General features: G+C 39.6%; 3 protein-coding genes across 4 annotated transcripts in view; all 3 read right to left on the bottom strand.

Annotated features, from left to right (window-relative positions):
* Window positions 1-26,042: 26,042 nt before the first annotated feature.
* On the bottom strand, window positions 26,043-43,632 carry VNN1 (vanin 1). The gene is made up of 8 exons (XM_037844544.1): window positions 43,357-43,632; window positions 42,523-42,753; window positions 40,592-40,722; window positions 37,735-37,927; window positions 36,741-37,032; window positions 35,937-36,298; window positions 28,369-28,539; window positions 26,043-27,347 (listed from the first exon to the last, which is right to left on the bottom strand). Exons 2-8 carry the CDS (start codon window positions 42,730-42,732, stop codon window positions 27,216-27,218), a joined length of 1,491 nt encoding a protein of 496 aa, XP_037700472.1. The 5' UTR covers window positions 42,733-42,753; window positions 43,357-43,632; the 3' UTR covers window positions 26,043-27,215.
* A 7,483-nt stretch (window positions 43,633-51,115) lies between these two features.
* On the bottom strand, window positions 51,116-61,567 carry LOC119540289 (vascular non-inflammatory molecule 3-like). Of its 2 annotated transcripts, XM_037844401.1 has the most exons (7): window positions 59,951-61,567; window positions 59,732-59,862; window positions 56,574-56,766; window positions 54,843-55,134; window positions 53,711-54,084; window positions 52,823-52,996; window positions 51,116-52,147 (listed from the first exon to the last, which is right to left on the bottom strand). In XM_037844401.1, exons 1-7 carry the CDS (start codon window positions 60,161-60,163, stop codon window positions 51,989-51,991), a joined length of 1,536 nt encoding a protein of 511 aa, XP_037700329.1. In that variant the 5' UTR covers window positions 60,164-61,567; the 3' UTR covers window positions 51,116-51,988. The 2 variants fall into 2 exon arrangements, with proteins under 2 accessions (XP_037700329.1, XP_037700330.1); XM_037844402.1 differs by lacking the exons at window positions 54,843-55,134; window positions 59,732-59,862; window positions 59,951-61,567 and having other exon boundaries at window positions 56,574-56,709.
* Window positions 61,568-65,896: 4,329 nt separating this feature from the next.
* The window catches only part of LOC119540183 (vascular non-inflammatory molecule 2-like), a 22,259-nt gene continuing 16,066 nt past the window's right edge, over window positions 65,897-72,089 (bottom strand). Inside the window, exons 6-8 of the mRNA XM_037844250.1 lie at window positions 71,184-71,557; window positions 69,515-69,685; window positions 65,897-68,278 (exon numbers count right to left, since the gene is read on the bottom strand). Of these exons, the coding sequence (XP_037700178.1) occupies window positions 68,099-68,278; window positions 69,515-69,685; window positions 71,184-71,557 (725 nt within the window). The 3' untranslated portion in view covers window positions 65,897-68,098. The remainder of the gene's footprint in view (window positions 68,279-69,514; window positions 69,686-71,183; window positions 71,558-72,089) is intronic.

The raw sequence follows: 72,089 nt of genomic DNA, 5'->3' as shown, positions 1-72,089 counted from the left end.
TTTCACACCTAAGGCTCATTTTGCAAAGTCATGCTTCATTAAGTCTTTTTAGACTATCCCTTCCTTATAGCTTACTTGTGGGCAATCCTCTTCAGTTGTCCCCCTGACACACAGTCTCTACTTATTATATCAAAAGAACAGTAGTCCAGCTAAGTAATTAGAAAAAAATAAGGTGATATGATCTGAATACCCCCCAAACCTAATATATGTGCCCTAAACCACCTTGCCCAACAGTGGGGAAGTGTACTTGAAATCACTTCCTTTTAGAGAAGCTTCTTGGCATTAAAACATTCTCTCTGGACTTTTCCCTTCAAAATACAGGTGTCATATCCCCTGTTGTACTGTATTATAATCATTGATTTAGACTATGTCCTTTATTTCACACTTTCCACAACACCTTCAGTGTAAAGCACTGAATGAAGTAGTTCTCTGAGAAGTTTACCTACTTGCATTAGTAGACATTTAGCACATGTTAGCTTATGGGAACTGAGCACCCAGGAAGCATAGTATTAAGATGGTGAGGGGAGCTCAGGATAAATTTGGAGCCTGATGTACTACTAAAGCAAAGGGGCTGGTTCTAGTAGGGGACCAGTGTATCAAAGTAGGTATATTTCAGGTATTCTGAACTTTTAAAAGGAATTGAAAGCAGGTACATCAAGGCAGAATGCAGCTTGCACAAGTATCAGCTATTTTCCAGTATAATGGAAGAAAAATACCATAACCAGCCAGAACTATAAATGAATCAAATCCTTAGAGATGATGACAGATCTGTGAAATGCAAGGAGTAGAATATCTGCTTTTACATTCACAAAGATTTTCTTATCACATGAGGGATCAGCAGACTTTCTTTCTGTAAAGGGCCAGATAGTAAATATTTTAAGTTTTGTGGCCCATATGGTCTCTTACAGCTACTCTGATACTGAAGCATGAAATCAGTGATAGACAATGCAAAAATAAATAAGCAGGGGGGCGGGGCAAGATGGCAGACTGGTGAGCTGTAAGTTTTAGTTACTCCTCCAGGAAAGTAGGTAAAAAGCCAGGAACTGCGTGGACTGGACACCACAGAGCAATCTGTCTTTGGGCATACTTCATACAACACTCATGAAAACGTGGAACTGCTGAGATCAGCGAAATCTGTAAGTTTTTGCGGCCAGGGGACCCGCGCCCCTCCCTGCCAGGCTCAGTCCCGGGGGAGGAGGGGCTGTCAGCTCCGGGAAGGAGAAGGGAGAACTGCAGTGGCTGCACTTATCGGAAACTCATTCTACTGATTCAAACTCCAACCATAGATAGACTGAGACCAGACACCACAGACTCTGAGAGCAGCCAGCCCAGCAGAGAGGAGACAGGCATAGAAAAAAAATAACACGAAAAACTCCAAAATAAAAGCAGAGGATTTTTGGAGTTCTGGTGAACACAGAAAGGGGAAGGGTGGAGCTCAGGCCTTGAGGCGCATATGCAAATCCCGAAGCAAAGCTGATCTCTCTGCCCTGTGGACCTTTCCTTAATGGCCCTGGTTGCTTTGTCTATTAGCATTTCAATAACCCATTAGATCTCTGAGGAGGGCCGTTTTTTTTTTGTTGTTGTTTTTTGTTTTTTGTTTTATTTTTTTTTTAAATCCTTTTTTCTTTTTCTAAAACAATTACTCTAAGAAGCCCAATACAGAAAGCTTCAAAGACTTTCAATTTGGGCACGTCAAGTCAAGAGCAGAACTAAGAGAGCTCTGAGACAAAAGGCAATAATCCAGTGGCTGAGAAAATTAACTAAACAACACAACTTCCCAAGAAAAGGGGGGTGTCCGCTCACAGCCACCATCCTGGTGGACAGGAAACACTCCTGCCCATCGCCAGCCCCATAACCCAGAGCTGCCCCAGACAACCCAGTGTGACGGAAGTGCTTCAAATAACAGGCACACACCACAAAACTGGGCGTGGACATTAGCCTTCCCTGCAACCTCAGCTGAATGTCCCAGAGCTGGGAAGGTGGAGCAGTGTGAATTAACAAAGCCCCATTCAGCCATCATTTGAGCAGACTGGGAGCCTCCCTACACAGCCCAGCAGCCCAGAACTGCCCTGGGGGGATGGCACTCACCTGTGACATAGCACAGTCATCCCTCAACACAGGACCCGGGGTTCACAGCCTGGAAGAGGGGCCCACTTGCAAGTCTCAGGAGCCATACGCCAATACCAAAGACTTGTGGGTCAGTGGCAGAGACAAACTGTGGCACGACTGAACTGAAGGATTAGACTATTGCAGCAGCTTTAAAACTCTAGGATCATCAGGGAGATTTGATTGTTAGGGCCACCTCCCCTCCCCGACTGCCCAGAAACACGCCCCACATACAGGGCAGGCAACACCAACTACACACGCAAGCTTGGTACACCAATTGGGCCCCACAAGACTCACTCCCCCACTCACCAAAAAGGCTAAGCAGGGGAGAACTGGCTTGTGGAGAACAGGTGGCTCGTGGACGCCACCTGCTGGTTAGTTAGAGAAAGTGTACTCCACGAAGCTGTAGATCTGATAAATTAGAGATAAGGACTTCAATAGGTCTACAAACCCTAAAAGAACCCTATCAAGTTCAGCAAATGCCACAAGGCCAAAAACAACAGAAAATTATAAAGCATATGAAAAAACCAGATGATATGGATAACCCAAGCCCAAGCACCCAAATCAAAAGACCAGAAGAGACACAGCACCTAGAGCAGCTACTCAAAGAACTAAAGATGAACAATGAGACCATAGTACGGGATATGAAGGAAATCAAGAAGACCCTAGAAGAGCATAAAGAAGACATTGCAAGACTAAATAAAAAAATGGATGATCTTATGGAAATTAAAGAAACTGTTGACCAAATTAAAAAGATTCTGGACACTCATAGTACAAGACTAGAGGAAGTTGAACAATGAATCAGTGACCGGGAAGATGACAGAATGGAAAATGTAAGCATAAAAGAAAGAATGGGGAAAAAAATTGAAAAACTCGAAATGGACCTCAGGGATATGATAGATAATATGAAACGTCCGAATATAAGACTCATTGGTGTCCCAGAAGGGGAAGAAAAGGGTAAAGGTCTAGGAAGAGTATTCAAAGAAATTGTTGGGGAAAACTTCCCAAATCTTCTAAACAACATAAATACACAAATCATAAATGCTCAGCGAACTCCAAATAGAATAAATCCAAAAAAACCCACTCCGAGACATATACTGATCACACTGTCAAACATAGAAGAGAAGGAGCAAGTTCTGAAAGCAGCAAGAGAAAAGCAATTCACCACATACAAAGGAAACAGCATAAGACTAAGTAGTGACTACTCAGCAGCCACCATGGAGGCGAGAAGGCAGTGGCACGATATATTTAAAATTCTGAGTGAGAGGAATTTCCAGCGAAGAATACTTTATCCAGCAAAGCTCTCCTTCAAATTTGAGGGAGAGCTTAAATTTTTCACAGACAAAGAAATGCTGAGAGAATTTGCTAACAAGAGACCTGCCCTACTGGAGATACTAAAGGGAGCCCTACAGACAGAGAAACAAAGACAGGACAGAGAGACTTGGAGAAAGGTTCAGTACTAAAGAGATTCGGTATGTGTACAATAAAGGATATTAATAGAGAGAGGGAAAAATATGGCAAACATAAACCAAAGGATAAGATGGCCGATTCAAGAAATGCCTTCACGGTTTTAACGTTGAATGTAAATGGATTAAACTCCCCAATTAAAAGATATAGATTCGCAGAATGGATCAAAAAAAATGAACCATCAATATGTTGCATACAAGAGACTCATCTTAGACACAGGGACACAAAGAAACTGAGAGTGAAAGGATGGAAAAAAATATTTCATGCAAGCTACAGCCAAAAGAAAGCAGGTGTAGCAATATTAATCTCAGATAAAATAGACTTCAAATGCAGGGATGTTTTGAGAGACAAAGAAGGCCACTACATACTAATAAAAGGGGCAATTCAGCAAGAAGAAATAACAATCGTAAATGTCTATGCACCCAATCAAGGTGCCACAAAATACATGAGAGAAACACTGGCAAAACTAAAGGAAGCAATTGATGTTTCACAATAATTGTGGGAGACTTCAACACATCACTCTCTCCTATAGATAGATCAACCGGACAGAAGACCAATAAGGAAATTGAAAACCTAAACAATCTGATAAATGAATTAGATTTAACAGACATATACAGGACATTACATCCCAAATCACCAGGATACACATACTTTTCTAGTGCTCATGGAACTTTCTCCAGAATAGATCATATGCTGGGACATAAAACAAGCCTCAATAAATTTAAAAAGATTGAAATTATTCAAAGCACATTCTCTGACCACAATGGAATACAATTAGAAGTCAATAACCATCAGAGACTTAGAAAATTCACAAATACCTGGAGGTTAAACAACACACTCCTAAACAATCAGTGGGTTAAAGAAGAAATAGCAAGAGAAATTGCTAAATATATAGAGACGAATGAAAATGAGAACACAACATACCAAAACGTATGGGATGCAGCAAAAGCAGTGCTAAGGGGGAAATTTATAGCACTAAACGCATATATTAAAAAGGAAGAAAGAGCCAAAATCAAAGAACTAATGGATCAACTGAAGAAGCTAGAAAATGAACAGCAAACCAATCCTAAACCAAGTACAAGAAAAGAAATAACAAGGATTAAAGCAGAAATAAATGACATAGAGAACAAAAAAACAATAGAGAGGATAAATATCACCAAAAGTTGGTTCTTTGAGAAGATCAACAAGATTGACAAGCCCCTAGCTAGACTGACAAAATCAAAAAGAGAGAAGACCCATATAAACAAAATAATGAATGAAAAAGGTGACATAACTGCAGATCCTGAAGAAATTAAAAAAATTATAAGAGGATATTATGAACAACTGTATGGCAACAAACTGGATAATGTAGAAGAAATGGACAATTTCCTGGAAACATATGAACAACCTAGACTGACCAGAGAAGAAATAGAAGACCTCAACCAACCCATCACAAGCAAAGAGATCCAATCAGTCATCAAAAATCTTCCCACAAATAAATGCCCAGGGCCAGATGGCTTCACAGGGGAATTCTACCAAACTTTCCAGAAAGAACTGACACCAATCTTACTCAAACTCTTTCAAAACCTTGAAGAAAATGGAACACTACCTAACTCATTTTATGAAGCTAACATCAATCTAATACCAAAACCAGGCAAAGATGCTACAAAAAAGGAAAACTACCGGCCAATCTCCCTAATGAATATAGATGCAAAAATCCTCAACAAAATACTTGCAAATCAAATCCAAAGACACGTTAAAAAAATCATACATCATGACCAAGTGGGGTTCATTCCAGGCATGCAAGGATGGTTCAACATAAGAAAAACAATCAATGTATTACAACACATTAAAAACTCGAAAGGGAAAAATCAATTGATCATCTCAATAGATGCTGAAAAAGCATTTGACAAAATCCAACATCCCTTTTTGATAAAAACACTTCAAAAGGTAGGAATTGAAGGAAACTTCCTCAACATGATAAAGAGCATATATGAAAAACCCACAGCCAGCATAGTACTCAATGGTGAGAGACTGAAAGCCTTCCCTCTAAGATCAGGAACAAGACAAGGATGCCCGCTGTCACCACTGTTATTCAACATTGTGCTGGAAGTGCTAGCCAGGGCAATCCGGCAAGACAAAGAAATAAAAGGCATCCAAATTGGAAAAGAAGAAGTAAAACTGTCATTGTTTGCAGATGATATGATCTTATATCTAGAAAACCCTGAGAAATCGACGATACACCTACTAGAGCTAATAAACAAATTTAGCAAAGTAGCGGGATACAAGATTAATGCACATAAGTCAGTAATGTTTCTATATGCTAGAAATGAACAAACTGAAGAGACACTCAAGAAAAAGATACCATTTTCAATAGCAACTAAAAAAATCAAGTACCTAGGAATAAACTTAACCAAAGATGTAAAAGACCTATACAAAGAAAACTACATAACTCTACTAAAAGAAATAGAAGGGGACCTTAAAAGATGGAAAAATTTTCCATGTTCATGGATAGGAAGGCTAAATGTCATTAAGATGTCAATTCTACCCAAACTCATCTACAGATTCAATGCAATCCCAATCAAAATTCCAACAACCTACTTTGCAGACTTGGAAAAGCTAGTTATCAAATTTATTTGGAAAGGGAAGATGCCTCGAATTGCTAAAGACACTCTAAAAAAGAAAAACGAAGTGGGAGGACTTACACTCCCTGACTTTGAAGCTTATTATAAAGCCACAGTTACCAAAACAGCATGGTACTGGCACAAAGATAGACATATAGATCAATGGAATCGAATTGAGAATCCGGAGATAGACCCTCAGATCTATGGCCTACTGATCTTTGATAAGGCCCCCAAAGTCACCGAACTGAGCCATAATGGTCTTTTCAACAAATGGGGCTGGGAGAGTTGGATATCCATATCCAAAAGAATGAAAGAGGACCCCTACCTCACCCCCTACACAAAAATTAACTCAAAATGGACCAAAGATCTCAATATAAAAGAAAGTACCATAAAACTCCTAGAAGATAATGTAGGAAAACATCTTCAAGACCTTGTATTAGGAGGCCACTTCCTAGACTTTACACCCAAAGCACAAGCAACAAAAGAGAAAATAGATAAATGGGAACTCCTCAAGCTTAGAAGTTTCTGCACCTCAAAGGAATTTCTCAAAAAGGTAAAGAGGCAGCCAACTCAATGGGAAAAAATCTTTGGAAACCATGTATCTGACAAAAGACTGATATCTTGTATATACAAAGAAATCCTACAACTCAATGACAATAGTACAGACAGCCCAATTATAAAATGGACAAAAGATATGAAAAGACAGTTCTCTGAAGAGGAAATACAAATGGCCAAGAAATACATGAAAAAATGTTCAGCTTCACTAGCTATTAGAGAGATGCAAATTAAGACCACAATGAGATACCATCTAACACCGGTTAGAATGGCTGCCATTAAACAAACAGGAAACTGCAAATGCTGGAGGGGATGTGGAGAAACTGGAACTCTTATTCATTGTTGGTGGGACTGTATAATGGTTCAGCCACTCTGGAAGTCAGTCTGGCGGTTCCTTAGAAAACTAGATATAGAGCTACCATTCGATCCAACGATTGCACTTCTCGGTATATACCCGGACGATCGGAAAGCAGTGACACGAACAGATATCTGCACGCCAATGTTCATAGCAGCATTATTCACAATTGCCAAGAGATGGAAACAACCCAAATGTCCTTCAACAGATGAGTGGATATATAGAATGTGGTATATACACACGATGGAATACTACACGGCAGTAAGAAGGAACGATCTGGTGAAACATATGACAACATGGATGAACCTTGAAGACATAATGCTGAGCGAAATAAGCCAGGCACAAAAAGAGAAATATTATATGCTACCACTAATGTGAACTTTGAAAAATGTAAAACAAATGGTTTATAATGTAGAATGTAGGGAACTAGCAGTAGAGATCAATTAAGGAAGGGGGAACAATAATCCAAGAAGAACAGATAAGCTATTTAACGTTCTGGGGATGCCCAGAAATGACTATGGTCTGTTAATTTCTGATGGATGTAGTAGGAACAAGTTCACTGAAATGTTGCTATTTTATGTAACTTTCTTGGGGTAAAGTAGGAACATGTTGGAAGTTAAGCAGTTATCTTAGGTTAGTTGTCTTTTTCTTACTCCCTTGTTATGGTCTCTTTGAAATGTTCTTTTATTGTATGTTTGTTTTCTTTTTAACTTTTTTTTTCCATACAGTTGATTTAAAAAAGAAGGGAAAGTTAAAAAAAAAAAAAAAAAGAAAAAAGACAAACGAGGAAAAAAAAAAAAAAGATGTAGTGCCCCCTTGAGGAGCCTGTGGAGAATGCAGGGGTATTCGCCTACCCCACCTCCATGGTTGCTAACATGACCACAGACATAGGGGACTGGTGGTTTGATGGGTTGAGCCCTCTACCATAAGTTTTACCCTTGGGAAGACGGTTGCTGCAAAGGAGAGGCTAGGCCTCCCTGTATTTGTGCCTAAGAGTCTCCTCCCAAATGCCTCTTTGTTGCTCAGATGTGGCCCTCTCTCTCTGGCTAAGCCAACTTGAAAGGTGAAATCACTGCCCTCCCCCCTACGTGGGATCAGACACCCAGGGAAGTGAATCTCCCTGGCAACGTGGAATATGACTCCCGGGGAGGAATGTAGACCCGGCATCGTGGGATGGAGAACATCTTCTTGACAAAAAGGGGGATGTGAAAGGAAATGAAATAAGCTTCAGTGGCAGAGAGATTCCAAAACGAGCCGAGAGATCACTCTGGTGGGCACTCTTACGCACACTTTAGACAACCTTTTTTAGGTTCTAAAGAATTGGGGTAGCTGGTGGTGGATACCTGAAACTATTAAACTACAACCCAGAACCCATGAATCTCGAAGACAGTTGTATAAAAATGTAGCTTATGAGGGGTGACAGTGGGATTGGGAATGCCATAAGGACCAAACTCCACTTTGTCTAGTTTATGGATGGATGTGTAGAAAAGTAGGGGAAGCAAACAAACAGACAAAGGTACCTAGTGTTCTTTTTTACTTCAATTGCTCTTTTTCACTCTAATTATTATTCTTGTTATTTTTGTGTGTGTGCTAATGAAGGTGTCAGGGATTGATTTAGGTGATGAATGTACAACTATGTAATGGTACTGTAAACAATCGAAAGTACAATTTGTTTTGTATGACTGCATGGTATGTGAATATATCTCAATAAAATGATGATTTAAAAAAAATAAATAAATAAGCATAACTGTGTTCCAATAAAATCTCATTTACAAAAAAAATAGTTTACTACCACTACAGGTGACAGTAGGTATCTTGCATGAGTAAATTCAGTTCCTTTTGCTGACAACTCTTCAAGTTAGAACTGGAGTTCTCAATAAAGGTGGGGAAAATCAGACATTGCCTTAGCTTCATTTCCACAATAAGTATGTTCTTATCTACAAGAATGGAACTCAGTGGTGCTCGTCCTGAGCCCTTGGCTCATGTGTGGTGTTGGGAGGGCAGTAATGACCAGAATATCACAGGCCTGCCAGGTTTTACTTTGTAAGAGTGAATATTTAAAGTCATTTGTTAGGTAATAGAAACCAAATGATAAAAGCCCCAGCTCATCATTCTGGGGAGAAGAAACAAGCTTCCTCAGAGGGAGTTGTTTGAGGTGGTCAACCCAACTGTAAGGAGTATTGAGGTCATCAGGCCTTAGAAAACAATGTGTTTGTACAATCTCAAGGGCTGTGAACAAGGTAAAGAAAGGGAGAAAGACATTTTATAAGTCAATCTTAACATTTTTGCAATCCCTCTTATTTGCAGACTATTGGATTTATGTTATGCACTCTTGGTGTGATCTATCTTATGTATCTGATAGTTTTTATGAATAATTGAGTTGTAAAATCTCACACACTTAATTAAAATAAATAATTCACACTTTGTGCTATTAAAAAAAGAGTTTACTATCTTCTAGTATGGACTACAGAAGAAATGCTATGGGATTTCATGCTACCAATTACAGCAAGAAGAGGGGAATTCAAAGTCTTTTTGCTGGAAAACCCAATTCTCCATTCTGCAAAAAAAAAAAAAAAAATACAGAAGATAACTCTGGCAGATATGTCAACAAAAGAGTTGACTGAGACACAAATAAGGAAGAAGGATATTCTTTACAATTGCATTTCACTTTTACATTTGGGTTTACATTACACCTGTGTTTAGCTGTCTTTTGCTAACATATAAGGAAACTACTTCATCTCAGCAGGAAACTGTATACAGACCTCTTTCCATGCTTAATACAGATGTTATTGGACATGACTGATCACCCTTGGAAATGTCTCAGGTTTAAGAAGAATTCCCTGATATGGGGGCCCTTTCCTTTTCCTAATCATCCTGCTAACAATGATTTTGTTTCATGTCTTTCAACTTTTCCTTTTCCTCAGATGTCCTGCCATGACTTTCTATTTTAGAGCATCTTTTCAGGGATACAGACTGAATGGTTGTCAACAGTCCCATTTTCAACAGCAAAACAAATATGACCAGAGCCAGAGGTATTTGCCTTTCAAAGGACTTAAGCAAGTCAGAGGGTCTTCAGTGCATAAAGGAATGTCCTGATTTGTGGAACTTTGGGCAGGTGGGAGAAAGGTCTTAATAGAATGGATGTCACTTCAAGCCCCAGAAATCACACAGAGTACCCTGGCATTGTCCAGGACTAAGAGTTCCTGACACAGGGCATAGCTATGGTCAGTTGGGCAGCTGTATTCCATCATGGAACAAGACAACACAATACACCGTCATGGCTTCCCAAAGACATTCTGTAAGAAGATGTGACCTTTACTCTGATTTTTAAATTAGTTTTAGCAAGCAGGCCTATAAGTATTATTAAGAGTTCCCAAGAATCTCTGTTACTGCTGTTCTGATATGAGTATCCAGCTGGGTTAGTAATAAGCAATCATTTACAGTGTGCCTACTGCATGCCAGACCCTGTACTGTGCCATCACATTTAATCCTCATGCCAACCTTGAGACTGTAGAAACATGATTTCCCTCTTCATTGAAGAGACTGAAGCACAAGGCAGCTGTTCTGGTTTGCTAGAGCTGCCATTATGCAAAATACCAGAAATGGATTGGCTTTTATAAAGGGGACTTATTAGATTACAAAGTTACAGTCCTAAGGCTATAAAAGTGTCCAAACTAAGGCATCAACAAGAGGATACCTTCACTGAAGAAAGGCCAATGGCATCTGGAACACCTCTGTTGATTGGGAAGGCAGGTGGCTGGCATCTGCTGGTCTGGTCCTTTGCTCCTGGGTTGGGTTTCAAAATGGCTTTCTCCAAAATGTCTCTGGGTTTCTGTCTTTGCTCCTCTCTCTCTCAGCTCCCGTGCATCCTTGCTTCTTTCTCCAAAGGCATTTCTCTCCCAGCATCAGGCGGTCCTCTCTTAGCTTCTCTGGGGCAAACTCGGAGCTTCATCTCTTAGCTTAGCATCTTCATACATCCTTCTGTCTGCATCCCCAAGTGTCTCCAAGCATCAGCATCTGTATCGTCTCTTAGCTTCTCTTAAGTACTCCAGTGAACCAATCAAGACCCACCTTGAATGGTCAGGGTCCATACCTCTATAGAAATAATTAATCAAAGTTCTCACACACAGTTTGGTGAGTCACATCTCCATGGAACCATTCAATCAAAAGGTTCCACCCTACAAGATTGTATTAAAAGATATAGCTCTTCCGGGGTGCATAAGTTTCAAATCATAACAGCAGCTAAGAAATTTGGTCCCACAACAATTGGCAAAACCAGGAATCAAAAGCACACCTGGCTCCTGCGGGCTTGGAGCACAGGTGCAGCCCCACCCCTAGTGCCTCCTTGGCACCCAGGCCTCCACTGATGGCAATAAAGTTCTGTGGAAATGGCGGCAGGGAGTAGCCAGGCCCTGGAGACCCCGCTGGGTTCAGTGTGACTTCTCCTAGCTGCACCAAGCAACAAACCCCATATTTGGAATCAGTGACCTTCAGTGATGTGGCTATCAAATTTACCAAGGAAGAGTGTGCCATGCTGGACATGAACCAGAGAAAGCTGTTCATAGATGTTATGCTGGAGAATATCAATCATCTGGTGTTCATGGGGTATCAGATCTGCATATCAGAAGTGCTTTCACAGTCAGAACAAGAACTGTGGAGAAAAGGATTAAGTTTTCTCCAAATACAGAGTCCAGGCAGGGAAAATGACCATAAAAAAGAAGAAATAATAACCATGCAACATATCTCTAAGAAGGGCACATCTACCAACCAAACAAAGCAGATTTCTCACACTGAAGAGGATCCTCTTGAAAGTAATGATTTAGGAGAATATTTCACTCACTCCACAATGACTGACATGGGAAAGAAACCCAACGTAAACAAACAATTTCAAAGAGTTCTCAATTATCATTCATTCATTGGTCAAAATAAGAAAATTCAAACTGGATGTAAGTCATATAACTGTCATCTATGTGGAAAAGTCTTCAGAAACAGTTCTGGCCTTAGACAACTTGAGAAAATACACACTGGAGAAAAGCCATATGGCTACCATCTATGTGGGAAAGACTTCACTGGTAGTTCTACACTCAGACAGCATGAAAGAACTCACACTGGGGAGAAATCATATGTCTGCAATATGTGTGGGAAATCCTTCAGTCAATGTGGTAACCTTAGGCAACATGAAAGAATTCACACTGGGAAGAAACCATATGTCTGCAGTATGTGTGGGAAATCCTTCAGTCAATGTGGTATCCTTAGGCAACATGAAAGAATTCACGCGGGAGAGAATCCCAATATCTGCAATATATGTGGGAAATCCTTCAGTCATTCTGGTAACCTTAGGCAACATGAAAGAATTCACACTGGGGAGAAACCATATGTCTGCAGTATGTGTGGGAAATCCTTCAGTCAATGTGGTATTCTTAGGCAACATGAAAGAATTCACACTGGAGAAAAACCCAATTATCTGCAAAATATGTGGGAAATCCTTCAATCGTTGTGGTAACCTTAGGCAACATGAAAGAATTCACACTGGGGAGAAACCATATGTCTGCAGTACATGTAGGAAATCCTTCAGTCATTCTGGTAACCTTAGGCAACATGAAAGAATTCACACTGGAGAAAAACCCAATATCTGCAATATATGTGGGAAATCCTTCAGTCATTCTGGTAACCTTAGGCAACATGAAAGAATTCACACTGGGGAAAAACTCAATTTCTGCAATATATGTGGGAAATCATTCACTCATTGTGGTACCCTTAGGTGACATGAAAGAATTCACACTGGGGAGAAACCCAATATCTGCAGTATATGTGGGAAATCCTTCAGTCATTGTGGTACCCTTAGGCAACATGAAAGAATTCACACTGGAAAGAAACCCAATATCTGCAATATATGTGGGAAATCCTTCAGTCATCGTGTTAGCCTTAGGCAACATGAAAGAATTCACAGTGGGGAGAAACCATATGTCTGCAATATATGTGGGAAATCCTTCAGTCAATGTGGTACCCTTAGGCAACATGAAAATTCACACCAGAGAGCAATCGCATGTCCACCATCTATGCAGGAAATCCCTATATGTACACAGTAAACTTAGGTGTCATGAGAAATCTCACACTGAGGAGAAGCTATAAGTCTGCCATCTATGTGGGAAATCTCTTCCATTTATGTGGTAAACTTAGGTTACATGAAAGAACTCACAGTGAGAAGAAACTATACACTTGCCACATCTGTGGGAAATGCTTCACTGATAGTCTCAGATGACATAAGGTAATTAACACTGGGGAGAAAACATTTCTCCCATCTAAGTAGGAAAAACTTTAGAAATTATTCTGCTATTGGACATCAGAGAACTCATTAAATATGTTTTGCTTATGGAAAAGTCTTCAGCCACAGCTCTAATGTTTAAAATAAAAGAATTCACACAGGAGTGTAATAAATATCTCACCACCCCTCTGGGCTGCCATTTAATTCCTCTCCTTTGGGTAAAGAACTAGACTCACTCATTTAGAAATTGTCTTGGGTGAGTTCAGTTAAAGCGGCTCTATCTCCCAGGGCCTGATCATTTCTGGTAAAATTGAGAAAACTGAGTGTCTGGACTTGTAGTAGAAAGAATCAGACTGGGAATAGGCCCCAAACAGGGTAATTTTGTTCAGCCTATCCATTTTTTACTACAAAGAGTAGCCAACAAAATATTTCCTTAAAGATTAAACTACAAAACAGTTCAAGACAAATAACCATTGTGATTAGCCGAGACTTAAGTAGAGAACATAACGTCTTTTATTAGCCTTGCAAAAGACATGAATCCAATACCTACTGAGTTGGCTGGCTGTGTAGAACACCTTCTGCAGATCCCTATGTTACAGCTGAATAATGTTTCTGAAGCATTTATACCTAAAGGCTTTAGCACTTAGTAGAAACTCTGTAAAGAGGAGTTATTTGAATGTGGAGGCTAAAAAGCAAAGCGATACTTCAAACCTTGTGTTCAGTTCAGAGTAGTGAAGACAGAGCCAGCATTAGCAGATCTTTCAAACCTCCCCAAACTCCTTTTGGAACACAGTATGATAAATAAAATCATCCAGATGCCACCAACTCTGTATTTTTCATGACTATTACAGGCTAGAGCTTTAGTGGGTTGCCTATATGTCTACTATTTGGTCACCAAAGAATGGAATGTTAATGAGGCATTCAGCTTATACATTTCAGGAAGGGTATTTTCTCTTTCTGAACCTTCCCTATGAAACTATACCTTCCATATTACTCTTATTGAACTTGACCATCTGATCCAGATACTGTGTTCACACTGACCTGTAAAGGGAAGCCTTCTGCAGATTTTTATAGGTTGTAGGATTTAATACCCTCCACTCAGGGGAAGGTTGGGTGGCTGGAGAAATTAGGGCAACAATTTATATAATCATGGATTTCCCCCAGCATGCCACTCAGACCCTTCTCTCCCATCTCAGGAAGTGCTGAAGACAAAACCTGGACATACTGCTAATGTGGACATAGCATACGCTTGCTTACTGTCAATAATAATAAAGGAGAATAAGAAGAAGGAGAAAAAGTAGGAGGAGGAAGCAGGAGAAAGAGGAAGAGAAGGAGGGAGAGGAGCAGCCTTTACTGAACCTGTATCAATCACTGGGCTAAGGGCATTACAAAAGACCCCAAGTGAATTCCCACAGCTGCACTAAATAATAGGTACCATTTTTGTCCCTGACTTACAAAGAAAGACCTGAGAATTAGACACATTGCCAGGAAGGGGAAACAGTGGAATTCGATTCCAGATTTTTTGGGGCAGATGAGATGATTACATAATAACAGTGATTACAAAGCAATGTATGAATAGTTTTTTGTTTTAATCATTAAAATTAGTATAGGATATTTTTATCAGCCGTCTTTGAAGATACTTTTCACATGTTTATTTCAGTTTAAAATTAAATTATGTGTATGTACTTAGGGACTATTTTCAGGCTTTTCAGACTTGATTTTCTTGCTGCAATGCATTTATAATCTCTCTCTACCACAACCAGGTGCCTAGTACTAAGTACACTTAATGGCAGGCTTTTCAATTAGTTTTTACTCATCCTGCAGCAGCAAATAAACATGTAGTTAATTGTCTTTGATACAGTAAGATAAAATTTTACCACAGACAGGAAGAATAAAATGTCAGCTGGTTCACAACCAATTTCAATTAAATCAACATCATAATCTGTTAAAAAAGCATTTTGTGATACTAATATTTTCATAGTTTAATTCAAAGTTTATCCAGTCGACAAGCGTACAAAGCACATTGCCCAAACATTAACTATTTATCAGATAATCTACCACCATATTGACAGGTGGGCCCCGTTTGAGTTGGCAGGTGTTCAAAGTTTTTTAGAACGTACTGATGGCTAAATAGCTATTCACACTGCTAAGGGCTTATGCTGTATTCCTGTGGCTGGACCATGATACAGAACAGATTTCAAATCAGAAAGATTAAAAGAGCTAACCCTTCTGTTAATGTGTTTTCATTGATCATTTTCAACTTACCTTCCAAGTCTGAAAAATCCCCGTTCATTATGTTGACTGTCTTCTCCCAACATGTCACCGAAAATTTTTATTCTCCTGCCTCATCAGCAGATATGATCAACTGACTTTAATCTTTGTTCCGGAGTGTATATATGTTTTAATACTGGTTGTGTACTTTCACCTTAGTCCTCACCCTGCATTCTGTCAAAGTTTGAGCTATTAAAGCTATATGGCTGTCTCTGAGGAATATAAAACATCTCTCTTATAAAGGTGAAGGTTGCAATAAAAATCTACTTTAATAATTGTTGAACAACAAATGAGTCCAGCACTTAAATCAAGCAGATAAATATTAAGTGCTTCAGGAAGCCACAGTTCAGCATGGCTATGTAAGAAAATCCTATCAACCTACAATATTAGAGAATGCATTGGACGTGAAGTTGGAAGATTCAGGTTTGAGGATCTGATACATCATAAACTGGGGGATTTGAATATGACCCTTTTTCTCTAATACAAGATGGAGAAAAATGTAGCTACCTTATGAGATAAAGGAGAAGAGCAAAATAAGAAAGAAAATGTATGTAATATGTTTTATAAACTACAAAGCACAATAGTCAAAGCATCAGTGAAGCCTTTATCCAGGCTGGGCAGGAAGATATAAGTAAGGTGGCCTTCATATCCATGGAAAGAGCAAGGAAGCTTTGAACCTGACCTCAGACTTTCAAAGACCTTGTCCCTGAAGGAACTGATGGTATTGACTTGCAGGGTACCTGGAGCTCACAACAAAGGAAGGGGGCAGGAGACAAGGAGTGCCAAAGTAAGTTGAAGAATAAAAGAATGATAAACACCAACCCTGGAGCTTCATGGCAGACAGTAATCATTTATTGACTGATTTCTATATGCTAAAGTTGAAAATGAACATAAAATACATGCCTTTGAGGAACTCATATTCTGTGGTGGCTATTAGGAGTTTGCATGAATATTTATGCATCTCTGCCCTTTCCTGGATATACAGGGGGATTACACTTCCCACCCCATTTAAATTTGGCAAAGCCATATGACTTACTTTGGCCAATAAAGTATAGGTGGAAATGACATGTATCATTTGAGATGAAAGCCTTTAATAGGCAGTGTGCAATTTCTCCATGTTCTTTTATCATAATCTAGATGTAGAAACACAGGTTGACAAGGAAGTAACACAGTTTAAAAAAACTAAAAAGACACATAGGGTCTAGCTGCCCTGGAGTGGACCCTATGATTAAGAAATAAACTTTCATTTGGTATTATTTGTTACTGCATCATAACCTAGCCTACCCTGACTAATGCACATTCTAAAGAGAAAGTATGGCACAATGAAAGAGAGTGTATATATTTGAGGCAGAAGGAGCTGGACATTTTTTTCCAGTTCAGCCAATTTTTACTGGGTGACATTGATACATTCCACAGCCTCTCTACGGTTCAAATTTATCCTATTATCCTTTTAAAATGGAAATAATAGCGCTTGCTTAATAGGGTTGTTTTGTGTGAGAAAGTGCTCGTCATTCAGTAGGTGCTCAGAAAGTACCTATTATCATTATTATTATACCTCAGCAATAATAAAGTCTACTTAAAATATCTTTAAAGTAAACACTGCAGTTCTTGTTGAGGCCACTGCACATGGGTGACCGAATACACTGAGCAGTTTCTGAGGGACTGTCAGATGCTGGGAAACAGCCACTGTCTTTTGGGGGTGTGAGAGGCTCCAGAATAGTGGGGGGTGGGGCATGAATCCTACAGAGGCATTTTTGCATTTTACAATTATTTAATTTTCTTCTTTTCCTTTTTGCAATTTTAAATATTTTGCAGATCCCAGAGTTCAAGGCAGGTGGCACGTCCTTCACTGCAGCGAGGGCCCACCAGCACTTTGCACTCTCTCCAAGGGCTGACTATGCTCAGAACCTGAAAGTTCTTTTTTGGTCGTTTTGTTTTAAATTTTTATACAATTGTTTATATAGAAATAAAAAGAGCATGGTTTTTTTTTTTTCCTCCTCTATCTTCTTGACTGACTTGAAAATGAGTATTTTTGGCAAAGGAAGGGAGAAAAAAAATTGCAGCAACATTTAAAGAGATTCGGGATGTTTTAAGGAAAAAATAAAAGAGTGAATTGAGATGGGGAAAATGTTCCAACCTGAAGCCCACATTTATTCCTCCTTCCCTCCCCCCAGCTTCTTCTGTTTCTGTTGGAGAACCCACTGGAGCTCTCCTTCCATCATGAAGACTCATTGATTAAAGAATACAGAAAAGGACCAAAAGCTGAATGAAGAAAACTACAGCCCAATGGTTCCCCATTCAGCCTTTTGGATCCCACCTAATGGGACAAAAGCCTTCTCTGTAATTGTGGGAATATATGAACTATGTCTTTGTTTTCACTTGCTAGAACTGACAAAATGCAATATACTAGAAACAAACTGGCTTTTAACAATGGGGATTTATTAGCTTACAAGTTTACAATCACAAGGTCATAAAAAAATGTCCAAATTAAGGCATCAACAGGACAATACCTTCTCTGAAGACAGGCTACTGGCAAACATAGGCTCCTTTGTCAGACAACAAGGCACAAGATGATGTCTGCTGGTCTTTTCCAGGTTTCGTTGGTTCCAGCTTCTGGTTTCAGTGGCTACCTCTCAGCTTCTCTGGGGCTTTTTCTGTGAGCTTCTCTTAATTTCATCTCTTAGCTTCTGTGTGTGTTTTATCCTCTTATAAAAGACTCTGGTAAGAGGATTAAGATCCACCTTGAATCAGGTGGGTCACATCTCGATGGAAATAACCCACCTACAATAAGTCTGCACCTGCAGGAATGGATTAAAAGAACATGACCTTTTCTGAGGTATATAACAGCTTCAAATTACTACAGTCCTCATGACCACAGCCACCACATTTCTGAGCTGCTCGGCTGGCCCAACTGCCCTGGTCCTGTATCTGGGCTCCACTCACCCCAACATCCTGTCTTACACCTGCACATAGAGCCTCATCTGACCAGGTCAGCTACCGTCCGCAAACCACCCTGTTGACCACAAAACCATGCAGGTGCCTGTGGGGTACAAGCCAGACCATGTTGATGTTGCTCTCTTTAGAATCCCTGCCCAGGAAATACTTGACTCTAGGAAACCCAAGTTCTCCAAGGCCACACTGAAACCACAGGCTGGGAATAAACAAGCTTGCAAAATCTTCATTGCTGGTGATCAGAAATTTGCCAAGCACTGGGATACGCGTAGAAAGAACAACAGGGCAGTCAATGGCTCCCGAGATGCCTGGAGGCTGAAGGAGAATCAGAGCTTCATCTGGACTGCATTTGTTGAGCAGGAAAAGTCAGAGCTCTAAGTCCAAGCCAGGAATGGAGCCCCATTGAATGACCTTTTTATGGATTGGCTTTTGAGGAGGTGCATAGCTGGTTTCTTGTCTGATAGCACCACATCCAAATGAATTTTTCTGTCCTAAGTACTCTTCTAGAAGTAAAGGCAGAACTGACTCACAATTTAATCTGTATTTAAGGTTCATATGTGCTTTGGCCAGAGGGGGCACCAATGTGTGTTCCTATGTGTTCACGCACTTGTGTGCATGAGCGTGTTCTTTTGCATTCACCATTTTAAGAACCTTCAATTTTTGGTTCAAAAAAAGAGGAGAGCATGTTTTTCCCAGATTATGGAGAACACTCACGCTATTCCTCCCCTCAGTTCATCTTTCCTCCTTCCCTTTCAGAGTTGTTTCATGTTAGACCTTATTATTTGCCATGTCCCTCTCCTTGGGTTCACTGAGGGAAAATAGTAGACCTCAGTTTCCAAGTTCACAAGTGCTTGTTATGTTTAATCTACAAGTTTTCAGGAAAAAATGGTCCACAATATAATTTTTCACCATACTGCAGCACTATTAATATACAGTCCTCATATTTTACGTTTTGGTGATAATTGTCCTCATATTGAAAGTGCTGTTTAGATTTCTCATGATCCTGTACTTAATTGCTGATTTGTCTACTAAGTTTCATTTTAATTCTACCAATGCCAGATATGTCAGAACATTATTATTATTAGAACGCAGGTTTGTTGCTGAACTGTCTGTATTTAATGCAGTAATTCTGTGTATGTAGGAGCATGCTGCCTGAGTATTACTAGAGGATACAGGAAATTTTCCCTATGTAAGAATTTTGCTATTTTTTAAAAAACAAAATTTAGCATGCCCAGAATATCTACAGGAAACAGTTATAAAGTATGTACCTTTTTCTGGATCCCAGAGCTTACCTGTAGATCATTTAACATTCTTTCATTGCGTGAACAAGGAATAGGATAAAGACTGAACTAGGGTCTAAATTAATACCTTTTAAACATTTGAATACTCTTGACAAGTAAAAGCATTGACAACTTGAGAATCATAAGGCTATAGTTTTCCAGGGCTATAAAGCAAAGACCTGGTTGTTTCTTTATGTGATTAATCTGTTTGACAGTGAATTTCAGTGGTTATTTTATCAGTAGAAGAGCCAAATGATGCATTCCAGAACAGCTTTTGACATTGCTATGACTTGGGTTTTGTTTTCTCCCCTCTCCTATAAACTCCTACTACCCACACACATTTCTAGTTGACTTTTTCCATATTCCCCCTGATATTCAGAACACTTCAATTATTTAAGATTCAGTTTTTTTCCACATTTGTAATACATATTTTTGAGAATTATATCTTGCTTTTTAAAAACATCAGTTCACTAAGTAAAGAAGTTTATGTTTCTTAGGACTTTTTTTCCCTAGTAATATCACTTCATGAATTAATGATTCTGGAACTTATGTTGCATATTATATATTATTTTTTAACATTTATTCCCTATAAAGTGGACTTCTGAAAAATGAATATAAAAGACCCTGGTGAATATATAAGAAGGAAATATCGTTCCTACAAACTGTAGTTAATCCAATCAATGTACTATGGGCCAAAAGTGGAGATTAGAAATTATTAAATTGTTTAATCTTTCTTATAATGTAATTATAGAAAGTTCTTCGGGTACATATTTTTCAGATATAAATATTAGCAATGTATTTTGAACAACATAGTCTATATAGCAAGAAGAAAAAGAAAATAATCCTATATTTTAAAATTATTTAGCAAATATATATTCACTTTGGTGGCCAGCCTTCAAGATGCCTCCTAGTGATCCCCATCTCCTGGCATCCTTGCCCTTTCTGTTCTCACACTCTCCTGGGGTTGGTTCCTCTTGCTTTCTCTCCTGCGTCACTCTGCTGGAAGGCGGCTGCCATTTTGTGAGGACATTCAGGCAGTCTTACCGAGAGGCCCACGTGGTGGGCAATGGAGGCCTCCAGCCAACTGCCAGCAAGGAACTGAGGTCTCGCAAGCACACCAGTGAGCTCGGAAGAAGGTTCTTCAACCTGGTCAAGCCTTTGGAGAACTGCCACCTCAGCCACAGCTCAACTGAAACCTCAGGAGGAATCCTGAGCCAGAACCACCCAGCCAAGCTGCTCCCAAATCCCTGACTCTCACAACACATTAAGACAATAAACGTTTGTTGTTTTAGGCAGCTAATTTGGGGATAATTTTTTTATGCCACAGTGGATAACAAATATATTTGTCAGTGTTGAACAGAAAAGAAGCATTTAGGGGTTTGTTTTTTTTTTGAAGACTTTAATATTTTAAAACTATCACTGATACATCAGCATGTTCTTTGTTTTAAATTCAAATTTTCTGGCAGTATCAAGGCTTACTATGATGATTCCTGCTCTTAAATACATAAGGAGCTTTCTTGTTTTCTATTAGTTCTCGGTGAAAAAAAGTTGGCTAATGTCACTTACAAGCACAAGATGAATTTTATTCATTTATTTATTATATGATGTAGTATTTTTTAGGAAAAGCACCTGCCACATAATCATTCATTTCAAAATGATGCATGATGCATTGCTGGCACAGATCACTGCTGCAAGTATTTTGTTCTCCTTTTCAGCAGGGCACATTTTGTGCAGTGTGAGATTGATATTGGGTCCATATGTATGTATCATTTGAGACATATTTTGACTTAAAAAGTGTTCATTGTTTCTCTCAATTGTAGAATGTCCAGAGATTCTGCTGTTACTGAAGACTATTTAGTGCTAGGTTAAAAATATAATTTCATCTATGTGACTTTATCTGGTTTCCAAACTCCAGAGAATTTTCAGTGATCTGATGGTTTCCTTATCAATTCATCAGCAATGTTTTTTCTAAGAAGGTCTGTTAGAGTTTTAGAGAATCAGACTAGTTGGATTTTCTTAGTAGGTAACCATTTTGTCTGAAGTTTCAGATTATGGTGGGAGATGGGGGAGACACTGAAATTGAAATGAATTGTTCAGGTAAATAACAACAACAACAAAAAAATCATTGGAAATCTCAGCAGAACTGAATAAGTGATATCTGTTACAATAAGAGTGGTAATAGATTCAGACTTACTATAGGTGATGAGGCTAATTGCAACAAAACAGTTAAACGACATCAACATGAAGTCAGTGACATAATTTATATCTTTAAGCAAGGAAGCATCAAAAATTGCTCTTTGGGCCATCCAAACTCATCAAGTATTAAAAGATAGATGATAAAACTGTATTTGAGCATTGATCTTTCTTGGAATTGGGTTGTTTGTATCAAATGAGTATCACAAATGCTTTCTGCCGAAGAAATAAAAACTAAAGTTAAAAAAGCACATCAAAACTATGATAAAAAGTATATGTGTATGTGTATGTGTGTGTGTTAAGGAAATCCAGAGTGAAGGAGTAGAGCTGGGTATGCGTGTAGTAAATTCCGTTTTACAGCAACAACAAAAGAATCAATTCACTGCTGCAACTTTAATTTTAAGAAAAATAAGTCTAAGACAAGTTTGCAATTTTGTCAGAGGAAAAAATTAAGAAAGGATTTGCATTTGCATATAATAAGCAGTTCTTAGTTGATCTCTACGGAAAAACTGAAAATGAAAAACACTCTTTTCTTCTGTCAGGAATTTTAGAGCACTCCTAGTATAACCAAGACTTAATGTGACTTCTTCTAGTAAATAGTAATCAATCGTATTTATAAACAGTGTATTCACTTGTTTTGTGTAATAGACTATTTAGCATAATTTGGTCATAAGTTAAACAAGGTAAGATTTTTGTGATGTAATATCATTCAAAGCAAATTAAAATATTATATTTCTCCCCAGGTGGGAGAATTTCAGAGCCGATATTCAAGGGCAATTTGCCCACAGACTTGTATTATACATTTTCTATGCTAAATTCCATTACTTTTTTTTTAATTCAGTTTTATTGAGATGTATTCACATATCATACAATCATCCATGGTGTACAATCAACTGTTCACAGTACCATCATATAGCTGTGCATTCATCACCCCAATCCATTCTTGAACATTTTCCTTATACCAGAAAGAATCAGAATAAAAATAAAAAATAAAAATAAAAAAGAATACCCAAATCACCATCCCCCCATCCCACCCTGTTTTTTATTCAGATTTTGTCCCCATTTTTCTACTCATCCATTCATACACTGGATAAAGGGAATGCAAGCCACAAGGTTTTCACAATCACACTGTGACCCCTAGTAAGCTGCATTGTTTTACAATTGTCTTCAAGAGTCAAGGCTGCTGGGCTGGAGTTTGGTAGTTTACGGTATTTACTTCTAGCTATTCCAATGTATTAACACCTAAAAAGTGTTATCTATATAGTGTGTAAGAATGTCCACCAGAGTGACCGCTCGACTCCATTTGAAATCTCTCAGCCACTGAAGCTCTATTTCATTTCATTTTGCATCCCCCTTTTGGTCAAGAAGATGTTCTCAATCCCAGCATGCTGGGTCTAGATTCATCCCTGGGAGTCATATTCTGCGTTGCCAGGGAGATTTACACCCCTGGGAGTCAGGTCCCATATAGGGGGGAGGACAGCGAGATCACCTGCCAAGATGACTTAGTTAGAGAGAGAGAGGGCCACATCTGAGCAACAAAGAGGCACTCAGGGGGAGACTCTTAGGCACAAATTATAAGCAGGTTTAGCCTCTCCTTGCAGCAACAAGCTTCATAGGGGCCAGCCCCAAGACAGAGGGCTCAGCACATCAAGCCGTCAGTACCCACTGTTTGTGAGAACATCAGCAACAATCCAGGTGAGGAAGTGCAACACCTCTGCATCCTCCCCCAGCTCCTCAGGGGGGCCCCGAATATATATTTTTATTCTCCACCCAAATTACTTTAGGATGTGTTGCTATTTCATTCTAATCTATACAGACCTACCATAGCTCACTTACTATTCAAAGTTCCATGTAATTGTAGTGTTTGAATAAACTGACTGTAGAAGTTATACTGTTTAGAAAATATAGATCCTACACCAAATAAACATTTCTTCCCTTGGTCTCACATGGAAGTTGAATTTTAACACCTAGTCAGTTTCAACCTTTACCCTCTGGCCCAATTTGTTCTAGTCTTAACCAGATCTGCTTTATTCATATCTCTAATTGAAGTCTGGGCTCTATTTCATCTTTTTTTTTTTTTAACAGTTGCTGTATGTGTTAATACTGATATTCATATTTGCCGAGCTCCAGCTCTGAGTTTCAGGTGTAATACAGATACCCAATGTTCCAGAGACCAGTCAGGTTATACACTAAGGGATCAGCATCTCAGAGTTTGGAGACAGCCATTACAATTCAGGAATAGATTTGACTGCTGTAAGAGCTTACAATCTAGGGACCATTACAGTAATCATTTCCCTGTTAGGCTGTGCTCTAAGATTCAGTTCTGAGTTTACACATTGTAGTTAGTCCATATTGGTGAGGCATTATAGTGTTTGCCTTGGTTTCTGGCATACTTCACTCAAAATGCTGTCTACAGGATCCATTCACCCCATGGCATGTCTCACAGCTTCACTCCTTCTCATAGTTGCTCAATATTCCATTGTATGCAGACACCCCAGTTCACCATTCTGTTCCTCAGTCAGTGTACCCTTAGGCCACCTCCACCCACTGCAAATCATGAGTACTGCCTCCATAAACACCAGTGTGCAAGTGTCCATTCATGTCTCTGCTCTCAAATCTTCCAAATACATACCCCATAATGAGGTTGTAGGACCTTATAGTCCCCACATACTTAGCTTCTTGTGGAGACACCACAGTGACCTCCAGAAAGGCTACACCATTCTGCCTCCTCATCAACAGTAAATAGGTACATCCCTCTCTCCATGTTTTCTCCAGCACTTTTACCCCTATTTATATTTTTTCCTACAATCTTATAGAGATATATTTACATAACATATAACCATCCACAATGTACCGTCAGTTGTTCACAGCATCACCACATAGCTGTACATTTATCACCACAGTCAGCACTTGAACATATTGATTATTATGAAAAAGGTTTTTTTTGGTGAATAATAAAAAAGATAATAAAAAGAAAAATAAAAATGTCATACAATACAATATATTTGTAAGACAAAACACACCACCACCAAGAATCCCACATCCCTCCCTCATATCCCTCCCTCAAACACATTTCACTTTGGTATATTCCTTTTGTTACATTTAATGGAAGCATATTGGAATGTTACCGTTGACCATAGACTCCAGTTTGCTTTGATTATGTTTTTTCCCAAATACCATCCCTTTTTCAACACTCTGCATGTTTGATATTCATTCGTTCTCCCACATGTGAGAACATTTTTATATTTGTACATTTAGCAACAGTCATTGGCCACTCCAGTTTTTGCCAAGTTATACAGTCCCAGTCTTCATCATCATCTTTACCTCTGGTGTCATACATTCCTCTATCCCACCTCTTTCAGCTTTACTCACATCTTTGCTCTATGTACTTAAAATATTGTGCTACCATCACACAGTATTATGCTATCTATTTCTGGATCTATACAATCAATCCTACTGAACATTTCTGTAGTCCTTCAGCACCAAATGCCTGATCTCTACCCTCTTTCTATCTCCTGGTAGCCTGTGTTATCAGCTTTTAACTCTCAGAGTTTGCTTATTAATGTTAGTTCATATTAGTGAAACCATGCAGTATTTGTCCTTTTGCTTCTGGCTAACTTTCCTCAACATAATGTCCTCAAGGTTCATCCATGTTATTGTATGTTCCATGTCTTTGCTATGTCTTACAGCTGCATAATATTCCATCATGTACATATACCACAGTTTTTTATCCACTCATCCTTTGATGGACATTTGGGCTGCTTCCATCTCTTGGCAATCGTGAATAGGGCTGCAATAAACATCAGTCTACAAATGTCCGTTTGTGTCTTAACTTTGAGTTCCTCTGAGTATATACCTAGCAATGGAATAGCTGGGTCATACGGCAAATCTATACTTAGCTTCCTGAGGAACCTCCACACTGTCTTCCAGACTGATTGCACCACTCTACATTCCCACCAGCAATGAAGAAGTGTGCCTCTTTCTCCACATCCTCTCCAGCACTTGTAATTTTCTGTTTTTTGGATAATGGCTATTCCGGTAGGTGTGAGATGTTATCTCATTGTGGTTTTGATTTGCATTTACCTAATAGCCAGTGAAGTTGAGCATTTTTTCATAAATTCCATTACTTTTTAATGCTTTAGAGTAGGAGTCCAAAAGCGTTTTCTGTAAAGAGTCAAGTAGTCAATGTTTTCAACTTTTTGGGTCTTTGTCTGTCTGTTTTAACTACTCATTTCTGCCCTCATAGCACAAAGCCAACCACAGACAATAACAGATAAGCCTGACTATGTTCCAATAAAATGTTATGTATGGACTTTGAATCTCATGCAATTTTCACAGGTTGCAAAATATTATTCTACTTTTGATTTTTTTTCAACCATTTAAAAATGTAAAATCCATTCTTAGTTCACAGGCCATGCAAAAACCAGGCAATAGGCTGGATTTGACACCTCCACCTTAGAGTCATCCTATTAATCGGCCTATAGGCTGGGAAGAAAGGCAAAGTCCTCGACAGGGAACAACTCGCTTCTGAAAAACACACACAAAATGTGAAGGCCTTCTCATGGGCCCTGAGACAAACCAACTGCCTTCTGTTCTATGTCAGTGCTAGACTTCCTTCTGAAGCCAATCAGCTTGTGTTGATTTCATCGATCTTCTAATTGAAATACTCTGGGGATCAACCACTAGCAAATGTATGCACTTTAAACAATAAGAGGTAATATAATTTTGGCAATAAATACATCACAATTGGTTTTCTTTTTGCTGTCATATGTAACTGAAATAACTAACATATATCAAGTGAATTCCATGAGCAGGAACATATCCAAGCACTTTAAATTTTTATTTACTTAATTCTCACCAAAATAACTAAGAAGTGGTTACAATTGTTATTCTCATTTTGCAGATTTTACCTTTCAAAATATTGTTACTGTTCATCCGGTGTATATCATCAGGTGTCTGTGTGTATGTGTGTAACTGAATAAAGAGAAATATATATTAGTAATTCACTTATACCTGAGACCAGGATCAAAAAATTCAAACCCATTCTTTTTTCCTCTAGCATCCATCCTTATAAAAATGATTGATACAAGAGAGAGGGAAAGGGAGAATGTAAATATTCTACCAACTTAATGAGGACGTAGTAGATATTATAACAGTTATCATCAGCCTCAGTGCTTCTGCTGTAGGCCTGCTGGAGCATCTGGTGTCAAATCCCTCTCATACACCCTCCCAAACAGCGTCACTGTCAAGACAGGCCCTGATGTTGGCTTCTGGCTGAACAAGCGTCCATCGCTTGACACCTGAGTGAGGCAAAGACAGGTAGACAGGACCCACCTTTAAGTTATACAATTCTACAATATACTTTTGAAATGCAGTATAACTGGATGAAGAAACAATAAAAGTATGGATCAAATTCTGTTCTACCACAAATATTCAAAATGATGGAGTGGACGGTAAAAATGAGCCTTATGGAATCGGTATGGCTCATTTATGACTGAAATGCTTAATCAAAATCTTATAATTTATTTATCCAAAGAGGCATCCCATGAGCTAATAAAAATAAAACAATGGATTGGGGAGCATATAAGAGAGAAATCTCATCCTATCAGACAAGATAAAGCTTCCCCTGAAAGGACAGAAGTCATTGACTAAGGAGGCTTTGAACTGATCCCCTATTATCTCTTGTCACCCACTCACCATCCTCCTACTAATCTTCCCACTCCTCCCACATGCCCCAGAGTTATTTCTGCTAGAAAGGGGAGTGAGAGCAAAACCTGCCAGAGAAGTCAGTGGAAGACTGGGGTTGGGCAGAGGGCATGGCTGCAAGGAACTATTTCTGGGCTTAAAAAAAAAAGCTTTGGCTTCCTGGCCAACATCAGCCACTGGCAGATTCTTTCCTCCCTCAACATTTCCTTCCCAACCTTTCTCCTCTGGCCCCGTGGTTGTACCTGGCCTTGACCCACAGATTGAAAGGAATTCTTTTTCAACCTCCCTGGGCAATAACCTCCCAGTAATCCCAAAGGCTTCCTCTGGCGGCACTGGGTCTTCTTGCCACTCAACAAACCTTAAACAGCCCAGCCTTTTCTCTATGGCCCACCAAATAAGATACCTTTCTTTATTTCAAGGACGCATCAATTATTATGTAAAGAATTTCCAGACAGGACATTCAATCTGCTCAGTGTCCTTGGAACTCCCCAAGGCCCATTTTACACTTTCCAAATGAGGATTTTTATTGTATTCCTAAGCACGTGGGTAGGTTTTGGTCTCAAAAGGTGCCTCCTCTTACCCGAAATTAATTGGCAATATTAAGCAGATTCTTACCTGAAATTCTCCAGGTGCAAGCTGAATTTCACTCAGCAACACCTCAGGGAAGACATATTGGGTGCCAAAATTGCCACTGAGGGAGAACATTTCAAATCTGGTAGAAGCAGTTTCAACAGAGTCACCACAAGTCCTTACATCAGTTGTTCTACACTTTAACAGAGTACAAATCTGGAGGAAGTAAGTGGCAATCAGTAAGTCATAAGGAAGGAAACTGGCACATTCTGCAGACCTATAGAAATGCCTGTGACCTAGGTTATTAAAATAATGCTACCTCTTGATCAGATTAACTTGATTGATCACCGAATAGCTAACGAAATAAGTAATAGAAAATGAAGGACTTCAGGCTCCAGTTCCTCCTGCAATTCACTGTCAAATGGATTAACCACATGAAGAAACAACCAGATTTTTGGCCTAAAGCCTTGGACCAATATACCCGCATAGTTCTCAAGTTATCAATGCTTTTACTTGGCAAGAATGTTCACATTTTGAAAACATGTTTAATTTAGAACACCAGTTCAATCTCTATCCTATTGCATAGGATAGAGATTTTTCACACAATGAAAAAATGTTACAGTTGGAAGAGACGCCAGGCATCTGAAGAAAGCTGTCAACATGAAAGAGGAAGTGAAAACCAGCAGATAAAGGCAACTTGGAGGTAACAGAAGACTCAGGAGAACTGGAAGTATAAAGTTTCTTTAACAGTCTCAAAGAGATAAGAGAAAATATTGCATCCACAAAACAAAAAATATGATGCAAAAAATAAAGGAAGGGGGACTTAAAAAGTAAAAAGAACTCTTAGAAACTAAAAACTTGATAGCAGAAATGAAAAAATACAGTGGGAGGTTTAGAAGATTAAGAAGAGGAAATCTTTCAGAGAGTAGATTAAAAAAAAAAGGTGAAAAATAAAAGATCAGAAACTTACAGTACCAATCTAGGAGGGCCAAAATCCAAATAAAATTAATAGGAGACAGAAAGAAAACGAAGGACTGCTAATTGACCAAAATGGTGCATAAGATGCTGCAGGGTGTTGTTCCCTAAAGAATTTTTGAGCAATCAGCAAAAATTGCCAACACCATTTTCATGATAATTCCAGGAAAAAGTAAAGGTATGCTGTAATTGGGCAAGTGCCAAGTCAAGAAAACACAGTTTAGAAACAGTAAGAGATGCTCATAACCCTGTTGCCCACTCCCCCTTCTCTCCCCCAGTGCAGTGTAGAGCCAATCTGTGGTCCCATTGTGGGTCCTTGGCCCTGTTCTGGAAGGAGCAGAGTAACCCTGACATGCAAACTGGGGTGCCTGTGTAATATGCCAGTCTATAGGCTGGCAGCATGAAAGAATGAACCAGGGAACTGGTCTAGAGCTCAACATCCCAGGCTTGCCCTGCAGGCAGAAGCAGCCCAGGGACTGCTAAAGCAGCATAAAAAACAATTAAGTCAAAACAGCCTGGGGCAAGAGATTAACTTCTTTAAATCATATAATAGAGACACAGGAGGAGGAGAAAGTATTTCATGGGAAGTAGTGGGGGTATTTGAATTCCTGTAACAGCCAAAACCATCATGAAAAATAAGAATAAAGTTGGAGGACTCACTCCTCCTGATTTTAAAACTTATTATAAGAATACAGTAATCAAAACAGCATGATACTGGCACAAGTCAGACATATAGAACAATGGAATCCAATCGAGAGTTCGGAAATAATCCCTCACATCTATGAACAATTGATTTCTGAAAAGAGCATCAAGGTCATGCAATGGGGAAGGAATAGTCTTTTCAACGATGGTGCTGGGAAGACGGGATATCCATATGTAAATGCATGAAGGCAGACCTCTAATTCACGACATATACAAAAATCAGCTCAAAATGGATCAAAGACCTAAATACGAGAACCAAAACTCTAAAACTCCCGGAAGAAAACATAGGGAAGCATCTTCAGGACTTTTTGTTATGCAATGGTTTCTTAGACTTGACACCAAAAGCATGAGGAAACAAGAAAAAATAGATAAATAGGACTTCATCAAAATTAAAAACTTTTGTTTGTTAAAGGATTTGATCACAGAAGTAAAAAGACAACTTACAGAATGGGAGAAAATATTTTGAAACCACATATATAATGAGGATTAAATATCCAGAATATATTTTTTCTAAATCCTATAACTCAACAGCAAAAAGACAGACAACCCAATTTAAAAATGAGCAAAAGACTTGAATAGACATTTTTCCAAAGAAGATGTACAAATGGCTAAAAGGCACATGAAAAGAGATGTTCAACATCATTAGCCTTCGTGGAAATGCAAATCAAAACCCCAATGAGAAAACATTTCACACCCACTGGGATGGCTACTGTTCAAAAAATGGAAAATAGCAAGTGTTGGAGAACTTGTGGAGAAACAGGAACACTAGTTCATTGCTTGTGAGAATGTAAAATGGTATAGCTGCTGTTCAAAATATGTTGACAGTTCCTCATAAATTTAAGTATAAAAGTGCCATATAGACCTGGCAATCCCACTTCTAAATATATACCCCAAAGTATTGAAAGCAGGTACTAAACAGGTATTTGTGCACTTATGTTCATAGTGGCATTTTCAAAATTGCCAAAAGATGGAAGCACCAAGTGCCCATCAACAGATGAATGGATAAACAAAAGTGGGATTCACAAATGATGGAACATTATTCAGCCATAAAAAGGAATGAAGTTTTGATACATGTGACAACATGAATGAACCTTGAAGACATCATGTTGAGTGAAATTTACCAGACACAAAGGACAAATACTGTAAGTTCCCACTGATAGGAAATAATTTAAATAAGCAAATTCACAGACTCAGAAACTAGAATACAGGTTACCAGAGGCTAGGGTAGGGGTAGGGAATGGGGAGTTAATGTTAAATTGATGCAGAATTTCTGTTTGGTGTCATGTAAAAGTTTTGATAGTGGATTTTCGTGATGATAGCACAACATTGTGTACAAAATTAGCAGCACTGAATTACATATATGAATATAGTTAAAGGGGAAATTTTAGGTTGTACATATGTTATGAGAATAAGGTTCTTTTTAAAACAGCATAGAACTGTACCACACAGTCAGTGAACCCTAATGTAAAGTATGAACTACAGTTAATAGTATAATAATAATCTTTCATCAATTGTAATAAAGGCACCGCACCTACGCAAAATGTTAATAATTTAATAACAGGCAAAGCTGTGTATGTGAAGGGCCCTACAAGAACTCTGTGTTTTTGCATGATTTTTCTGTGAAACTAAAACTTCTCTAAGTAAAAAAAATATTCTGGTTCCCAGCCCTCCTATGTGTAATATAAAATAAATTTTTGATTTTAAAATAACTGAACCTTACATGTATGCTATACTTCAATTAAATCCTTTCCAAATTACTTTAATTGCAAAAAAAAAAAAAAAAAAGATAAGAAATACTTCAATCTTAGGTTTGGGGAAAGAGGGCTGAAAAGGATATGTCACAAATAAAGAATCAGGAATTAGAATAATGACAAAATTTGGGGTAGCAACATAATAAATCACAATCCTGATTTCCACCCTGGAATTTCATATATAGGGAAATAACCAAATTTGACAGTGAAGGCATTTTTGGTTATGTAAAGCCTCAAAAGTTGTATCTACCATTCACTTTCCTTCTGGAAACTGATGACAACAGCAATACCAAATGGGGCCAAAACCAAGACCGAGAAAGACGTGGAACAAGGAAACAGGAAATCCACGCAAGAAAGGGGTAAAGAAATCTTCACCATGATGATGAAAGGAGATCCCAGGGTAAGAGCTATATTGTACCAAGACCCTCTATTTTATTTTGAGTTTTTAGCAGTTTTTATCCCTAAATCCTTACACTGGGACAATAGGTTTTACACTCTGAAAGCCCTAGGGACTGGTGATTTGGATGACTCATTTTGTGGAAGGTAAGCAAAGGATAAGAGGAAAATCTCCTAAGAGAATTGGGTAAAAGTAATTAACTTCATTCATTTATTCATTCCTTTATTCAACAATTCATTAAAATATTTAGGTTGCTGTCTCTCCCATTCTCCTTCAGCAACTGCTCCAAATCTTCTCTTTCCTCAAACTCTTCCTCAAGCTCTTTTACCCACACTTTTACCACTCCCTACTCTATAAAATGCCAGAACTTCCTTCCTTCCTCAATGCCTTAAATGTCGTACAAAAGTATGCATATTCACTCTTTTAAAATCTGTGTTGTAAGATGAAGGTTTATTTCACCTTTACCTCCTTTCCTTCTGCTTCTTTCTCTTGGTTACAAGTAGCTTTTGGTGATGCAGAGATTTTATACCGTAATGTATCATCAATGTTAGACCATGAAAGATTATCAACACAATACCAAAAATCCTTATCCTCAATTTCAAAATCTAAAATTCTCTGAAAATAGAAGATTTTGCAACACATTTGCCATTTAAATCTAACCTGACTATAGTAATCTATTTATGTGAGCTATTAAGGATGACTATTCCATGTTTTCTGGAAGAAATAGTAACATATTTGATTCTGGGTGCTGCCCTAGACTCTTAAGGTGATGTCAGTTAATATATATTTTTGTCTTTCTAAAGTTGAAAAATCCTGAACTCCGAAACATGTCTAGCCCCAGAGGTTTTGAAAAGGAAGCACTGAACAGTGTTAACAACAGAAGGATCTGACAATGCTAACCTCCCAACACTAAGATGGGGCCTACCTGCCACTGCTCTCCCCAGGTGGAGCCCATTCTGGGGGAAGCAGAGAGATGGGGCCAAATCAAGGGATGGAGACAAAAGGAAAAAGAGGGAGGAAGAGCCAAGAAATTACAATCTCATTTTCTAACCAACTTTTTCACTTAAAATATATATATTTAAAAAAAAAAAAGATTAAAAAAATCACAATTTTTTTTTGAAATTAAAAGTGTATGTGGCAGTATAATATAATATGACAAATATTCTACATGAATTATTTAGCTAATTTCCCATTGTTAGACATTTTCTATGTGTGTTCATGATACCAATTTTCCCCCTCTCCTCCAGCACCTTGGAGCATTGATTAGGAGTATTGATTGTTGCCCTTTCCCTTAGACTTATAATGATAATCAAGGCTTTCTCATCTGTTGTAAAAAACCATGAAACTTTTTTCTGACCATGAGTCTCTGTCTAGCTCCTGTCTTGCTTCTCTCCTTTCTTTCTCAGACAAGTGCTTTAAAGATGAAATATCCACTCCATTTCTCAATATCCTCACTTCCCTTTGACTTTTTGACCTACTATAGTGTCTTTTGTGTTCTCAAGTACAGACTTTTACACCAAAATTCCACTCAATGTCAATGATAAAAACACTGCAGAAACATGCTTCACAATTTCCTCCTTCTTGCAATTCTCTACCCCTTTGACATCATGGGAGTTTCCTTTTTATGTCCTCTCTTATTTCTCAATCATATTTGCAGGTTCCTATTTTCTGTCCATTTCCTGCCCCAAACACTGGAACTCCAAATATTTCTGTCTTTAGCACACTGTTCTTTTTATCTATATTGTCTCCTTTATAATGTCATTCATTTGTGTGGGTTTAACCACCACCTGTATCCTGATGATTTTGAAGCAATATTTCTATTTATTTCAATAGACTATTCTGTGGCTCCAGTTGAATATCCCATAAATACTTCAAAACCAGCATATCCAAAACTGAACCCAGCTTCTACCCTCTTCCACCAAATCTACTCCTTCTCACCATCCTGTTCTGTCAGTAGCATCACATGCCCCCAGCCACCCATGCCAGGAAATTGTCAGTCCTTCCAAACCCCTCTTTTTCCTTTCCTGTCCCATACTGAGTTAACAACTAAGTTCAGTTTTCTAAATATCACTTGGCTTCATACCCTACTTCCATTCCTGCTAACATAAGTCTAGTCCAGGTGCTGATATGACTATTTTAGTAACCTAATTGGCCTTTTCCATCTTCATTCCATCATACATCGTCCAGTGCAAACAAAATGATCTAGCACTAAATCAGATCTAAAGCTGAACACCTTCTTAGAAACCACCATGACCAAATGAACCAAGTCTGATTGATTCTTAAGTAGGATGTGTGAGACCCTCCATGCTATGCTTCTCATCAACTGAAGTTATATGTTCTAATGTTTATTTGTTTTCATATCATTAGCACTGAATACATCACTGACATGCAGTAGGCACTCAATAAATCTTTGTTAAAATGAACAAGCATTGGCTGAGGGCTTACCATATGGCAAACAAAATGTGATGTGGTAGTATAGTTCCAGCCGTCAAGGAGCTCTCAGCATCAAATGAGCACGTGAATACTACAGCATGATAAGAAATTCTGTCTTTGCTAAAGTGAAGCATAGGAAGTTGTGGGACCATAGAGAAGAGCTACCTGACCTAGCCAGGGATGGGAGTGGTGCTGCAGGAGGCAACAGGGCAGCTTCTTAATAAAGTTAACACCTGCAAAGCACTGCAGAAGATGAGTAGGTGGATTTATCACAGATAAAGGAGACTATCTGTGCAAACGTCCAGAGGCTCTGTAGATGCTGTGCTTTGGAGAAGGAAAAATGTCACAATATAAGAGAAGCCCAGGGCTTTTGCCAAGAGACCGGAGACCAAGAAGAGGCCACACATCAAGGTCTAAGGTGTCTTTTATGTTAAGGAGCTTGATTTGTCCATTAGGAGACAGTGATGAATTGTAAACAAGAGGGTGACATTATCAGAAATGGCTTCTTAATTTTTTAAATTATAGTATAGGGAAAGGATGGGATGAAGCTGAGACTTTCAAGAGAAGGTTCATTTAGAAGGGTATTACAATAATTTAGGAAAGATAGGAAGGGGGTCAGAACCAAAGGAAGAAAAGAGCACAAGGGAAGGAACATGGAAGCCAGTCTGAGCTGGCTCTTGGGCATTCCAGCTCACCATGCTTTAGTAGCTCCTTTTTTATGTTGGGGGCTGTGATGGCTAAGTTTGTGTGTCAACTTGGCGAGGTGATGGTGTCCAGTTGTCTGATCAAGCAAGCACTGGCCTGAATGTTACTCTGAGGGTATTTCATGCGTTTAAATCATCTGTAATTGATTGCATTTATTGCTGATTACATCTACAATCAACTGAGGCTATTGCCTTCAGAAATTAGAGAAGTCTCATCCAATCAGTTGAAGGCCTTAAAAGGAGAAAGGATGATTTCAGAAGTGAGAAAGAGGAATTTCCACCTCTATTCAGCCAGCCAGCTTCTCCTGGGGAATTCATCAAAAACCTCCATTGGAGTTTCAGCTTGCAGCCTCTCCTACGGAATTTGGACTTGTCCATCCCCAAAGTCAAGGGAGCTAACTCCTATAATAAATCTCATAATATTTACTCCTGTCAGTTCTGTTTCCCTGGAGAACTATGACTAATATAGGGGCTGTGGGATATCAGAATCTTTGCAGCAATAAACCATTCTCCACTGTACAATTCATATGTCAAAAATTGGGATATACTTATTTAAAAAAAAAGTTATCTATTGTCTATCTGAAATTCCAGTGTAACTTGAGTGTCCCGTATTTTATCTGGCAACTCTCCTGCCACCAAAACAATCATTACCTGTAGATAATAGGTTCCTTCAACAGTATGTAGTCCATCAAATGCCCCTAGGGCATAAACTTCATCGGGTCGCTTCTCAGACATCTGGTAGTTTAGATGGCAGCAGAGATCTTTCTGACAAACTGTGTAATTTCCAGTGCTTCCCATGAGCTCCACGAAGGTGAACTCATCAAAAAAGACAAGGCCCTTAAACTCCCAGTTCCCCGTTGAGACTGTTTTTATGCCACTGGCATAAGAGGTCCAGTTCACTGCGCCCGAGCGGCGTGGATGGGAATCCAGCTGTGCAAGGAGGAGCTTTCCCTCCTTTGTCTTCATATCATAATGAAATGCTCTTGGAGAATCGGGTGCATAGATGCCACTTCCTGGAAGGGATATGTTGAAAATGACTTTTGCATAGGAAAGCAAAATGGGATTCCATTATTGTTTTAAACTCACATGAACATTTTACTCCCTCTAAGGTATATATTTCATTAATTTCAGTAAAATATACTGATAAGGATAGAGAGGTGAGAGGAAACCCAGGAGAGGATGTCACCTAGCAACCCACAAAGAAAGAGTGTCAAGTAAGAAGTAGTCAAACTTGGGGTAAAAAGGAAAGAAATGAAAATGAATGTGCATTCTAATTGAGAAAAACAAAATAAAACTACAAGAAAATTTAGATTAAAATTGATTCTATAGGATGTCACCAGCTAGACATTCAAAAATTAAGCGTTGGGAAACATTGTCTTAAGGAGAGCATGTTAGCTAGAGAAGTGTTTTTAGCTTATTACATCAAGCCAATAAGGCTTAAAGATCACACCTTACCTGTCATATTATATGGGGGATAATGTATCTCGGATGCAAGGAAATTCACTCCCATGCCCATCGCCCAGGCAGAGTGGAATTCGACAGCTGACAAATGTGGTAAAACATTCATCCATGCTGTCGGGAAGAGAATGGTGTCCACATGGAAGTCTTTCACCAGGGTAACCGCAGGCTCATGGAAGAGAATATCAAAGCAGGTGAAAATGCCAAACCTTCCGAAGGTGGTGTCGAAAGTCACCATCTCAGGCCCCTTGGGTGTATTGAATTGATCTTCACCCATGAATAGGTTTTGCTGGTAAACAGAAGAGAAAGAGGGAAATTAAAAGAAAAGAAAAGAAAAGAAAAACCTCTTTGGGGAAGTTGGCCTGGACATGAACTGTGCATGAACTGGTGCAAGATCACACCTATCAGTGCCAAATTCATCTCTGACCACCGTCTTGGGAGGGAAAGGGCAGTGCATTAGAGAATCAGAGGCTACTCAAGCTGAAAGGAACCTTATGCTTCACCCTCCACATTTTACAGGTGAGTACATGGAAATCCTTATCTATAGAGACACTCCTGACTCTCACAAGGCGGGAAAGAGAAACAGATAACTTCTATTTGCCAAGAACACTTAACTATTTCCCAAGGGCAGAGAATTTTCTTTGCTCCTTTCTCCTCAAGACCAAGTCTGTTTGGTAAAGAACTTTCAATTCTCTACTTGACCCATGCTAGGACATATCTTTAAAAGGACAAAGCTCCAAAATGAGCTACCTTACATTTCATTGCAGGTTAGCTCCTGTTAGCTCTACATACTCCCAACATGTCAAGACTGCTCCTAATGCACAGGAACATCTTTCTAGGAACTTACCAGAACTAATCATTGTGTTCTGTGCTTTGTCTCTACCCTGTCCTTTAAAGTAAGTTTATTATAATCAAATAATGATATTTTTCCTTCTTGCCCACTTTATGATGATAAGTTTTAGTAACAGAATTATTTGCAAATCAATTCTACCTTGTGGTAGCGTGCCACCAGCCTGCCCTCTGAATCAAACACCACATCAGTGTTGTATTGGTAACGGCCGTCACGGGGACACTGAGGGTCACTGGCATTGCAGGGTTTTTTGTCCCCAATATTTGCCACAACGTAGATAGAGCTGTTCTTGGCCAGGCAGCTGAGCCTTTCTTGCACTGGCGTGTGGCCAAATCTGGTAGGTGTGCATTGGAAGAAGAAGAAGAAGAAAAAAAAACCTTATCTTTAATGAAATTCAGAATTGTAGTTGCTTGATCATATTATTAATTAGTATTCTCAAAAATAAATTCTGAATGACAGTAGGCAGAAGAGAAGGATTAAGACAAGAAGAGAGTTCAAAGAAAACCATGTTTGTGGGAGTTTGGTTGTAGGAAAATATTCTAGTACAAAAAGTGATCAGGCGTGTGTGTTTTTTTCCTTCATAGCATTCTTTATAATCTACAATCATTCATTCACTCGTGGGCTCATTTTATAATGTCTGCCACATTCTATAGACATTAGGAGGCAGGTACCCACATCTCTTTGTTTACTGAACCCAGCACAATGCTTGGCAGAAAAGAGGCATTCAAAAACTATTTCAATAATGGAACCAAAAATTTGAGGTAGGGAAGGGGAAACACTGTTCAGTGAATTAGTCAATCTGGCAAGAGCAGAAACACCTTTAAGGAAGAAAAGAGGGGAATTTAAAAGATGCAACAATTCAGGCCATAGGATGTAGAACTTTGCACAAGAGGCTAAGAAACCTGTTCCAAATTTAATAGACAAAGGTGTACTGATAAAGGCTTTGAGGACAGAAGTAACATGAGCTGAAATTTTTCTTACAAAGATTGATTGGGTATCAGAGTGTAGAATGTACTAGAATGGTGAGAAACTAAAGGTAGGGGAATCATAAAGAATCCATTGCAATTGCCCAGTATGAGACAATAAGAGCTGGTATGGAAAGATGGAAATACTGGCACATTTGTTAATGCTTAATTTTGTTGTTGTTCTTTATCAAATTGCCAGTAGTATTGTTCCAGTAATGCGATTAAACTGGAAATTTGGAAAGCAAGACCCAAGAATGTGTAATATATACCATATCTACCTCCTACTAGCACAACCCTGAAAGAATAAATGGTTTATGGTGGGTTACTGAAGAATGGTTAAGAAGGCTGAAAGGAGTAACTATTGAATGCATGAAAATTTGGTGCCATCTGCTGGCAAAACAGTAATGAAAGTTTTCTTTGAGGATCAAATCTTGGCCATCAGATCTACAAACACATTTGCAAAATTAATGTAAGCAATCAACTGAACAAAATATCTTGAAAGAGAGATAGAAGGTAGGATATCATATCTAGAAAATTTTTATTTTATTACATTTATAATAAAGAATCACCATGGTATAGGGTTTCTCCCTCATTGCTTCAATTACTAACTGAAATGCACAGATATGAATAAAATACATTGAACTACTTGAAACACATTTACCCCGAGCCATTTCAGGTTATCTGAGTGGTAGTAGAAGTACATGAAATGGAAGCTTGGTGTTATCGCTGTTAATTTTGAAAGTGTATTGTATTTCCTCACATATGCCTATTTAGACTATATTTTCTCAGACTGTCTGCTATATCCAGAAATGGCCACCAAATTCTTTGTCAGACTACCTGTCTTGATTTGGAGTTTAAAAAAATGCAATTTGCTTATGTGTGCCAGGAAACAGCCTTAATCCACAATATTTCCCAAGTCCTTTCTGGGACAGAGTTCTGCCCTGGGACTACTGGAACAGAAGGCAGAGGCAAACAAAAGAATTGAGATGATTCTCTAAGGCTGCTTTTAAAGTGCTCAATCTCTAGGTATAACAAAAAGCATCAATATTTTGAGGAAGACTTTTACTAACTGTGCTGGTTTGTATATATTATGTGCCCCAGAAAAAGCCATATTCTTTAATGCATTCTTGTGGGGGCAGACGTATTAGTGTGGATGGGGTTGGAACCTATTGGTTCAGTGTCCATGGAGATGTGATTCATCTAACTGTGGGTCATAACTCTGGATAATTTCCATGGAGACGTGGTCCTGCCCATTCAGTGTGGGCCTTGATTAGTTTTACTGGAGCACTATATAAGCTCAGGCAGAAGGAGCAACCTTGCTACAGCCAAGAAGGACACTTTGAAGAACACACAGGAGCTGAGAGAGAAGCCGCAGCTTACAGAGCAACATTTTGGAGACAGCCTTTGAAAGCAGACCCTTGCTCTGGAGAAGCTAAGATAGGACAATTGCCCCAAGAGCAACTAAGAGTGACATTTTTGAGGAACTGCAGCCTAGAGAGGAATGTCCTGGGAGAAAGCCATTTTGAAACCAGAATTCCAGAGCAGTTGCCAGCCACATTGCCTTCCCAGCTAACAGGTTTTCCGGACGCTGTTGGCCATCCTCCAGTGAAGGTACCCAATTGTTGATGTGTTACCTCGGACTCTTTATGGCCTTAGGACTGTAACTTTGTAACCAAATAAACTCCCTTTATAAAAGCTGATCCATTTCTGGTGCTTGGCAAAAAGGCAGCATTAGCAAACTGGGACACTAACTAATAATGAATATACATTAAATTTCAACAAATATTTATTGGGCCCCTACATCCACACAAAACATCCTGTGTGGCATGTGAGCATTGGGGTAAGGGCCTTCTAGACAGAGCTGTCCAGGGACACAGCCAGGAAGGGGACACAGAAGTATAAGGCATGGTCACTGCACTGAAAATGCATTTAATCTTACTGGAGAGACAAGGTATGCCACAAATTCCTGAAATAACTACAAAAGAATATGTGATCAGAGATCAAAATGCTTCTTCATAGGGAAGTTTCTTTACCTGTTGGGATCGTTACAAGGGATCCAGTTTACTTGAGGGTCTGGGATATCCTCCAAGTATGGATAGATAGTTTCCTTGTTGAAGTTCCAGCCATAAATCGCATCTTCTGGAGTCACAATAATATGTGCACCCTGATAAAATGTAGCTTAATTAAAATATTTTCCAAATAAGCCAATAATCAAAGAGGGGGCCTAGAAGAATGTTTACTAGCTGAGGATAAACCTCTGCCACCGACATGCCTTTAAGAACTATCTCAGTTACTCTGGATCTCATAAAACTCCTCTCAAAGATAAAGATGGGTCTTTCCTGGGTCTCCCTGCCCTGCCTTCCAGTGATAGTTAAGTGTGTATGTCAACTTGACAAGGCTTGTCAACCCTGACCTAGATGGTGCTCTGAAGGTATTTTGTAGATGAGATTAGCAAATACAGTCAGTTGATTTTTAAGTAAAGGAGATAACCTTCAATCGTGTAACTGGGCCTCCTCCAATCAGTTAGAAGTCTTAAGAGCAAAGAGTTTCAAAAAAAGAAGAAAATTCTGCCTCAAGGCTACAACATCAAATCCCCTTGGAATTTCCAGCCTGCCAGCCTCCCTTTCCGATTTCTTACTCAAGACTACTGCATCACTCCAAGCAGAATTTCCAGCATGCCAGCCCGTCCTACACATCTTTTGTTGGCTGCCACAATTGCATGAGCCAATTCCTTAAAATAAATCTATTAATACAAATATACATGTATCCTGTTGCTTCTATTTCTCTGTAGAACCCTGGCTGATAACACTTTCCTTACCCACCACCATTTGGGCTTTTATTTTTCTCTATTTTTGTCATTTATTTTCTTTTCCCAACCACTTTAATTTTCTCCTCCCACCATTTTCATTTCCATGTAACTTTTTCATTCTTTCAGATATTAATAGTTTTCTAGGCCACTCACAGCTCTGCTGCCCAGGACAGCTGTTAATGCTAAACTTAGCTCTTCACTAAATCACCCCAGTCCCTGAATTTTGGCCAAACCTGGGGTCTGAGTTGTTGAGATTGATTGATAATTCAAATTCTCAGTTTTACTTCCTCCTCTGCCCCAGCCTTCCCTGCACCATACACTCTAACCAGGATTCCTGCTTCTCAGAAAGGGGTCAGACCCTGGTCACCTGCAATCACTGGGCCTACAGGTATCCTCCGAACTAACCTGCACCTTCTGATTGGAAGGTCACCCTATAGGCTGGTGGGGACTTGAAGGAAATGGTTGGACTAAGAATTCAAAGAACGTCAAAACTCTCGATGGCCTTGTAATATTTTATTACGCATAAGAATGTATCCAGCTAGATACATGTCAGATGTACATAGCCATGCTTTCATCACACCTGGTCTACAACTGATCTACAGATATCTAATTTAAGCCACATTCATTCAAACCACACACTAACACTAAGTGATTGGATTTAAACATAACCCTTCACTCAAGTTGGGAACTTACTATACATTAACCTATAGACCTTTATCTTGTATTTAGATTGAAGGATGAAGTATGTAATACACACTGTTAAGTAATTTGCAAATTAAGTTTAATTGTTTTGGTGACAACAACTTACCTGAGAACCTGCAGAATCTCAACAGCACATGAGTCTGCATGAAGATCACTAACGGTAAGAACTGCACCTGTTTCCCATCCCTTTATCTTCTTCCCTCTGTCCATATCAGCAAAGAGGAACAAAGGCATTGATTTTACAGCTAGTTCCTTAAATGTCTGTGCTTCTTCCACATGGCCAAACCTTTTCTTGCTCTAATGATTTTGAGAGGAAACAGGACTCTAGCAGTATAACAAAGGTTCTTGGCTCCCCTCATATGTCACCCAAAAGTGTCCTTGGCTCCCACTGTGACTCCTGTCCTCCAAGGAGAGGATTCCTGTGTAGAATCCAGCACACAAGAGAGACCGTACCTGCTTTGCTGCAGATGTGATCGCTCCCTCCAAAAGGTCCAAATTTTGGTTCATGAGAGCCAATGCCTCCTCACGGGACACAGCTATCAGCGTGGCTTTAGGCAGTATCACCGCATGCTCATAAACAGCTGCAATAAACGTCTCCAGGGAGCTGACGTTTAAGACACAGAAAACCAAAACTGCCACATAAGCCAGCAACTGAGAAGCCATCGTGCTGAGGGCCAATGATTGCTGAAATAACAGAGAAAGTCTGATATTTTTAGGAAAAAAAAAAAACATACAAGGAATCATGTGGGTCCTGGGTCTTGGTATTTGAAAAATAAATTATGAAAGCTGAGCCGTTTTGATTTAAGGTTATGGGTCTTTTGACCCTCAGAACTGTAAACACGCACATCCGAAATTAACTCTCAGATGTTAAATTGCAAGACGTATCTCTTTGCTTCTTAAGGAAATAAAATAACATTCCATTGATCTTTCATCTATTTTACTTGTGGAAACAAATAATAAATTACAAAAGCTAATTCTAAGAAAGCCCTATAATTTCGTGTCATTTTTAAAGACAATAAATGACCCTTCCTTACTGCAGGGTCTAGTGAGGATCAAATCAGGAAATGCATGTGTAAACAACCTGAAGAAGAAATAACTTCACACTTGTGAAATAATTACTCTCACCATGTGAATATTAGAGCTCCAGAATTTTGCTCATTTTAGTTTCCTCAAAATGGGGGAGCCAGAACAAAGGAATTATCCATTGTCTATTGCTGTGTAACAAATCCACACACACACCCCACCCCAAACCGGGAGGGTTAAAACAGCAAATATTCGTTATCTCACAGTTTCTGGGGTCCGGAGTGCAGGCGTAGCTTAGCAGGGTGCCTCGGGCTCAGACTCTCTCACAGGCTGCCATGCTGTCCTTATCTCAGTCCTCTCCAGGCTTGAATTGGGGAGGAGTCATTGAAGCATTCCCTCATGGGGCTGATGGCAGGCCTATGAGGAGAGAGGGGGAGAGAGAGGGAACCACAGAAGCAAGAAGCTGAAAGGAATGAAACCCAGAGGAGAAAAGAGAGACCAGCAGATGCCGCCGTGCACACTGCCATGTGGCAGAGGAGCCAAGAATAGCCAGCAGGCAGTCTTCAGGAAGAAAACATCTTGATGATGTCTTGATTTGGACATTTTCCCAGACTCTAACCAAAAGTGAATAAATTTCCATTGTTTAAGCCAAATCATTTCATGGTATTTGCTTTAAGTATCTTAGGAAACTAAACTAGGGAACATCTGAGAGGCTGCTCACCACAGGGGGAGAAGAGAGGGAGAATGAAGAGAGGGAGAGAGAACTGAGAGAGAAGAAAGTAATGTAAAACAGAAATGGAGCCTGCAGATTTGGGCATGGAACAAGTGGGCATTAAGTATAATATTTTTTATACTTTCATAACAAATATTTATGATAATCCGTTTTATTTTTATGTATATTTGATTTTGGTTGTGCTTTTATAGTTCAATTTGCAAATGAGTATGTCTGATTTTTTACTGTTTAGTAACTGTAGTATGTTTAGGCTGGGATTACCGAAGCAGCCAAGAGGTTGTGTAGTTCCTTCATCCTTCTGAGATTTACTGTAAACACCAGCTCCCACTGCTTGCTGACCTCTTTCTGGGGCTTTCCATTCCCAGGTGGGTGGGGATCCTACATTCCTTACAAGGAGGTGTAATTGTTGCATAACAATTTATAAAAGGAAGGGCTGAAATAAAAGTTAAAACTGGAGTGTGTTACCCAAGTGGTTAAAGGAAATTATTTCCTTGACCTAATAAATGTTAAAAATATTGAATAAAAACCACTTATTTAATACCTACTGTGTTCAATGGACCATGCTGGAAGCTGAGATCACAAATAAGATCCTGTTCCAACCGTTAAGGAACTTGTATTTTTGCCAGGGATTCAGATCAATTAAAATAAGAGGAAGCATATGTTGACTCTGGAGCCATATAGACTAAGACGGGATCCTGGATTTTCTACTTCCTAGCTATGAGATGACGGGGAACTTTGCTAACCACTCTGAACCCCAGTTTCCTCATCTGTACAATGAGAATTATAATAAGCCGCCTTCATAATTTGCTGTGGTGCTTAAATGAAGCAGATGGCAGAATGCTGGTTGTTTCCCAGGTTTGGGTTCATCTTCATGAGCACAAGGAAGCTGGGATGGTTGGGTTCTTGGATCAACTTGGCCTGGTTACGGTGTCCAATAGTTTGGTTAAGGAAGCCCTGGCCTGATTATTACCGTGAGGGTATTTCATGGATTTAAATAATTTAAATCATTAGTCAGTTGACTGCCTCTATGGCCAATGACATCTACAATCAAGGAAGGAGATTGCCCTCAGCAATTAGAGGAGTCTCCTCATCCAACCAGCTGAAGGCCTTAGAGGGAGAACAGATGATTTCAGCAGTCAGAAAGAATTTCTGTCTCTACTTCAGCAGGCCTTCTTTTCCTGAGGAATTCATCAAAACCATCTTTGGGGTTCTCAACCTGTGGCCTGCCGTATGAAATTCAGACTTGCCAATCCTCACAGTAATAGGAGCCAATTCCTGTGAAAGAAGGGAGCTGACTCCTTCTCTGTGTTCATGCAAAAGAAAGTTTTATTCTACTCATTTCTACAGGTTTTTATAGCATACAAGGTAGTTTCCTACATGACTGTTTTCAGGTATTTCAGGGAGGGTACATTTTTTCTAAAGCCATAAGGTGTGTTTACATGTCTTTAATCTCAAGGGACAATTTCTTTGGGGCTAGACGGGAGATAGCAGGAGCGGAAGACAGGAGCACGGAAGGAGCCCTGCAAGAAGCCCTTATCTAAATTGCTGTCTGCCTTCAGACATGCAAAACCTTGGCCTTTTCCCAGCTTGGTGCCTGCCTTCAGGCGTCTGGAGCTTGGACCTTCCATGTCTCCACAAATTCCTATAATAATTCTCATAATATATACATATATATATATATATATATATATATATATATATATATAGTCATTTCTGTTTCTCCTAATACAGATGTCCAGTTAAAGGTGTCATCTCCCAGCCTCCCTTCTGCTGAAGAAGGACCACATGACAATGAAATACTAACAATTCTGCCTCACTTGCTTCGAATGGAACTGCAGTCCTGCATTTCCTCTCATTTTCCCTTCCTGCGAGCAGAGCATGGACATGTCTGTAGTTCAGCTTTGACCGGGACAATGAGGCCCACACCTTAGGACATAGTATAGCAAGAAGACAGAAGGAAATTGGGCCACCGGTCACTGCGTGGTGCCAGGCTGCCTCACGACCTGGTCTGCTCATAGAGAGAAATAAGCTCCCCTTCTTCAAGCTACTGTATTCTGGGCCTCTTCGTTAGAACAGCTTAGCCTTTGCCAGAACGAATAGAATAGTAGAGGAAAGTATCTGTGAAAGGCTATCATGACACAGTACTCAATAACATTAACTGGTAATATCACTGGAGGTGAGAAGGCAAAATCACTAGTCTAGTTATGAAGTACAACATTGAGGAGAAGTGCCTTAAAGTAGCTGTGAAGGACATTATAGGCCTACGAAAGAAGAGTATTGGGGATGGGGTCAGGGGGAGGAGACAGGTGACGTACTGAGCAATGTCCCCTAGGCCCATCCTGCTACGGTCAATTAAGGCCGTAGGGCTGGAGAGGAAGTATGGCCCTGGACACTACTGAGGGACCATCACAGAGATGACCATGGGATTGGGAAAAGGGATTTTCTCTCTATTCAGGGAAAGTTTTTGAACAAGATTATGAAATGATTCAGATTCACTTAAAATTTCCCCCAAATACCTGTTCTGAGCCATACCATATCAGAGCATCAGCTCCTGGCCCTTCTGGCCTTCCTAGCATGAGCCAGCCTAGCAGAAGTCCACAGACGGACAATTGTACCACTTGGGGTTAAGTGCCTTCAGCCCCATCAACCCCTGCTGAGCACAGTCTCCTGACCCCTAACCCACTCTATGTCCTTTGAGAAGCAACCTCCAGCCTGCCAAGCTCCCCAGATGTAGCCCTTATGCTCACACACAGTAGAGAGACTAAGGGAATTGTCTCCAATAAAACTGCTTTGAGCAATACTTCCAAATTCCTCCAACCAAATCTGAACGGATGGAGGGGATTGCCTCATGGGAGGAAAAATGCTCCATCTCACTGTCTGGAGTAGCCACAAGACCCACGGTAGTATGGACTTCACTGACAGAGTAGAGGTGACACAAACCCAGGTAGCAGGCTTCAAAGGAACCCAGCGGCGAGTCCTGCCCAGCCCAAGTGGAGGGAATCAGATACAAGGTCCAAGGAGGGGAGAACAAGGACCAGCCTCCTCTTCATACCGCACCCCCCAGCACCTCACATGGGACCAGGCACCTAAGAGGCCCAATAAAGATGGTACTGAAGGGCCTTGAAGGGCAAAGACTAGCGCAGCCTCAGCACAGCCATGAGCTTGCTATGGGGCTTTGAACATCTTATTTCTCCTATCATAGCCTTAGCTGAGAAGGGGAGACAATGCCACTACTGATCTTACAGGGTGGTTTTGAGGGTGGGGGACATGTGCATTTGAGGACATTTGGTGAAATCTCAAGGGCCATGAGCACACATGTGTGCATGTGCATGATAAAGGATTAGAAAGCTGCCTCTGTGTTACTATTAAACATATGTAGTGATATTGGCTAGAACCCCACATCAATTTTTTTATTGGCATTATTCTGGTCAATAAAGTTGTTTACATTGTATGAATATATATTCTTCCCTTAGGACTTCATAAAATTATTTTTGTATTTTTTAATGTAGCCCATAAATATTATTATGTGACCTGAACTAGCTCTCATGAAAAAAAAACCTTCTCACCAGTGAGTTATACTCTGCTGCCTCTGAAATACTAGGTGAAGCCATAAGTGGGGCTTCAGTCTCCAAAGGAAGGTTTTAGATGAGGAAGACAGCTGTGAGTACTGAGTCTAGCAGAGCTCCTTGTTTATAAGTCACGGTAAATACAATGTGAGTGGTGTGGTGAGAGGCAAAAGAGTTAAAAGAAAATAAAAATTGTGGGATATTAGAAGGTAAGGGGTAAAACAACTTCAAGAGGGGCAATTCAGAATATCATCATGGACAGTAAGATCTGAGAAATGGCCTTTGGGGTTTTCTGATTCTGAAATCCCCTTGAATAAAAAGGAGGGAGAGAAGTCAGTTTGCAAGAGAGCACAGGAGGTGAAGGGTGGTAAGGAAGCTGGGGCCACCAGGGTACATAGTGCAGCCTCCAGACCACCGTCCAGGAGAGAGAAGGAAAAAACCTAGGAGGAACTCACAGGAAGCAATGAGGAGGGAAGATGCTACATCTGCATGAACAGAGAAGCCTGGGTACTGGATTGGTGGCTGCCTTCTGCCTCAAAAATGGGAGTAGACCACACCCTCTCCCAGCACTGGGCTGGCAGCTGAACTCTCTCCAAGCATCAGGGTGGAAATCCCACCCTACCCAAAGGCTGAGACAGAGGCCTCTCTCTCATGGTTCAAAGAAATCTCTTTGGCCCAGACCTCTGCTTCCATGGTTCTGCCTTCTTTTTCCTTCATTTTTGCCCCATTTCTGTAACTTTCAGTGCAGACTGGCAGTGCACCTGCTCCCACAAAATTCTCAAAAACCTTGTTGGTTTTGTGTGTAGTTGAAGGGAGTCCAAACCAACAGACAAAAGGATTTTCCACAGATCCTTCCTAGGAAAACACGTTTCCAATCCAGACTTTCTCTGAGATGACTGACTGGATCCTTGTTCAGCCACACCCTCGTGAGAAGTGGTTGATTGAAAATTCACCTCCTGGGAGCTCAGGGAGTTCCATGATAGACCCACTTCTGACCCTAGTCTTTGAGCACAATACCTGGGTAGGCTGAGAGTTTTCCAGATCATCAATTGCTAGTTCCCTCCTGCTGTTCAGTCCTCAGTTTATCCCTTTCCTCTCACATTTTACTATAAGCAGCACAGAGAAATCAGGTAGTGACTTCTACACTTAGCTTGTAAATATCCAAGTTTATCCCTTTGGCAAGTTCTTTCTTCTGTCTGACATCAGAACACAGTTTCACCAAGTTTTCTGTCACTTTCTAATAAGGAGCACCTTTCCTCCAATTTCCAATAATGTGATCATCTCCTTCTAAGGCCTCACCAGAAGTACCTTTAACACCCACTGTTTTAGCTTCCTTGCCTGCTCAAGCAAACACCATGCAACATGCTGGCGTAAACAATGGAAATTCATTAGCTCACAGTTTTGAGGTTAAGAAAAGGTCCAAACCAATGCATCATGCAGGCAATACTTTCTTCCCAAAGATTGGTGTTCTAGGGCAGGTTGCCAGTGATCCTTGGTCCTTGGCTCCCCTGTCACATGGCAATGCACATGGTGGCCTCTCCTGGTCTCTTCATTCCCTTCTGGATTCCATTGAATTTCAGCTACTTGTTTCCTATGGCTTTCTCTCTGAATTTCATTGCACTTTTAAAGGACTCCAGTAATAGGATTAAGATCCATCCTGATTGGATTGGGCCATATCTTAACTGAAGCAACTTTATCAAAAGTTCTTACTTATAATGGGTTTACACACTGTGTTAGTTTGGATATATTATGTCCCACCAAAAACCATATTCTTTAATGCAATCTTGTTGGGGCAAATATATTAGCGTTTAACAATTGGGAATCTTTGGATTAGGCTGTTTCCATGGAGATGTGACCCACCCAACTGTAGGTGATAACTCTGGTTAGATAATTTCCATGAAGTTGTGGCCCTGCCCATTAAGTGTGGGCCTTGATTGGTTACTGGAGTCCTTTAAAAAGAGCCACAGGGGCCCAGATGTTAGTGCAGCTGTGAGTGACATTTTGGAGAGCAGCTGAGAGTGACATTTTGAAGAAGAGCTGCAGCTAAGAGAGGACAAAATGCCCCAAGAGCAACATTTTAGAGAACACCATTTTGAAACACAACCTGGCAGCAAGCGGACACCAGCCACGTACCTTCCAAGCTAACAGGGGTTTTCCAGATGCCAATGACCATCCTTCAGTGAAGGTGCCCTGTTGTTGAGGTCTTACCTTGGATACTTTATGGCCTTAAGACTGTAAATGTGTAACCAAATAAATCCCCTTCATAAAAGCCAGTCCATTTCTGGTATTTTGCAAAAAGGCAGCGTTAGCAAACAGGAACACCCACAGAAATGGATTAAGTTAAAGAATGTGTTTTTTCTGGGGTACCTACAATTCCAAACCACCACATCCAATTTCATGCCAAAATCCTGCTCATGACAAATTACATATTCTCTAAGATGCTAGAAACTTTCTCTAGAGTTCTCACTTATTTTTGAGCCTCAGCAGAAACACCTTGAATGTCAATATCTCTACTGACAGTCTCTTCAAAGCAATCCAGGCTTTTTCTACTAAGCGCCTCAAAATTCTTCCAGCCTCTGCCCTTTTCCCAACTCCAAACCCACTTCCACATTTTCCGGTATTTGTAATACAGTGCCCCACTCCAGATATTTACAATTGTCTTAGATTTCCAGGCTAATACAACCGATAACACACAACGGGTTGGCTTAAACAACAAGAATCATTGGCTTATGATTTTGAGATAAGTAAGTACGTCCCAAATCAAGATATCAGCAAGTCTTGCTTTCTCCAAGTCTAGCGCTCTGGTCTGGCTGCCAGCTGCCAGTGTTCTTCGTGGTTCCTTGCCTTGTATCTGCCTTCTGTCAATGGCAAAATCTTTGATGTCCTCTTAGATCTGCATTTCCAGTTTCTGCTCTCCTTCAGCTTTTTCCTCTAGTAGACTTCTTTAACTTCTGGCTTCCAGTTTCTTCTCTGTGTAAGGCCTCCAGTAATACAGATTAAGACACATCCTCACTCAGTTGGGCCACACCCTAACTAAAAATAGCATCTCCAAGAGATCCTATTCACAATGGGTTCACTCCCACAGGAATGCAGATTAAGATTATGTCTGTGCTGGTTTGGATGTATTATGTCCCCCAAAATGCCATTATCTTTGATGCAGTCTTGTGTGGGCAAGAAACATATTGGCATTGATTGGGTTGGAGACTTTTGATTGGATGTTTCCATGGAGATGTGATCACTCAACTGTGGGTGAGATCTTTCATTGGGTAATTTCTATGGAGTTGTGGTCCCACCCATTCAGTATGGGGCTTGATAAGTTTACTGGAGCACTATATAAGCTCAGACAGAAGGAGCGAGCTTGCTACAGCCAAGAGGGACACTTTGAAGAACCCACAGGAGCTAAGAGAGGAGCTGCATTTTACAAAGACATTTTGGAGATGGCCTTTGAAAGCAGACTTTTGCTCTGGAGAAGCTAAGAGAGGACAAACACCCCAAGAGCAACTAAGAGTGATATTTTTGAGGAACTGCAGCCTAGAGAGAAATGTCTTGGGAGAAAGCCATTTTGAAACCAGAACTACAGAGCAGATGCCAGCCACATGCCTTTCCAGCTAAACAGAGGTTTTATGGATGCCATTGGCCATCCTTCAGTGAAGGTACCGGATTGTTGATGTGTCACCTTGGGCACTTTATGGACTTAAGACTATAACTGTGTAACCAAATAAACCCCCTTCTATAAAAGCCAATCCATTTCTGGTGTTTTGCATCCCGGCAACATTAGTAAACTGGAACAATGGCTAACTTGGGGTACACAATTCAATCCATCACAGGCACCATCCTCAGATCCGAAAGTCATAGCCCCGGGGAAAGAATCCTGCAAAGATGAGGGCAGGGGCGGGCCAAGAGCATTTTCTACTGCAACAAACCCCCGAATGTCAAGAGCTTTAAACAGGATTGCATAGATTTCAGGATAACATCATTTAAAAAGGAAACAGTGTAGTCTAAAGGGGATAATTTATTTTATTTCCAATCTAAGAATCTAATTTCCATCAAAATAAGTCACAAGAGTCAAACAGGTTATGATAAGATAGTGGAGCAATTTTAATTTTCTGTTATTTGCTAATTTAATTTAAATAAATTTAATTTATAGCTAAAATGTTATTCATAATTACTTTTAAAGATGCAATTGTCTTTTCAAGATTTCCTGTGTATTGATTGACAAGGATCAAATCAAATACACTTGGCATATAGAAAGTTCACCAAAGTCCAACTGAATCTTAACTCAGAGTATTTACAAATCATGGAAACTAGGTTTTCATGCATTGGAGCAGTTAACAGAAAAGGATTTTTCTAGGGCCCTCCCATGTAAATACACACACATGTTTCATTATACATAAGCATATTTAAACACACATACATGGAAGAGGAATGTAGCCCCCATAAATGAACTTGTGCTATTTCAAATGTGTGAAACAAAATTTAAACTCACATCCATTGCTTTTTAAATCTTGTGAAGTTTCATTTGTTCCGATAAGTTTGTGATAATCGATTCTAAGCAGACACAAAGGCCTCTTCTTTCTCTCTTTCTCTCTTTGACGGGCTAATCCTGAAATTGCTCTGGGAAAAGGGAACATTGGTGCTTCCTGGGCCCCTGCCCTAAGCGAGGAGGGTCTTTCTCGAATACTCTTCCATACAGGGCCATAACTAGGATGGGCAGGGGATCTCCACTTCGGCTCTTCAGACGACCATCTCTCGAAACCTGATCAAAGAAAGCGAAGGGTTACTGCCAGTGCACTGCTGGATTTGCAGCCCAGAGGTCTTCTCTGACAACAGCATCCTAAAAGCAGTGGGGAAGAGTGAAGGGTGCTCAGGATTTACTGGCAGAGGACCCAGATCTGGGTTCTCACTCCACTAGCAGAGGGATTACAGCAAATAATTCTATTGCACATGGTGATCCAAATCAAATAAACTGTCTTTTAAAAATGCTCTTTAAACTCCTGAAAAACAATACAGAGTAGTGTGAATATAACAACTCCTCAAAATAGCACACCCTCAAAATAAGGTGTCGAAACAACATTCAATGCATTTAACTCGGACTTTCATACCATGCAGATGAAGAGAACATTGGCTGTCATTACCAGAAATCAATATTTTTGCAATTATTTTTCCTGTGCATCCTTCTCCATGACCTCACTGCCTTAGATCTCAACATCACATTTATGTAGAAAAATGAAGCTTCAATACTCTATCACAGCCTAAAGACAACCTAGAACCATGACTTGTATTCCGTATCATAGTTCCCACATGTCTTTAAAGCATCGCTTGTAGAATGTGAACCACAATATTGCAAAACTGTCTCCTTATTTCAAAGATTTTCCTTATGCCAACCCACCCCATCTGTTCAAAGAAATGTGCCATCCTGGAAACCTCTTACCTCATAATGTCTTTCGGGGGCAAGTTGAGTCCCACTTAGGATAAGCTGGGGGAAAACATAACTTGTCCCAAAAGTGCCACTGAGAGAAAATTCTTCAAACTTGGTAAAAGCTGACCCCACCGGCTCCCCACAAGTTCTCAAGTCAGTAGTTTGACACTTCAGTAAGGTACATATCTTTAGGTAGGAAAAAAAAAAAAAGAAATGGTTACATAATATCAGAAGAATTAAACGATACATCTTTTCTCAACTAAATAACACTATTTCAAAGACCAGAGGAATATTTACTAAATTGCCTCTTAAGCAGATTTTTCAAACTTAAGGTCATAATCTATTAGCAAGTGCTGAAACCAATTTTGTTGGTCAGGCTGAGCACTTTTTTATAAAATGAGACCCAATGGCATAGACTAGCATTTAAGAATCAGAGAGCATTGCTCATAATGACAGCTATTTCTAATTCTCATTTGAGTGATTGCATAAAATGTTTGCTTCCGTGGAATGTCTCCGCTAACTCTCTCACGCATCCACTGTACAGTGGATGTGAGAGTACCTCATAATCTGAACTCCAGTTGAAGACAGTTTGAAAACCACTGCTTGAAGGAAAAAGAGGACTCATTGAATTTGCAGTGTTTTAAACTTGAACCTGGCCTGCCGGGACTTGTCAATCAGCTTTATGTTTTACCTTGCAGCCAAGAGAACTAAAGCTTGGTTAAGACTGAAACAAATGAAGTGTCCCGGAGGTGGGGTGGGGGTGGGAGGGGGATCAATGATAAATGTAGTATTATACCAATTAACTGAATCCAGCACAGTTTTGAAAGGAATGCAGTGATGACCTCAAAGAAAAACTTGTAGCAAAGCCCTTCCAACATTGAGAAATTGAGCTTCTCTAACCTGTAAATAATATTGGCCTTCAACTGTGTGCAGTCCATCGAAAGCGCCTAGTACAAACACCTCATCTGCTCGTTTCTCAGACATCCGGTAAGTTAAGTGACAACACAGGTCTTTCTGGCAAACTGTGCAATTTCCTGTATTTTTCTTAAGCTCGGTGAAGGTGAGCTCGTCAAAATAAATGATTCCTGGAAAATCTGGCTGTTCGGACAAGAATGGCTTGACGCTGCTGGCATAAGCATGCCAGTCAACGGCCTCCGGGTAGGCAGGCTCACGGCGAGGCCGGGACTTGAGCTCTGACAGCATCAGCTGGCCGCTCTCTGTCTCCATGTCGTAGTGGTACACCTTGACCGCTTCCGGGGCGTAGATCCCACTCCCTAGGGGCAACATAAAGAAGCATAAACATTGGTTTCAAAGTGTTTCATGATCACCAACGAATAGAACTATTCCCAGGAAAAATTAAACATAAGCATACTAAACCATAGCATTTTCAGGATAGTTAGGAAGATAGCTGTTAGATCAGCAAAAGTTTCCATTGGCCAATTTGCACCCTCCATGAGGTATTCACACTGAAATTATCATTTGACTTGGATGGCTTATTGATGGCTTAAGCTACCCTTTAATTGAGCTAACTAGCAGCAAACTAGAAAATTCCTCAAACATGGAGGGTAACTTTAGCTCTCTGTCAACCTATTTAATTTATTCATGTCTGAGATTCATCATCTGAATAAACAAATAACAAAACAGTCAAGAAGGGAGAACTTAGCCTGCATTTTCTCTAACATAGATTCTATAAAGGACAGACTGTCAAAACCCGATTAGATCTAACATGACATCATCCCCTCAGCAGCAAGAATTATTTTACTGTGATTAATAATATAAGTGTGGGCTTGGTAGTCCCTTACAGCTAGCTTTGAGTTTTTATGTGACTTGACTCCTCTCTAACTCCAATTTGCACTCATGTGAAGTTGAAATGATGTTACCTCTTTCTTCATTCACAGGGATGATGTTCCCTAAATAATGTTGGTGTGGAAATTGATGCTACTATTGATTTTTTGATATTGGAGTTAAAAAATGAAACTTTAAAGAGAAGTACGGCTTGCACGTCTGTAAGGTGCCCTGCGGCTGGCATTACCAGTCATGTGCATGGTGGTGTCGTGGGTATTTGCAGCAAGCAGGTTGACTCGTAGGGCCCTGGCCCACGCCGAATGGAAGGGCACAGCCGAGAGGAGGGGCAGAGCGTTGTACCAGGCCGTGGGTAAGAGGACGCTGTCAACCTGAAGCTCATCCACCACCACCACAGCCGGGTCATGCGAAAAAATGTCAAAGCAGGTGAAGACGCCAAACTTTCCAAATGGAGTATCGAAAGTCACAACTTCCGAATCTTTGGGGAAATCAAACTGTGTTTCAGGTGCAAAAAGATTGTACTGTTGACCAAAATGAAAGAAGGGGAAAATTAGCCAGAAAATGGTCCCCTAGCTGTGATTGATTCCCATAAATCTTTTCTCCCGTGCATGTTGAGGTGCATATTTATAACTCTTACACATTTTTTTTGTGTAAGTCTTACCCAGTACGCCACTTTCTATATGCGTTTTCTTTCTGTGACATTAATTTCAAACCTCATTTTTCCACAATGAATGAAACCCTATCTCTAAATGATATTTAAAATGTGAATATTTCTGTATTAAAAATCACAGGCTGAAAATTTGAATCTTACAAATTTCAGATTGTTTTCCCTGTATCTTTAAATACCAATAGCACAGCCAAGTAAAGAACAGCAAATGATAAAACTTGACTTTGGCATGTGTCCCTATGATCCTGCTAGGCTTATATAAGTGAAGGAAGTCAATTTAAAGTTTATTTAGACTATGTAATAGCTAATATTGTAAGTTAGTAAGCCATTAGCAATTTTTTCCTCCTGATCATTGCTCCCAAACCCCACCACCCCCGGGCTCGGGAGGACAACATACATTTTGCTCAGGTGTTTATTTGTCCCGATGTGTGCATGTGTGTGCCCTGACAATCGAGCCACTCTTGGCTGCTGTCCTGCCCTCTGTGAAGTACCCACTCCCCTTCTCTCTGTCCATGCAGGAGGCTCCCTGCATCCTGGGGTGTTTGGCTCAGGGAAGGCATGGGGCATAATGGAAGTCAAGAAGTGGGGAGGGAGGGCTCTGCAGGAAGGACAAATGCTGCCTTCCTTTCGATTTTTCCACTCTAAGGGTGTGAGCTTTGTGTTGCTGCAGCCATGTGATTTATAAAAGAAAAATTAACCTGAGAAAAGGCTGCAAAAAAGGGCTAAGGGAGCTAGAGGCATGGGTGACAATTTTTAAGCTTTGGGCAGATGGCACCTTAAACCAGGTCTATTCTTCCTATGATTTATTTTCAGGTACATAGTAAAGAAATTCTCATGATTATTTAAGCCAGTTTCCATGGGGGTTTTCTATCATTGCCATCAAACAAATCCTCATGGAATTAAGTGGTAGCTTAGCATAAAATGTTAACAAATTGGACCAAAAACTAACTCAAATTAAATCATGCATGGGACAGAGCATTCTTCCTTTCCATGTAGAGAATATTAAAATCTTTGTGAAGCTATTGTCACATCCATTTTAATATTCAGCCATATTCTATTTTATAACTAACCAAACTCAGAACCCTTACTTGGGACTGAAGTAAATTAAATCCTTTTTCAACTAGAGTGTAGAAATTTCAACCGGGAAGTAGAATGTGATAATTAAGAGACACATCCATAACTCTGATAGCATCCAAACTGTCAATAACCCAACAATCAACAAGCACATATACATACCACAGACAAACAACAGAAGACGTACCTCATACTTAGATAAGGCACAAGTGATCTCACCTTGTGGTAGCGTGCCACCAGCCTGCCCTCCGAGTCGAACACCACATCAGTGTTGTATTGGTAACGGCCGTCGCAGGGACACTGAGGGTCACTGGCATTGCAGGGTTTCTTGTCCCCAATATTTGCCACAACGTAGATAGAGTTGTCCTTGGCCAGGCAGCTGAGCCTTGCTTGTACTGGAGCATGGCCAAACCTAATTCAATAGATACTGCCTTAAACTTAACGCTAGTTTGAGGATTTCTGAAATATGAAAGTGATACTTTATTTGCCTGTTACCTGTAACACAACAGCTCTAGGTTAGAAACAAACAGGAAACATTTAATAACCCATATGCAATAGAGTCTACGTCTTTAAGAATTCTAACCCATTTTAATGTACCAGACTTCAGACTGCAGAGCAGGCTAGCAAGACTAAAGCACAGAAAAGATGGAGGAGAAAGGGGAAACGGAGAGGCAACAATTTTGCTTATAAAGGGATCCCAGGAAGATGTTAAATGAAGGACTTGAAATTTCAAGACTCTGCTAATGGGGAGGAGCTCCTATAGACCAAGCCGTAAAGTTACAAATTTGCTGATGTGTGGAGGTGGGGTCAGAAACTTCTTCTATAGAGAACAAGTGCAGCATGCCATAGTGGGAATGGATCAGTTTTCCCATCTGTCATATGGCTCAGTTTCCTTATCTGTCATATGGTAGTAATACTGTAGCTTCCCTAGAGATGAGAAACCTTGAAATGCGGACTACAAAATTGCCTTTCAAAGTATTGCCAAATGCATCCACATGGAGATATTGATCATAGAAATAAGAAAGGAATGAAGTGATGAAATAGGTGGGATGCCAATTGGCTTCAGATAGTTGAAAGATGCTATTTTGAAAGGGTTGAGACTGGCATGTGAACGCACCATAGATCTAGGGCAGAACAAAGGCCACAAGAAGATATAGAGAGGCGGAGTTCAGCAGAGAATAAGATAAAAAATTTTAACAACCAGCATATTGTAAAAGAAGTGGATTCAGTAGTCACTGGAAATTTCAAGTAATAAATGATGCACCTAGGTACTCAGTCCATTTGGTTACTATGGTGAAATGGAAATGGCTATGTTTGGATTCCAGCCATGATAATTACTAATTCTTTTAATTTCAGCCATGCTAATTATCAGTTATGAGAACTTAATCCTCCTTTCCTCTCATATTTAAAATGGGAATAGTCTTACCCACTACATAAATTGAATGAGATAGTGTGCGTAGTATACCAGGTATAGTTCCTGGGACCAGTAAGGTACTCAATAAATAGTGGCTATTATGGATTTTTTAATTACAAGAAGGCAATCTGTGCCACTGATAGCCTTATTGATTTTAGAGGTCCTTCAGGTTCTCTCCATGATCTCTTAACCCTTCAGAAATTGAGGTTGAGCTAAACTTTGAATAGAAAAAACAAAATTATGGTCTATTGTTTCAGACTGTTTCTTTTATTTTGCCTTTAGGCAAAGCAGGGCAATACTGTCAGCATTCATATTCATTAAATCTTTAGTAAGTCCATCATGTATATTGTTTTATTTTTCTTTTCATGTCTAAATAATTCAGATACTTTAATAGTTCCTATTGGTTCCTCCTGAGGAAAGCCCAAGGACACTAGGATGTGCCAGTATCCTAAATGGTTGTATTTAAATACACAAGGATGGTCATGTATCACTCTATTATTCCCTTTAGGGATGCATATTATTGGTAAAGAAACAGTGCATTTCTTTATATTACCATTACATTGAATACTGGATTTCTCCTTTTTTTAATTAACATAGGACTGAGAGCTTGTCATATGAATCCATTTCTGCAAGACTCAGAAAAGCTAGTTTCATCAGTCACCTACCTTTTCAAATTAATCATCTAAGATCATCTTATTGTCAGACTTACTTGTCCTAGGAAAGCCAGTTTTATCATCCCAGCAAATAGAATCTATTTCTAGCATAAGCCTCTTATTGTTGATGCTTCCTGTTTTGGGAAAAGCTTCCCAAGCAAGTAGACTTTGAGTCACAGTTACGTAGCGCGTGTAAACATGGATCTTGCAATATTTAGAGACTTTGTTTCCAAAGGGGAAAACCCAGGCAAAGCTTGACTCACATGGCACAGCTCTCAGGTTGTTAGCAGTGGACTTTTGACTTTCAAATGATCAAAATTATTAAAGAATTTCTCCCATTTTGTGCCATAGATGGAGTTCTGAACAGGTGCATGTAAAATTTAAAAAGTAGCAAATTAAATTACTTTGTAATGCACAAATTTTGCCATATAGAGGAATTACATATGAAGTATTTTAAGAGGAAAATATCTATAACTAAAATAATCTATTTCATAAATCATTTTTTATTTATTGCACAGATCTTCTTTCATAAGAGTATATCTAAACTACTGCTAGTAATGATTACTAAAATATCGCAAAGAACAAAAAAAGACATAACAATGTAGACCAGGCTTCAAAAGGTAATAGTGGTAGCTAACACTGGAGAGAGCTCTATGGTATACAGATTCCATGTGCAATACTCCATTTGACACTCTTAAACTCCGGAAAAGAAGTAGGAGAGGACACTTTATTATCCCTGTTTTATAGATAAAGAAACAGGGATGGCAAGTGTTAGTTTATAGACCCCATATCACTCAGCTAGCCGGTGGTAGCATGTGGTCTCAGAAACAGTTCTTCCTGTTTCAAGTCCCATGCAACTTCCACTCATCAGACTCATTACATTGTAAATGCTGATGATACCAAAACTCTCTGGAAATGCAGATATTTCATCTCTCTCTCATACTTACAAAGGGGGTGGGTGTTCATGGACAAAACCAGGTACCAGTGTTTAGTAACCCAGGTCCCTCGACATCACAACTATCTTTCTTTATTGAAACCTAATAAAATGTATTTATTATAAAACTTGTGTCTATGTATACTGTTCTTTAAAGAAAACTACAAATAACCAAGCAGTTTTCACCATCTCAAGTCACTTATGAAAAAGGACACTTGCCAGACATTGCACATTATAAAGCTCTAGAGGTGTCTAAGTTCATTGACATAGACTGATTTCTTGTCAACAAGATTGCTAGTCCAGTTTAGTGGCTTCGCTATTGGTATTTTACATTAATACAACTTTTTGTTCAAACATCAAAGGCTATTGACAATACCTTTGGGGGTCTCTGCATGGAATCCAGTTCACTCCTGGGTCTGGTATATCCTCCAGGTAGGGGTAAATGGTCTCCCTTGTGAAGTCCCAGCCATAAATTCCATCTTCCGGAGTCACAATGATATGTGCACCCTTTTCAAAACAAGTGGGAGCAAAAGAGTTTCTAGTAAGTCCCCAAATCTCCTAAACAACATCCCAGCCAGTAAAGAAAGATCGATACCTGCTTGGCAGCTAACTTAATTGCTTCCTCCAGAACATCTATGTTTTTGTTCATCAGGAGCAAAGCCTCATCTTTTGAAACGGGTGTTTCTGTTCTGTTTGGTAATATCACAGCGTGCTCATATACTGCGGCAATAAAAGTGTCCAGAGCACCAACTCTGAGGACTAGGAGAGTAAAAATCACCACATTTTTTGGAAAATATGGTATAATCATAGCTAAAATCTAGCAATCTTTAAAAAGCAAACTCAGACTCTTAAATGTTGTATGACTGGAAAATCTTTTATACTAAATCCCTGCCAGCTACCAACTAGTTATATTTTCTCATGAATACATTATGCAACATAGTATTGGGAAAGGATGTTGGGCAAGAAAACCAGCAGCCGGAAGTACATAATAGAATTGGCTCAAGTATGCAATATTCTTGTTGACATTATTCAGAGGACAAATTAAAAGTGGAAATAATAAGCCAAACCCCCACCCCAGTCAAAACACGCTGGCAGTCAAACTAATTCTTTTCTCTGAATAAGATGTATTTTCCCAGTAAGTCAATATTTTCATTAATAGGGCCAACACCGAACTGTTCTAGAAGGCAGCCAACTTGTTGAGAAATTCTTGTGTATAGCTACGAGAGACACAGAACACAAAGTGTAAGACCTAGTTTTTACACAGTTCACAAAATAGCCACGGAGAGCAGATATATACATGCCAAAGACTGGGCTCACTTATTCATCACCAGTGATCCCTGAAGTTTGCGTTATTAACAGGTATTGGCAGACACTACAGTTGCCAATTTCTCCTGGAAAGACTGCCTAATCATCTGAAGTATTGGCACCTCAGCTGAATGCTTTGTAATAAAAAAAAAATAGATGGGTCAATAGCACGGTGAATGATGACGAGAGACCCACTGGGCTGGATCTCTGGGTCTCTCTGGATCTTGGCTGAGGTTGCCCCATTCATGTGCAGAAAACCTACCAACCAAGGCTTCAGGGTCACACAACTTCAACTCTATAGAATCTTCACTTTTTTTTTTTAGTGAAAATCTCTTGCCTAAATACTTCTACCATTATATTATCCCAAAACTCATTTTCAAGAGGCTGTTTCCTTGTGCTTTTGAAAGAGCTGAACATTCTAAAGTAGTGTATTAAGTATAGATAGATATGTATTAGTTTCCTAGGATTGCCTCAACAAATTTCCACAAGTGGGTGTCTTAAAACAAAAGAAATTTATTCTCTCACAGTTCTGGAGGCTGAGAGTCCAAAATCAAGGGATCAGCAGGGCCCTGCTCCCTCCAAAACCTCTAGGGAAGAATCCTTCCTGGCCTCTTCCAAATTCTGGTGGCCCCAGGAGCTCCCTGGCTGTAGCAGCATTGCCCCAATCTCTGCCTGTTTTCTCATGGCTGTCTTCTCCCTGTGTCTGCGTCTCCATCCCTGTGTCCAAAAGTCCCTCTTCTTGTAAGGACATAAGTCATATTGGATTAAGTGCCCACCTAATATAATATGACCTCATCTTAATTAATTACATCTGAAAAGACCTTATTTCCAAATAAGGTCACATCACAAGTACCAGGGATTAGGACTTGATCATATCTTTTTGGGGGACACAAGTCAACACACAACTGATAACATCCTAATTCTTGTCATTTATCTAATCCGAAGTTTGGTCATCTTCCTTTCCCTCTGCTCCCACATCCAATCCATCATCAAGTTCCTTTTAAACCTGTCTTACTATTCTGATTTATTATGCTAAACCAGACTTCAGCTTTGTAATTTATCTCCATTTCTCACAAAATGGCTGAAGTTGTTCATTCCATACAGAACTCCCAGATGAATTCTGCCTAAATTTCAACTACTATTATGCCACCTAGACTCCAAAGCAGTCAACGGTTCTCTATTACTTAAAACACTATTTCCCCAAGAGTAGTCCATGTCCGTGTCCAAAAGTGGTAAGCAAATTGGTTTTGCAACATGAACACTTTTTTAATAGCTATGGATTAACTGTCATATTCATTAGAAAGATTCATAACTGTTTCATCAAACCTATGGACAATAGAGTTTAAAATGAGGCTACATAAAAGATGTCATCAATCTTAAAAGAATATTAAGTAATAAATTGCATATGGTTAATGAAAAATCATGAAGATGATGACCTGATTGAATGAAATTTGAGAAATGCTGAACTTGTTCAAGTTTTCCCAAAACCTGAATTAAGCATACTGCTCTGGATTTATCTCTACAGCTTGTCTATACAGATTCATTATTCCAGCAACAAAGACTCATCTCCTGTCCATTGAACATTCTATGCATCACCCTATCTGGTTCACTTTCTACCCATTTCTCTCTGAAATGTTCTTGTTCTCCCTCACCTTCACTCCAGCTCTTTGTTGAGCCACCCGTGGCATGGTATTTGTTTTAACAGCCAGGAAACTAATGCAGTTCCATTTTACCTTTGCTGTTCTTAGCTAATATCCCTCCTCTTACTTCGTTTTAACATGATCATTACCGCTGTGCCCCTGAAATGATTCTTCACCAAATCCTGCCTCTCCGGCCCATTCACATCTCCAGTCCTTGTTGATATCTCTTCTCTGAACTCTTAACGCACTTACGATCAGGAGACACATCTTGTCAACTGTTCTTCCATCCTTACTCTACTCTCCCTCCCCACATAGAAGATCCTTTCCTACTTTATACCTTCAAGTACCTTCTACAAGCTGATGACTCTGTATCTCTCTCTTTAGCTCAAATTTCTCTCCTGAACTCTGGGCCTGTTTATCCAGCTGGATAGAGATCTTCCACGTGCTTCTACAAGCATCCACTCACCGGCCAGCATCTAAACTTATAAACTCTGCCTCCCTCCTCTTACTATCAATGACTGCTCATGGACCCCTTCTGAGTCCATCCACTCTCTTTGCACAGAGGATCCCAGGGACACTGGTTTTGCAATTCTTCTCTCATCAATTTTTCTTTGTCTATTAGATTATTACCATCAGCATGTAAACATCCTGTAATAACTCTTAAAAAAATAGAGAAGGCAATTCTCTCGATTCTTGACCTGACATCTCATTCTAGCTCCTGCCCCATTTCTTGCCTCTATTTTATAACAAAATTCCTTTACAGGGGTATCTATTTTCCCTGTCTCCAATTGCTTTTCTCACATCAGGATTTTGCCCCGTCTCCTTGGGGCCTTGTCAAGGTCACCAATGCACTAAATCTAGTGGTCAATTCTCAGTTCCATTGGACTTGATTTCTTGGCAGCAACGCAGCTGTGACTACCCCACCCTTGATGCACTTTCCTCTACAATCTCCTGACTTCCCTCACGTTCCTCCTCAATTTGTTGTTGTTGTTGTTGTTGTTCACCATGTTTTTGCTTCTTATTTAATTAGAGAAGCTGTAGGTTTACAGAAAAGTCATGTAAAAAATACAATGCTCCCATATACACCACTATTGTTGAAACTTTGCATTAGTGCAGCACCTTTATTACAACTGATGAAAGAATATTAAAATAGTACTATTACCTATAGTCCATAGTTTACATTAGGTGTATTTTTCCCGTATACTGCTCTATTACTAATGCCTTGTATTAGTGTCATTCAATTGTTATAATTCATGAAAGAACATTCTTATATTTGTACCTTAACCTCAGACCGTCATCCACAACAGGGTTCACTGTATTATACAGTCCCATGTTTTATCTTCTCACTTTCATTCTAGTAACATACATGAACAAAAACTTCCTCTTTCAACCATACTCACATACATAATTCAGTGACATTAATTACTCACAATAATGTGCTACTATCACCACCATCCATTTCCAAACCTTTACAATCAAGCCAACTAGAAATTTTGTACAAATTAAGCATCCACTCCCCATTTGCTACCCCAATCTATCCCCTCATAAACTATATTCTAGATTCTAACTCTACGAGTTTGCTTATGTAATTAGTTCACATCAGTAAGATCATGCAATATGTGTCCTTTTGTGCCTGGCTTATTTCACTCAGTATAATGTCCTCAAGGTTAATCCATGTTGCTGCATGTATCAAGACTTCATTCCTTCTTACAATTGAATAATATTCCATCATATGTGTACACCACATTTTGTTTATCCATTCATCAGTTGATGCACACTTAGGTTGCTTCTGTCTTTTGGCAAATGTGAATAATGCTGCTGTGAATGTCAGTGTAAAAACATTTGTTTTAGCCCCTGTTTTCAGTTCTTCTGGGTATATGCCCAGTAGTGGGATTGCTGGTTCATATGGTAGTTCTGTACTTAGCTTTCTGAGGAACCACCAAACTGTCTTCCACAGTGCCTGCACCATTTTACATTCCCACCAGCAGTGAACAAGTGTTCCTATTTCTCCACATCCTCTCCCACACTTGTGATTTTCCATTTTTTAACAGTTGCCATTCTAATGGGTGTGAAATGGTATCCCATTGTGGTATTGATTTGCATTTCCCTAACAGCTAGTGATGTTGAGCATCTTTTCATGTGCTTTTTAGACATTTGTATATCCTCTTTGGATAAATCTCTATTCAAGTCTTTTGCCCATTTTTTAATTGGGTTGCTTGTCTTTATATTGTTGGGTTGCAGGATTTCTTTATTTATAGCTTTAAATACCTTCTCCATGCTAGTGACTCATGAATTTATAGCTCCACCCTGACCTCTCTCTTGAATTCCACACTCCTGTGTCCAGCAACACCCAATTCAAAATCTGCGTTTGGAGGTGTAAAAGCATAGCAAATCAACACGAATAAAACTGAATTCTTGACCTTCCTCTTCCAACCCTCCTTCACCTACTTCTCTCTTTCTCTCTCATCCTTCCTATATTCAATCAGGTGGTCTTTCACTTCTACAACTCTGGTCCAAGCCACTGTCATCTCTGGCTTAGATCATCCTAATACCCTCCAATTTGGTTTTTCAAGATTACTTCTCCTTTTGCACCATAGCAACCAGAGTGAGATAAGACTATTTATGCCACTCCTCTGCGTGAAATCTTTCAAAGGCATCCTACCTCAATGAGAGTAAAATGCCAAGTTCTTACAATGCCTATAGTCCCACTATTTTCCAGCCTCTGCTTCCTTCTGACCAACTCCTACTACTTTCCTGTGTCCATGTGGTTCCATTTGTGCTATCCTCCCTGCTGTTCCTCAAACAGGTTTCCGGGTACTCTTCTGCTACCACTATCCAGTGGGGGGCAATTACAGTTGTCTCCTACCTGGCCACATGCCTTTAGAATTTCCCCTTCCACTCCACCCTCCAAGCAACCATAAAAGTTATTTTTTTTTTAACTGTTTAGTCCATTATGCTACTCAACTCTTTAAAACCCTTCAATCAATCGCTCTCTCAACTTCAGGATAGAGTTCAAATCTCATTGGCACTCAGTGATCCAGCCCATGCCTAACTCTTCAACCTTGTTTTTCATCACTGTGTCTCCTTACCCAACCTCCCTTCACTCCTATATTGGACTTTGCTTTCAGGATGCTGTGCCCCTATGTCTTTGCATGCATGACTAAGCCTACCTAGAATGATCTGATGAACATATCCACCTGGTATGTGACACTTTTCTTGTCTTCCAAGGTAGAATTGATCTAGTCATCCTCTAGGCCTCCTCTGTTACTGGTCTTTATGTTGATTGCAGCACTATCATACTTTGTGATTTCTATTATATATGTTAGAGGAGATGTTTGGAAGTGCTTCATACAGTGTGAGACACATGGTAAGTGTTCAATATTTGATTGCTGTGATAATGAGTGAAATAATAACAATGATGATCCTCTGTTTCCTTGTTTAGACGGAGATCCTTAAGAAACAGAACTTTTCTTTTATTCATCATCACCATCCAACACAGGGTCTACCTGACCTATAGTAGGTCTCCAAAAAGTTGTTTGACTTCCTAGGATATACACTAGGGAAACTCTCATACATGTGCACAAGGAGACATGTGCAAGGATGTTCAAAGAAACTTTATTTGTAATAGCAAATATAAATACATAAATAAAGTAGGAAACCTAAACATCTATTGAGTTAGACCAAACCACAAGAGCAGGTATAGGTCCAAGACTGTTGAAACTGATAACTCTGAGTCAGTTAAAATTGATTCTGGTTGGTCTTATTATCGAGCCATCACATAAGTAACACAAAGTGTATAGTTGAGATTAAAAATATAAGTAAGTGATCATAAATTCTATGTTCCCACAGAGGTGCACCCCAAGGTCCTGGTCTCACCAGTCCTCACAGAGTGAAAACATACAGGTCAGAGACTGCCAGACAATGGGCATTCTGCATGTTACTGACAGGCTAGGGTGAGGCCAGGACCACGTGCCTGGGTGGGCAGTTGGATGCATCCATGTCTTGTCTGTTAGCCCATCATCAGGCTTATCCACGACCTAAGTGCAGCTGGCCTGGCCATGTTCACCATATCCATCAATAAATGCATGGACAAATTAACAATGGGATACCCATTATATCAGGCAAGATACAACCAGGAAGACAGACTCCACACCAGTTATTTTAAGAAACGTTAATATAAGGATTTGGTTAAACAGGGATTTGATGAATGGAGGGCCGGAGAACATAGGGGTGATGCTGAGATAGTAACTGCAGGACGGTGCTACCAATCCCAATGCCAGTGAAAGGGGAGAGTGGGGCATTAGAACCGGAAGGTTGCTAGAGGACCCTGGGGAGTGACTGAGTGCACTGAGTCATATTGATACTTCCCTTTTTTCTTGGCCATTTATTGATGAGCTGAGGCACAGCTGACAACTCTAAGCTTGAATCAGAGGAAGAACTGTCCCCAGCAATCAACAATGAGTTCCTCACTTGCATTGTATCAAACCAATATTTTACGTGTTCATTGTGGAGTTTTGGTCAAAATTTAAACTTCTGGGAGTGAAAAATCATTGTCTAAGCATAACAGTCCACATTGCAAAACAATTGCACGTTGTCAAACTTACTCAAGTAACCAATGTCCCATATTTTAAGAATAAAGAACACACAATTTTGATGATGATGTGACTTGGACTAAATACTTATATGTACACTCACCACCATGCTTAAAACTACCATCTTAAAGCTCCAGTGATAGAAATAGGAAACATATGTGCTCTTCTCAAATTAAAAACAAAAAGTAGCTTAATCTCCATGTCCCTTCTCTTAATAATAACCAATTCATTAGAAAAGTAGTCTTAATTCCCTTATGCATTTTAATAGAATATAAAACCAAATAGAATATGAACCCAAAGGAGAAGACTTATGAAAATATATTTTTAAATACACATAAATTCTTCAATTGTGATTTTTAATGCAATAGTATAGACAATTTTGGAGCTATCTGAACAAAATCTGAAAATTCAAAGTCATTTCTTTTAAGAATATTTGCATAAAATGATCAATAATAAATACACTATTATATTTCAAGTGGCACGGAATGTATGCATTTTGAAAAAGCAGCTGTCTAATGTTGAAAATAAGTTCCCCATTAACTGTCACTGTCTCTGTGTTACAGGACTTGTGCCTGTTAAATTACACCACAGCCTTCAGGGGGGACAGTTTGGGGCAATGAAGGCCCTGGGCCAGATCTCCTTTGACACAAACCTAGAATAACTGATATTCCTTCCAGCACATCTCCAACAACTTTCACTGTTTAAACAACTTTCAACATTGTCATCTGATTGGAAAACAAAATTTCCCCTAATCATTAACACAGACTGCCAGGTGAGTTTGAGTTGTCTTTAATTTCAAATGCAGCACAATGACAAACTTCTCAATTAAAATCATTGATGCTCTATTCAAAGGGCACAGCTATGTTTACAAAGGGCCTAGGAGCTCTACCTAATGCTCTTCATTCATAAAGCACACACAAAGGCACAGCAGCTAAGGCAGGAGCTGGGGGTTGACCCTCATTTGTCTGGCCCAAACACCCATGCATCCTATTATACCACCCTGCAACATTTCAGAGTACCCAAAAGAGTGGAGAGGGATTACTGTAATACTTAGAAATAATCCTGGATGAGAAAATAAAAAATATTTAGGAATCATTGTTGTATACTACTTAGATAATCCTTCAAAGCTTCTTAATAAACTTGGGAATCTGATAGACACAGATAGCAAAATACAGGGTGCAAAAATGAATGTGATAAAGAGATATCCTAAGCCATCATCACAGTAGTCTGCAAAGCTACAACCATTAGTAACGTGAACGTTGGCAGGTAAGTTACTGCTGAATTGTGGGAAAGTGCATCCTTTGCATACCATCTTCCGAACAGTGACACTGTTATGATAGGCCCAGATGTTCCGTTCTTGTTCACCAAACGACCATCACTTAGTGCCTAAAGAAAGAAAGGTGGGAGAGGTACAGTCAGCTTTATTAAAACACACATTACAAGCAGACTAAAGATTCTGAAATCATCCTAGATATAATTGTTGATCAAGCAGTTTTTGCTTGTGGAGGCAGGAACAGGCAGGGCAGGAAGGGGAAAGCTTTCTGTTTGCAATGAAGACTAGAGGGATTCTAGAGGGCGCGGGAGTTGTGTTTCAGCACCTGAATGCATCCTTACTGAAAGATCAAAATAATCCTCAGTGATTTCACCCACGATGCTGAGACCCTGACATTGTTTCACAACAGAGAGGAGATATTAAAGGCCAAACTGGTGGGCAATGTGTGTATGAGTGTGTGTGTGTGTGTGTGTGTGTGTGCATATGCTTTAACTAGCAGATATAAACCTGTAGAATCTTAATCCTAATTTGAGAACAATTTAATGTGTGACTTAAGTGGATGAAGCCATTATAATTTGTGAAATAAATGTCTGGTTTTCCATTTGGCTCCACAAATGGTAAAAGTAAATTTAAAATAAACATTCTTCAATGAATTGTGCCTCAGGCTCATAAGTTCTAGGTATCTTATGGTGTTATTCCAACAAAATGTCATCCCTTTAGGATTAGCTGCTTACTGTGCAAAAATGGCCATGAAATTCCCCCCTCCCTGTTTCCTTGCCCTTTTTCAATGTGATTTTGCAGCTCTTCTCATAGAAAGGTCTGCATCATTTATTACTTCACCTCTTGAAACTGCACTGATTGTGTAGCATGCGTTGGTCAATGAGACATTTGCAAACATGGTGCAGAGACTTGAAAAGAACTTGCACAATGTGACTTTCCCTCTTCCCACTCTTAGAGTCCTTTGATGGGCATGTGAACAAGCCCAGGCACTTGCTGGAAAATGAGAGACCAGACCAGACAGAGAGGTGGCCCTAGTTACCCCAGCTGTCCAGCACTGCTATCTATCACAAACCAGTCAGCCCCAACCAACCCACCAGCTGATAGCAGATGCAAGGACGAGCCCAGCCAAGATCAACTGAGCCAGTCCTTGATCCAAAGAACAGCCTAGCTACACCCAGTTCAAATTGCCAATCCCCAAAATCTTGGCTAAATAAATGGTTATTGTTTAAAGTGATTACGTTTTGAGGCAGATTGTTACACAGCAAAAGTTAACTGATACAGTTGTCATTGCCAGTTTCACTTGACATCAGAGAAAAGATAAAACAAAAATTCTCTCAAAATCCTCCTACCTCAAATTTTCCAGGTGACAGGTGAATTTCATTAAGTAACACTTCAGGAAAAACATACTCTGTTTCAAATGTGCCACTTAGGGAGAACATTTCAAATCTTGTAAAAGCGGTTTCTACTGACTGTCCACAAGTTGTCAAATTAGTAGTTTTGCATTTCAGCATCGTGCATACCTTTATGGAACAGATGTGAACAAAATATAATAACTTCTGTGTTTATCATTTGTACTGGGACTGTTGACTTGGTTTTGATCATGGCAAGGCAAATATTTTTCTTTGTCCATTTGATAATGGGACATGGATCATGTTTCTTTTATAATTATCCACTTTATTAAAAATGGCAAATGATTTGAGAAATAACTTCATGGAAAGTAAATAGATCAAAATATAGGAGCCAGTTTAAAATTAGATTTAAACCATTTGTTTGGCATATCAGCTGTGGCAGTGAGCCCTAGGGAGTGGAGGTCTTTGGGTGAAAGTAGTACTGAAGCTGAAAGAATGGTTACTATTCTAAATATCCCTGCACCTTATCTCATCTTACCATCTCCTTTTCTTTAGGAGCAGGCAGCAGGGCACAAAAGGAAATAAGAAATTACAAATGAATAGCCAACATCATATAAGAAATTTGTATTTTAAAAATTTGTCATTTGAAGAGAATATAAAGACTAGGACATCTGATTACAAGAGAAACTACAATAAAAGTGATGCTTCTTGTGCTAATTTGGTACTGTTCTGTACCCCAGAAAATGCCATGTTCTTTTAATCCATTCTTGTGGGTGCAGACCTATTGTGGTTGGGACCTTTTGATTAGGTTGTTTCAATTAAGATCTGACTCACCCAATTCAAGGTGGGTCTTAATCCTTTACTGGAGCCCTTTATGAGAGGATAAAAGGCAGAGACATTTGGAAAGAGCTTAGAGAGAGAAACACCCCAGAGACGCTAAGAGAATCTGCAGATGCTCAGAGAGAAAGCCACTGGAATCAGAAGCTGAAAGTGATGAAACCCGGGAGAGAAGGATCAGCAGACATCACTTTGTGCCTTGCTCTGTGACAGAGGAACCCTGGATGCCAGCAGCCTTTCTTCAGAGAAGGTATCCTCTTGTTGATGCTTTAATTTGAACATTTTTTAAGGCCTTAGAATTGTAACTTGTAACCTACCTAATCCTCATTGTTAAAGACCAGTCCATTTCTAGTACATTGCATTTCTGCAGCTTTAGCAAACCAAAACATCCTAGTGAGATATGTCAGCAAAGCTAGTGAAGGAAGCCTTCTTCTTGAAGTTCAGCACACCATGCAAAGTAATTCATCAATTAAATGGAAAGTTGATCATGGTCAGGTTAATAATAATAATAATAAAGCAACGAGATTACACTTAACTTCTAGTGCCAATACCATTTGATTAATCCCAGAGAATGTATGTATGTAAATGTGTCTACCTATTTATCTATCTAGCTATCTATCATCTATCTTGTATCTATCTCCATATCTATATCTATATCTATATCTGTATGTATATCTATATCTCTGTCTCTATCTGTTATCTATTCATCATATTTTCAATGAATGGAGTTCATGCCAAGAAAAAGCACTTTGGTTCCCTGAAGAAAATATGAAAAGTTTACCCTAGAATCTATGATCACCTAAACATCTCCTTTCACCCGAGCTGAAATTACCTGCCAATACTCTTGTTGCCTTCTGCCATGAAGTCCTGTAAATGCTCCTAGAACATAGACTTCAGTCTCTTCTTTTTTCAACATTGTGTAGCTTAAATGACAGCAGAGCTCTTTTTGACAGACTGTAAGATTTCCTGCTCTTTCAAAAAGTTCTGTAAAGTTGAACGCATTCCGGGAAATAAGTCCTGGGAAAGCACGTTTCTGTATCAGGAATGGTTTGATGGTTTTGGCGTAGGCTGTCCAATTCACCGCTGGTGGGTAGGTTGGAGAGTTTCGGGGATATGAATCCACCTCCGATAAGAGGAGCCTTCCAAACTCTGTTTTCATATCATAATGGTACACTTTGGGGGAGTGTGGTGCATAGATACCACTCCCTGTGAATGTAAAGCAAGGATTTTCAAAGCAAAGCCAAAAACAAGCACTGCCAGATTCCCCATCAGAATTGGACAAGAGCGCATCATGAGTGTTAGTCACAATGAGACTGCATACAAGCTTCTAATTACACTGAACACCTACCCTCTATTGGAAGAAATCAAAATAGATATGCAGTAGTCTCATTTCAAATAAACTTTTAATAAAATTGGACTATTTATTCACACTATGGAAAATCAAACTAAATATAAAAGCCTGTGCATTCAGGAGCTCCTGAATGGTAGGGAAAAGTGATGCAAAATTCTCTCCTGTTCCCCTACTGTGGTGGTTTTCAAATATGCCCCCAAATTCTTCAACACTCCTCTTTCCAATGGGTGGCCCTAATTCCTCTTTCCTTGGGTATGGGCTAGACTTAGGGGCTTGCTTCTAACGGGTAAGACTCAGTGGGAGTGATGGTGTGTGACTAGGTCCTAAAAGGCATCATACTTCCTCCTTGCTCTCACTTGGGGTCACTTGCTCTGGGGCAAATCAGTG

The sequence above is a fragment of the Choloepus didactylus genome, chromosome 7, assembly GCF_015220235.1.
Source record: "Choloepus didactylus isolate mChoDid1 chromosome 7, mChoDid1.pri, whole genome shotgun sequence".
NCBI lineage: Eukaryota > Metazoa > Chordata > Mammalia > Pilosa > Megalonychidae > Choloepus > Choloepus didactylus.
This window is presented reverse-complemented; position numbering and strand designations above follow the sequence as displayed.

What these genes read in the sequence shown, in the direction of transcription:
- LOC119540289 (XM_037844401.1), bottom strand. Translation starts at nt 60,163, where the DNA reads ATGATTATACCATATTTTCCAAAAAATGTGGTGATTTTTACTCTCCTA. An exon ending in TTAAGTTAGCTGCCAAGCAG is followed by an intron (nt 59,863 to 59,950) that starts GTATCGATCTTT and finishes TGTTTTGAAAAG; the next exon opens with GGTGCACATATCATTGTGAC. An exon ending in CCATGCAGAGACCCCCAAAG is followed by an intron (nt 56,767 to 59,731) that starts GTATTGTCAATA and finishes CTATTGAATTAG; the next exon opens with GTTTGGCCATGCTCCAGTAC.
- VNN1 (XM_037844544.1), bottom strand. Translation starts at nt 42,732, where the DNA reads ATGGCTTCTCAGTTGCTGGCTTATGTGGCAGTTTTGGTTTTCTGTGTC. An exon ending in CCTTGTAACGATCCCAACAG is followed by an intron (nt 37,928 to 40,591) that starts GTAAAGAAACTT and finishes CACACCTACCAG; the next exon opens with ATTTGGCCACACGCCAGTGC. An exon ending in TGGTGGCACGCTACCACAAG is followed by an intron (nt 37,033 to 37,734) that starts GTAGAATTGATT and finishes TCTGTTTACCAG; the next exon opens with CAAAACCTATTCATGGGTGA.